The sequence below is a fragment of the Silene latifolia genome, unplaced genomic scaffold (assembly GCF_048544455.1).
Source record: "Silene latifolia isolate original U9 population unplaced genomic scaffold, ASM4854445v1 scaffold_88, whole genome shotgun sequence".
Taxonomy (NCBI): Eukaryota; Viridiplantae; Streptophyta; class Magnoliopsida; order Caryophyllales; family Caryophyllaceae; genus Silene; species Silene latifolia.
The window spans coordinates 3,523,126-3,595,214 of record NW_027413793.1 but is presented as its reverse complement, the minus strand read 5'-3'; the positions used below and the strand labels follow the sequence as shown (position 1 = coordinate 3,595,214).

The following is a 72,089-nucleotide window of genomic DNA, read 5'->3' as shown; positions in this document are numbered from 1 at the left end:
TAGTGTAGTATGAGTCGGTCTAGTATTCACATGCTCGGACTATGTGTTGTCGTATTGTTGTTCACATGATAAGCATGATTGTCTAGCATCTATATGGTAAGGCTATGTGTTATTCATATTCATATTCTTATGTTTACATGTTATATTAATTATGACATTTCGTGGTCGGGAGAACTCGGAGTTACTCCCACCGATTTGTGGCTTTCGTATTTGTATAAAATGCGATTGACCGGTAGGTGATGCATATATGGGGTACATGGACGAGCTAGCGAGCAAAGTAACCTTGGGACCTAGATTGGATTTATTTTATTGTGACCCTTGAACACTTTTTATGTCATATACTTTTTAGGGACATATGTCTCCCTTTTTGATACTTGGGTTGTATAACTTTATTTCGCGACTTTAGCGATGTTTTATTTATGAGGTTTATTTTGGACCTTGCATGTTTGACACCTTCCCATTTGGATATTTTTATAACAGTTCAGTTTTAAAAATTACAGGTTTTTACCCAAATGAACCTATTACAAACATATCCATGCAGTTTTTATCTAGAATTATGTATTTACTTTTCCGCAATAAATGAGGGTGTCACAGTTGGTATCAGAGCATATTTGCTCCCGACGCACGTTTGTGCACCCCAATATAAATAACTCGACCTTCAAATAATAAACTCGAGAGATGGGTAGGATGGGTAGACTTAGGACCTTATGTTGTAGTCGCTTTGTGATTGCTATTTATTAGGTGCTAATTAGTGTTCTCTTTTGCAAGATGGCTCCTACAAGAAACGTTGATAATGCAATCTTACAAGCTCTTACTCAGATTCTCCAGAACCAGCAAGACATACAACAAAACCAACCTCCTCCTCCTCCTCCTCCTCAGTTTCCAGAAGGTGAAAGACATGGTTCTTACACTTGGGTGGCAAGTCAATTGACTCGAAACAAGACTCAAACTTATGGTGGTGAAGTAGACCCGGTGGCACTCACCGAATGGTTTCGTGAATTGGAGAAAAGCTTTGCCTTGTATGATGTTCGTGAAGAAGACAAGGTGAAATTGGCTTCTCACTTCCTTGTGAAAGAAGCTGATAGATGGTGGACCATGACTAGTCCTACTTCCACTCTTGAGCCTGGTTTTGGTTGGGATCGCTTTAAGGATCTAGTTGAGGCTAGGTTCTATCCAAAGAGCTGAAACAACAAAGGCTTAAAGAGTTTATGAATTTGAAGCAAGGAAGTCTTTCTGTCCAAGCCTTTACCGACAAGTTCAATGAACTTGCTCACTATGCTTCTAGACTTGTCAAAAATGAAGAAGAAAAGGCTTTCTTTTACCTTGACAAGCTTACTCCAAAGCTTAAGAGCTTGATCCGTAGGGATTCTACTTCCTTTGTCTCAATCTATGATGATGCATTATGGGCCGAGAGCTCTATTCGGGCTATTGATGAAGAGGCTCATGCTTCTCGTACTTCCCTTGGCAAGAGGCCACTCTACTCCACTTCTAGGCCTTATGTTGCTCCTTCTAGACCCTTTGTGCCTACTTCTTCCCCCTCTTATCCTAACAAGAAGAGGTTTGTTCCGAGTGGACAAGCAAATCAAGGTGCTCGTGTTCTATCTCCTAGCAACGACAAAAATCCTAAGGGTCGTATGTGCTATCATTGTAAGAAGCCTTTGCATCCCGGAATTCGTTGCTTTGATAAGCAAATTGTGTGTTTCTCTTGCAACAAGCCTGGACACAAGGCTAATGAGTGTCCTGAGAAGAAGACTACTACTACTCTTCTTTGTTCTGAGAGGCCGAGAGGTCGCATCTTTGTGATGAGCCGTGCTGAGGCTGAGGCACACCCAGACATAGTCACTGGTACGTTCTTAATATTTGATGTCCCTTGTTTGGTTTTATTTGATACCGGTGCTTCTTTGTCATTTATATCGATGAAATTCTCCGACAAGTTACCTCTTGAACCTTCATTTGGAGATAGTACATCAATATCTTTACCCTCCGGCGACATCTTCTCTTGTTCTTATTTTTATTCGGATGTTCCTATATCGATAGCGGAATCTATTTTCCCGGCTAATCTCTTTCGATTTCCACTTGAGGAGTTTGATGTTATTTTGGGCATGGATTGGTTATCTACTTACCATGCTCGATTTGAATGTCGAGATCAAAAGATTGTTCTTAAAAGCCCTTTGGGTACTCGCGTATCTTATCAAGGAGTTAGAAAGCAAACAGGTGTGAAGTTGATCTCAGCTATGAAGATGGTGAATGCTTTGAAGAAGGGTCATCAAGCATTCCTATGTGTAGTGACTACTTCTAATTCTTCTTCTCTTCCTCCCTTGAAGGATGTTCCCATTGTTTTTGAATTTCCGGATGTATTTCCCGATGAATTACCCGGGATTCCTCCTGAAAGAGATGTTGAATTTTCTATTGACCTAGTTCCCGGAACCGGTCCTATTTCTAAAGCTCCTTATCGTATGGCACCTTCCGAATTGAAGGAGTTGAGAGTTCAACTTGATGACTTGATTAAGAAAGGCTTTATTAGGCCTAGTGCTTCTCCTTGGGGTTCCCCCGTCCTCTTTGTAAATAAAAAGGATGGATCTATGCGACTTTGCATTGATTATCGTGAACTCAATCGTGTGACAATCAAGAACAAGTATCCGCTTCCACGAATTGATGATCTCTTTGACCAATTGCGTGGTGCTTCTACTTTTTCCAAGATTGACCTCCGATCGGGTTATCATCAAATTCCGGTTCGTGAGTCCGATATTCCTAAGACTGCTTTCAGCACGAGATATGGTCATTTCGAATTTAAAGTGATGCCTTTCGGATTGACTAATGCTCCTGCTATCTTCATGGATCAAATGAATCGTACCTTTAGTGAGTACCTCGATAAGTGTGTGGTGGTGTTCATTGATGATATCTTGATTTTCTCAAAGAATGATGAAGAACATGCCCTACACCTCCGTATCATCTTAGACATTCTACGTCGTCAAAAGTGGTATGCTAAGTTCTCGAAATGTGAATTTTAGCTGCATCAAGTCACTTTTCTTGGACATGTCATATCCAAAGATGGTGTTATGGTAGATCCTTCTAAGATTGAGGCCGTTGTTGATTGGAAGAGTCCGAAAAATGTGACTGAGATTCGAAGCTTTCTCGGTTTGGCGGGTTATTACCGTCGATTCGTGAAAGATTTCTCTAAGTTAGCTAGATCGATGACTCAATTGTTGAAGAAGGAGTCTAAGTATGTGTGGACCGATGAGTGTGAGAATGCCTTCTTAGAGTTGAAGACTAGGTTGACTACCGCCCCGGTGTTAACCTTACCCGAGGATGGTGTGGACTACGATGTTTATTGTGATGCTTCAAAGCATGGCCTAGGTTGTGTCTTGATGCAAAACCGAAGGGTTATTGCTTATGCTTCTCGACAGCTGAGAGTTCACGAGGTGAACTATCCGACTCATGATCTTGAATTAGCCGCCGTGGTACATGCCTTGAAGACATGGAGGCATTACCTTATTGGAGTTCATTGTCGCATTTATACCGATCATAAGAGTTTGAGGTGTATCTTTACCCAGAAAGAATTGAATATGAGGCAAAGAAGATGGCTAGAGTTGGTGAATGATTATGATGCCGAGTTGATTTATCATGAAGGGAAAGCAAATGTGGTGGCCGATGCTTTGAGTAGGAAGACTAGTCACTCTTTGAGCACTATCCGTGTGTTACCTGACGAACTTACCACGGAATTTCAAAAGTTAGGGATAAGCCTTGTTGGGAAGGGCTTTGACTATCTTAGTGCCTTGAGTCGAACCCGATTTTTACCGTGAGATCCGTACTTGCCTACCCGAGGATGCTACTTTCAAGTCCATTCAAGCAAAAATCCAACTTGGGCAAGCTAAGGATTGTGTGGTGGATAGTGATGGATACCTTCGTTACCAAGGTAGGATGTATGTTCCGAGAGTAGCCGAGTTGAGGAAGAAGATCCTTGATGAAGCTCACCTTTCTCCTTATTCTATTCATCCTGGTGGTGACAAGATGTATAAAGACTTGAGATTACAGTTTTGGTGGCCTGGGATGAAGATTGATGTCCTAGAGTATGTTAGCAAGTGTCTTACCTATCAGAAAGTGAAGATTGAGCATCAGAAACCCGGGGGTTTGCTACAACCTTTGGATGTTCCCCTTTGGAAATGGGAGTCTTTGCGTTTTTACAAATAACCCCAAACTTTAATGTATATTCTCTAATCACCACCGTATTTTTACCCGAACATCATTTTTCTTATTTCTCGACTTGTTAAGTGACAATTTAAGCAAAATTACAAAACACCCTCATTAAACTTACATTCATTAACCAAGTAGTAACTAATTGATTCCTTCAATTACACAAACCTAACCGTAAATCCCAAATTTCTTATCTCTCTTCCCCAATTCATTCAATCGATTATTTGTATCACTCCCTAAATCGCTCAATCCGTCAATCCCTATCATGGTAAGTGTGTTTTCGATATTAATGGAGCTCTTAGATGGTTCAATATTTGTCATTTTCCGTAGGAGATGCGCACTAAATTCACCAGCATCGTCAAGTATATGATCCCCTGGTATACGCATTTGAAAAGCTTCATATAAACTTATTTGTCCTTTATTGTCTTTTTTAGTTCGCGCTTGAAGTTTCCACCTTTGTCTTTGAATTTGCTGAAGCAGTCTCTTACAGCAAATAGGTTTAAAATCAAAGGAATCTTGAGAATATCAATTGAATGAAAACTGACCAAGTATAGTGGTTGTGATAGGGATTGACGGATTGAGAGATTTAGGGAGTGATACAAATAATCGATTGAATGAATTGGGGAATAGAAATAAGAAATTAGGGAGTTAGGGTTAGGTTTGTGTGATTGAAGGGAGCGATTAGTTATTTGGTTAATGAGTGTAATTTTAATGAGGGTAGTCTTGTAATTTCGCTTAAATCGTCACTTAACAAGTCAGGAAATAAGAAAACCGATGCTCGGGGTAAAAATACGGTGGTGGTTGGGGAATATACATTAAATTTTGGGGTTATTTGTAAAAACGCAAATACGTGGTGGGAATTTGTAAAAATACATAAATACGTGGTGGTTATTTGTAATTTTTCCTAATACCTCTGCGCAAACTCCCTCCAGTCACTTGTTCATTTTTAATTTTTGCATAAAGATCAAGAAAAAGGGAGAGGACAATTTTATGATATTTGGTAATAGATAAGAAGTGGAAATAATGGATGTAAATAATCAAATTACCCAAAAAAAGAAGCTACCTAATATAAAAGGTAAATAAATAAATGAAACACTCTAAAATGAAATAGTAAATAAATGATCGGGACGGAGAAGTAGGCATTAAGAGTTTGGATCCTCTCTTCACATTTGTATCCCATCTTATGTCCCACTATCTTAATCTTCTAACACCTCATTCTTCTATTGCTTATGTGTCAAATAGAGAGGGCAAGTGATTTATCCAAGGCACTAAATGGATTTGTCCAAGGCAATTAGTGTAAATGGTCATTGCCTTGGACAACTGATTGCCTTGGACAAATCCATTTAGTGCCTTGGATAAATCACTGGTTATAGAGAAGAGTTAGTGAGACACAAAATAGAATACAAAAATAGAATAGACGATTCAGACTTATATTTTAATAGCTCTGCTAGTGTACTTCCTCCATTCATTATTCATTTATTATTTACATACATTTATTTAATATATATGAGACATTTTTATAAAATGGATAGAATAGAATTGAAATGAATAAGATACGGAGTAGTACTTAGATCACATCCCAATCTATTAATAAGAAAAGTTGCTTATAGTATTAAACATGGTAAAGATGAGGTAAAGATAAAAAGAACTAAAAGAAGATAAAGTCGTATTCTTTTATTATCTGGTACGAGGTTAAAGATAATCTAACTCTACAATTATCTAGCTAACTAAACTACCGTTGAGTGTGATCTGGCATTCCAAATTTATTTAAATCCCTAATAATTGAGGATTGATTGCTGATCCTGAGATTCCATTTCTCATTTGTAGTGTTCTCCGTCGTACTTAAATCATGATTATTGTTTTTGCTGACATGCGTTTAATACATTTTATTGAGTCTATTGGCAATATATAATTCGACGGCTTGTTTAACTATGAACTAGTTTTGTGACCCGTGAAAATCACGGGTTTTATTTTTTTTTGTTCTTTTATTTTTGCGGTATCGTTCATGAATGCGTTTTTCGGCTTGTTTGTCTTCTTGCTTATTATCTTGGAGATATGTTGGTAGGATACCTAAGCAAGGCAATAAAGAGGGTCATGCCACAGGGCCCGAGGATAAGATATATTATATCTAAGGGGGTTTGGGAATTTATTATATTAGAATAGTTGGAACTTATTGGAAATTACAAACTCTTTATTGAACAATGACACCAAAACCCATGAATCCCTCATTTTAAAGAACATACGAATGTCCATTCTCTGATTTCGAAGGCTGGTATTGCATATAGATTAAATGAGAAATTGTATTGTCTTGTGTTTCATCAGAGCACTTTAAACAACTTATTCTCAAAGCTTAGAAGCAAAAGTCAACACAAATTATGGAAAAACATAAAATTGCATTCAAACAGTGGAATATTAAGTTTGCAAACTACTTTTATTTTGCTACGGTCTTCATTGTCTTTGTCTTTTTACTGATTGTTGTCATGTTGTGTTAATCACTGTCGGTCCCCTTTCTGTTTTTGTTCCCTGCTTTTTTTTACGGTGTTTAGATTGTCTCTGGATTTCGAGGGCGCTTGACTTTGTCACGGTGGTTGTTCAGTTCACTCAACATTGACGGCTTTTGGTATTCTAGTACTTGATATATTGTTTTTAGTGTTGTTTTGGTGCGTTCTAAGAACCTTGGTCCCATTTTTATCCGGCAAAGAAACAAAAGGTTGGACACTTTAACATCTAATTCTATTCCTTATTACCTAATGTATTCTAATGAAAAAAGAAATGTAAAATAAAGTAAAAATGTAAAAATATATAAATGAATGGATAATAATGATATTTTATAACTGAATTTTACATATTGTCTTTAGTCAATTAGAGACGATATGAATAATGCGTAGAAACTAATTAGGCTAAAATTACAAGTTTATTTTCTTAAATACAAAGGAGTTTGTTAAACTTTTTCAGCAAATAATGCATTTATAATTCTTGTCGATTTGTCGGTCTTGCAACATCGTCCTAGTAAATTCAATTGATTTCCAACGTATTGGGAAAAATATTATTGAAATGATTTTTGTATAATGAAAGACCTAAGTGATATACTTAAATTATTAGCAAGGAGTTGATGACATGTGACCAAATAAAATTTTAGAATAAATATGCATTCAATATTTTTTAAAATAAATTTTATGTGAACAATTTTTGGGAGGATACACGAGAAAATGTATCTGTTCAACAATGACATCATTCTAATTTCATTTCTATATCTCTTGTCAATTAGAGTCATCTCTATATCTCTTATGTGAGGAGTTTAATGCCTATCCCAATGAATTCCAAAGAAATAAGGATGCACAATTTGTATTATTATACTTCCATTTTTTTAATTATCACCTCATTTGCTTGTGCGCAATAATTAAGATTAGGAAAAAGTTTGCAATTGGTGGAGTAATGTGAGAATTTTACCCTTAAACGATGACATTTATTTTGTAATTTTTAAAAAAGTTATAAGAAGCATTTGGTAAAAAAACACGCCCCAAAGTAGAAATTAAAGAAAAAAGAGTGATTATATAAAAATAGACAAAAAAGAGAAGCTGGGTGATAATTAAAAAATATTCTTAACAATTGGTTATGAGAGAAGAAAAATATATACAAATCATTACAAAAAAAAATAAACATTCCTCGAAGAAATATTTGGAGTGCTAGAAGAAAATATTTGATGGAAAACAAAAAATGATTTAAAGGCTTGAAAGCATTCAAAGTTCAAACAATGAATTGGAGAATGATCATCGGATTCCAATAAAAAACCATGCAAAATATTTACCTTGATCCACAATAAAAGATCCAATTTATATCCTTGGAGCATATAACTTCAACACTTCCATTAAGACATTTGATTTATAATCTTTTTATTGACTAACATATTTGATTTATAACCTGATTGAGAAAATACAAGTTGAAAAGTACACGGAAAACTAATAAAGTGCGCGAAAGGATGTAAGACAATTTAGTACAATTTATTAAATTTGTCAATTAATATTCCAAGGGTTGAAATATATAATGTAACATGTCACCTATAATTAGATATTCATACTAAAATTTGATATTGCGCATACACCATAATAATAATAAAAAAAAGGAAAACTCAATAAAAATGAAAAATATATTCAAGTCAAAAGATAATTGCAAAGAAGTTCCATAACCATTATTTCCAGATTTCATGCAATGTTTTTGATATGCGAGTATTCCTCCTGCAATTTTAATACAAACACAACAATAATAATTAAATATGATTATAACTCTTAATTAATTCAAAATATAATAAGAATAAAAAAAGTTAAATAATTCAATTGTCTATATATGCATACTTTACCCACCAACTTTTTGGATGAAAATGAAAAATAGGATTGTTGTAATATTTATATAAGAATTTTTTTGTAATTAATTATCTAATTAATTTCAAGAATTTATTTGACAGAAGAAGAATGTTTTGTGAACTAAGGGGGAGATAAAAAAATTATGGTGAAATAAATACAAAGTATAATAATTGTGAGGAAAAACCAAAAGACCATCTATTAAATAGAAGAAATAAAAATTAAATGAATAGGTAAATTGAAACCAAATTTATGAGAGGAAAATAAAGAGTTTGTATTAATTTATTTTTTGTGTTTGCAACTAATATTTGTTATTTTGTTTGTATTTTATAAGTATGTAACACATGGTATTTAGAGATTACTTTTAGTTAGATAATCAAGTAATTAATATAATTGAATTATTATTAACCAATAGAAAAATTACACAAAAATAATAATTAAATATAATTCTAACTCCTAATTAATTCAAAACATAATAATAAAAAATTAAATAATTCAATTGGTTATATATGCATACTTTACCTACCAACTTTTTGGATAAAAATGAAAAAGAGGATTTTTGTAATATTTATGTAAGAAAATTTATATAATTAATTATCTAATTAATTTCAAGAATTTATTTGAGAGAAGAAGAATGTTTTGTAAACTAAGGGGGAGATAAAAAAATTATGGTGAAACAAATACAAAGTATAATAATTGTGAGGAAAAACCAAAAGACCACTTATTAAATAAAAGAAATAAAACTTAAATGAATAGGTAGATTGATACAAATTTATGAGAGGAAAATAAAGAGTTTGTATTAATTTTTTTTGTGTTTGCAACTAATATTTTTTATTTTGTTTGTATTTTATAAGTATGTAACACATGGTATTTAGAGATTACTTTTAGTTAGATAATCAAGTAATTAATACAATTGAATTATTATTAACCAATAGAAAAATTACACGTGGATTAAAATTAAATGTTTTAAGTAGGCTTTAACTATATTGTATAGATGTAAAAAAATTTGTATAATTAATTATCTAATTAATTTCAAGAATTTATTTGAGAGAAGAAGGATGTTTTGTGAACTAAGAGGGAGATAAAACAATTATGGTGAAACAAATACAAAGTATAATAATTGTGAGGAAAAACCAAAAGACCACTTATTAAATAAAAGAAATAAAAATTAAATGAATAGGTAGATTGATACAAATTTATGAGAGGAAAATAAAAAGTTTGTATTAATTTTTTTTTTTTTGTGTTTGCAACTAATATTTTTTATTTTGTTTGTATTTTATAAGTATGTAACACATGGTATTTGGAGATTACTTTTAGTTAGATAATAAAGTAATTAATATAATTGAATTATTATTAACCAATAGAAAAATTACACGTGGATTAAAATTAAATGCTTTAAGTAGGCTTTTAACTATATTGTATAGATGTAAGAAAATTTATATAATTAATTATCTAATTAATTTCAAAAATTTATTTGAGAGAAGAAGAATGTTTTGTGAACTAAGGGGGAGATAAAAAAATTATGGTGAAACAAATACAAAGTATAATAATTGTGAGAAAAATCAAAAGACCACTTATTAAATAAAAGAAATAAAAATTAAATGAATAGGTAGATTGCTACAAATTTATGAGAGGAAATAAAGAGTTTGTATTAATTTTTTTTTTGTGTTTGCAACTAATATTTTTTATTTTGTTTGTATTTTATAAGTATGTAACACATGATATTTAGAGACTACTTTTAGTTAGATAATCAAGTAATTAATATAATTGAATTATTATTAACCAATAGAAAAATTACATGTGTATTAAGATTACATGCTTTAAGTAGGCTTTTAACTATATTGTATAGATAGATTTTCATTATTAAGAAAATTTAATATAGACATAAATATAGAGTAAAGAGAAATGAAATATAAAAGGTCTACTTTTTTTTTTGGTTACAAAATACACATTGCATGAGAATTGTTTAGGGAGTTATCTTACCAACTAAAAAATGGTAGATATTTTGTCTTCCCTTTTATTTATAAATCATATTTATAAATTTACATATATATTCAATTTAATGAAATTGAGCAAATTTATTGCAATAATATTTAAGAAGAAGTTGCAAATATAAATAATTTAAAATTAGACTGATGTAAATTTTTATTTTTCGTTTAACCAATTGTAGTTTTTAAAATTAAAATTTCAATGTTTAATGTTAAGTATGTTATTATTTGCCCTTAATATTTGTTTGGGCTAAAAATAGCACAATAAAGGAGGCCCACTTAATAAAGTAAAGGATATGAAGAAAGTGATGAGGAGGAAGGAAGCCCGCGGTTGGAGAAAGAGGAAACGGGCTCAAGGGAGATTAGGGGCCCATCATAGGAGGCGTCCGCGTTAAGGAAAGAAGCGTCAGGGAGAAGTTAGGGAGAAGTTAGGGAGAAGTTAGGAAGATCAGGGAGAATTGGCAAGGGAGTCCGGGTTTGGAAAGAGTCCTTATGGAAATTATATTCCCTTTCCATATTCGAGGTAGGACATATCTAGGGTTCTTGCCCTATAAATAGCCGAGGGGAGCAAATCAAGAAGGTCATTCAGATATTCATTCAAGGCATCCACACACACATCAACACCACGACATTAGCATATTCTTATACTCAAATATACATCCATCCAAGATCTTGCAGGCCTGATACCTAGCGCCAGTGAGATTAACATAACATTACTATTGTAATCATCCTCCTATTCATATAGTGCAATACTTGGCAGGGTACCGTCCCTCCCGCGGTTGTTCCCACATCGGGTTTTCCGCGTCACCAAATCTTACGTGTTAATTTACATTACGCACTTTATTTTTCTATTCACTTATTGACATACGAACAAACGTACATCAAATCAATGAATATAGACTACATTGACCCTAATTAATCGATTTGGGTAAAAATACCTAAACAGTTTGGCGCCCACCGTGGGGTATTGTGGTCGTCAATCGTTGATATTCTAGATATACAATGGAAAAGCAAGCATCTGAAGCCGTGTCAGGGAGCAGGCAACCATCGCCACCACCACCGTCTACCCAAAATCCAACATCAACAGTGGCCACGCAGGCTCCCGGACATACCCCAAGAATCATACCGACAACAAAAGCTTCTCTACCTCCCAGGACTCCTGCTGTCGTAACCCAGGCCAGATCAGATAAGGGAACAGCAAGTTCAGGCACCACTCCGCCACCTAGTCCCACACAAATCTTACTCACTGGCGTGGGAAATCTTCAGAAAGCTATGGAAAACATGAGAGAAGACCAAAGGAGAGCAGATACTGAGGCAAGAAGGAGAGACAGAGAGCTCTGGGCACAAATTGATGTCCTAAAACAGCAGTCTGTCACCCCGGTGAGCAGGACAGGTGAAGGAAGATCTCCACTGGTAGATCTGACACAGGGAGCATCAGGCAGCAGGCAGATACCAGCTGAACTAATAACAAGGTTGGATTTGGCTACAGTACCGTCAGATGGAAGAATAACTCCACGAGGGTTGGGATATCTCACGCCAGATAGCTGGCATCCGGCCAACTGCATAGGGATACAAACAGGTGGCCTCCCCGTCAGCATCCCCGCAACAATCGAGCAGACACATGTAGCAGGATCCGAGTCAAACCAAAGAAGCGGCCGCAAAGCGGGGCACCATCGTTACTACAACCCCTGGCCACGGAGCCTATCGAGAGCTTCAAGAACCCTGATCGGGAGGAAATATGCGGCGGTGACGAGACGGATCCCGGACTCGGCCAAGATAACCAATCAGCAGATTTGGAACTAAAGAAGATGCTAAGCGGGTCCCAGGGCTACCACCCCCACTCGAAAGCGGCTCTTGAAACGATTCTGACTCACCATTCGTGGACACCATATCCATCACAAACCGCTGACAAAGGATTTACAAATCCAAATATGCCTCTCTTCGACGGCAAGACAAAGATCCCTTTGATCATATCGGCCCGGCATAAGCGAAAAATGATGACGGTAATGACTATAGGGCAAGTCAAGGAGGCTTGCATGTGCAAAGGATTCGGGTCCATCCTAACAGACCGGCACTTTGATGGTTTGTGAGCACATGACAGTCGATATCTACATTATTTGAATTGGTGAACGCATTTACTCAACGATTCGCAAGCGGCCAGAAAGCCACGAAGCACGCATGAGACTTATACGAGAATCGTCCGGGGGCGGGAGAGAGCATTGGAGAATACAATACTAGATTCAACAATGAGAAAGTGGCGATGCGAGAATGTGATGTCTCAACAAGTAGAAGCCTTGAAAGAGGCCTCCACCACGACTCGACCTATACAAGCGATTAACCATGCATCCATGTCATAGTTTCGAAGCAAGATGACGGAGAGAAAGCGTGCCGCAATCGAGTTGGAGGAAGATGTCTTAGCTTAGCCAGCCGACTTGCTAAGCACGCCTAGTATCTCCAAAGACCTCGGTAGTGGAGAAATCGGAAGAAAGCAAACCACCAAAGAAGAAGGATGGGAGGTACAGACCATACGGGAGGGGAGTCAACGAATCGAAGAAAATCGGCTACTCCCCACTGCGGCGAATACGGATTCACCACGAATCGGAGGAATCTTGAAGGCACTCGGGAGATGGGAGATGGAGTCGGTGGCCCAACCCACCATAGGAGAGCAAGTATGGAGGAAGGACAAAGAAGAAGAAGTGAATTCCACCGGGATATTGGGCACAACACCGAGGATTGCTACACATTACGAAGATAGATCAAGCGCTGTCTGACGAACAGGGGAAGCCGAGCCACCTATTACCACGTGGGGGCAAGCGGCAAGATAAGGTAGGCTCCGCTGCCGCGAACCCGCCCACATGCACCAAAATTATAAACGTGATAACAAAGCGCTCGGACTTGAGCGGGCGACATATTCAAGAACCAAGAGACATGCTACAGAGACCAAAGGAGATTGGCCAGCCAATTCGTAATGCAAATTTCTCACGGACCTGCCAAAGAAATCGGCTTTGATGAAGGAGATGCATACGATGAGCGAGAACATCATGACGCACTTATTATCACCTTATCAATGGCCAATTGCACGATCGAAAAGGTCTTGGTAGATACAAGAAGCTCGGTCAACTTAATCATGCTGAAAACTATAGAAAATATGGGATTCGGCGAGAAGGATTTGCGAGAAGAAGACTATTCCGCTAGTTGGCTTGGTGGGGAAACAACCATTTCGCTAGGAGAGATAGTCATCCCAACCTATGTGGGGGAGTCAACAAGCAAGTCGGTACACGGTTATAGATGGCCCCTCTACTTACAACGTCATCTTAGGAAGACCATGGTTGCACCGGATGAAAGCAAATCCCCTCAACATACCACCGGTCGCATAAAATTCCCCACACCATAGGGAGTAGAAACAATAAGAGGAGACCAGGAGGAAGCTAGAGGTCGCTATAAAAAGGCACTCAAGTGCACTGCCCCCCCCCGCATAGCAATTACTGACGGCTTATCCAGACGAATACATCGAACCCCAGAGACGAGCCGGATCAAATCAACTGGACAAGTTGCACCTAGAACGAACCGTGCTCATTGGAGCAGGATATACAGGAGGCTTAAGACAGCAACTAGTCAAGTTCTTACAAGATAACATGGATTGTTTTGCATGGTCACACGATGATATGATAGGAATAGATCCGTCCATCATAACACATAAGCTTAGCGTGGACCCAAAGTGTAAGCCCGTCCAACAGAGAAGAAGGAAGTTTGCAGCAGAGAGAAATAAGGTGATCAACCAGGAAGTAGATAGCCTGCTGGCGGCAAAGAAAATAAGAGAAGTAAAATATCCAGAATGGCTGTCCAACGTAGTGGTGGTACCTAAGAAGAATGGGAAGTGGAGAGTATCTGTGGACTTCACCGATCTCAACAAAGCATGCCCTAAAGATCCATTCTCACTGCCTCATATTGATGCAATGGTGGACGCAATAGCTGGACATGAGATGTTAACATTCCTGGACGCATGGAGTGGATACAATCAGATCAAGATGGATCCTGCAGATCAAGAGAAGACAGCATTTATGTCTGAAAGAGGAATATATTGCTACAACGTCATGCCATTCGGCCTAAAGAACGCAGGCTCCACATATCAAAGGCTGGTTAACCGCATGTTCAAAGAGCAGATAGGAAGAACAATGGAGGTGTATATTGATGACATGGTGGTGAAATCGAAAAAAGCCGAGATCACATGCAACATCCGGCGAAACATTCAAAGACCCCTCGGGAGTACAAAATGAAGTTAAACCCATCTAAATGCACCTTCGGAATATCTTCGGGCAAATTCTTAGGCTATATTGTAACTCAAAGAGGAATAGAAGCCAGATCGAGCGGATCAAAGTCATCTTTACACTGGAATCACCCGAGAAGCCTAAGGATGTTCAAAGACTAGCTGGAAAGGTAGCAGCCTGAACAGGTTCATTTCAAGATCTTGAGACAAATGCGGCATTTTTACGACGTACTAAGGAAAAGCCGAAGTTTGAATGGACCTCGAGCACGAGCAAGCCTTGGAGAGTCAAGCATTACCTCGGCCGCCGCGCTATCAAAGCCGAGCCACGAGAACCACTATTCCTATACCTAGCCGTCACGAAGTGACAAAGTGAGTCTTTGTCTTGGTCGGAGCAAGAAAGGGAAAGGGAGAAGCCATATACTACGTGAGCAAGTCTCTGCGCTGGCGAGAGACCAGGTACACATCCCTTGAAAAGTTAGTACTAGCATTGGTAGTAGCATCTCGCAAACTGCGCCCCTATTTTGAGTCCCACATTATACATGTCGTGACCAACTACACGCTAAAAGCTATCATGAGGAAGCCTGAACTATCGGGCAGAATGTCGAAATGGTCTGTACACCTCAGTGGGTACGACATCCAATATGACCCCAGAACAGCAATCAAGTCACAAGCACTGGCCGACTTCGTATCAGACTTCAGTCCTGCCATCCAGAATCTCGCAGATACAGAGATCCTCACATTAGAGGGTAGCAAGGAGGCAGAAGTCTGGCAGATGCATATTGACGGGGCCTCCAATCAAAGGGGGGCAGGCGTAGGACTAATCCTGCGGTCACCACAAGGGGACCTGATAGCACAAGCAGTAAGATGTGAATTCAAGGCAACCAACAATGAAACAGAGTATGAGGCCTTGATATTAGGAATGAAGCTAGCTTTGGAGTTAGAGGTCAGGCACCTGCTCATATCCAGTGACTCTCTATTAATAGTCAACCACGTGAATGATGAGTTTATAGCCAGAGATTCGAAGATGATTGCATACCTAAAAGTAGCAAAGGAGTTAAAACAAAAATTCGAAACTTGCAAGCTTAAACAGATCCTCAGAGATCAGAATGTGGAAGCAGACGCCCTAGCAACCCTGGGGGCAACATTTAAACCAACAGAGCTATCCAGCATTCCAATAGCGCACATGCTGGAACCGTTTATTCAGAAGGCAGACGGAATAGACAGAGGTGAACTGGAGGACCCACGAGAGCGAGAAAGAAATCAGCGATTCTGAGAGGAAGGTGAGAACTCCCGGTAAAACAGTGCGGACACTGGCCAAATAGCCGATCAGTGATTTACCGGCGCACACCTTACCTAGACTGGCTGCGCTATAACAAGCTATCAGATGACAAGAAGGAAGTGAGAGCTTTTAGAATAAAGGCCTCTAGATTCATACTTATTGATGATACACTGTTCAGAAAATCGCTAGCAGGCCCCTACCTGCGGTGCCTGGACAAAGAAGAAGCACATACTGTGTTGCATGCTCTCCACAGTGGCGAATGTGGAAACCATGCAGGGGGCAGGAGTCTGGCAAATAAAGCCCTCAGACAGGGATACTATTGACCTACAATGAAGGCAGACGCAGCAGAGTACGCACGAAAATGTGACGCCTGCCAGCGCTCAGCACCAATGATCCATCAGCCAGCAGAGCCCCTGCACCCTATTATTTCTCCCTGGCCATTCATGGCATGGGTCATGGACATAGTAGGCCCTCTACCACGGGCCACAGGAAATAGAACCTGGATGCTAGCAATGACAGATTACTTCTCCAAGTGGATAGAGGCAGAAGCATTCACGGAGGTAAAAGACAAACAGGTCATCTCATTCATAAAACGAAACATCATTTGCAGATTTGGTATCCCATCAGAAATCATATGTGACAATGGCTCACAATTCATCTCAAACGATACCGAGGGATCTTTGTGCCGGTGGAACATCACCTTAAAAAGTCGGACCTAGGACTCCAAAGTCCAACGGACAAGCTCAATCCAAAGAACAAAATCATCATGGATAATCTAAGAAGGAGGTTACGGGAGTTAGGAGGAAAGTGGGCGGATGAATTGCCACTAGTGTTATGGTCGTGATTGAACGACACCAAAGATAGCAACAGGTCAAACACCCTTGACTGGTGTTTGGCGCGAAGCGATCATTCCATCGAAGTTCTAGTTCCCACTCACAGGTATGAAAATATGACAGGGGAACTAAACAATGCAGAGATGACCAGAAGCCTGGACACAATTGACGAGCTGCGAGCAAGCGCAAAAATCCGTCTGGCTGCCTACAAACAATCTGTGGCCAGGAGTTATAACAAGAATGTGAAAGTCAGGCTCCTGGAGGTAGGAGACCTGGTTCTCCGAGAGGTGTTTCAAAACACCAAGAATCGAAAAGCAGGCAAATTCGCCTACAAATGGGAAGGACCATACCAGGTAGAAGGAGTTGTTGGCCATGGTGCATACAGACTGATGACTATGGACGGTCAAATCATACAACGCCCATGGAACATACTTCACCTGTAGAGATATTACTTTTAATAATAAGTAGACTTTAGCTTTCAGAATAATGTACTGTGAGAAGCCAAATCATTTTTAAAGATAAAATAAAAATCCGGTAGTAGGCATACTGCCAATTTCACTCTTATTTCTGGTGTCTTTAGTTATTTTTAAGACTTTAAACTACTATTGGATGGTGTGGTCTAACAGCGTCCTGGGACCACAATTGCTCTGGTACCCCATGAGATGGCGACAGGTACTTCACATCATTCTAATAGATTTTCTTATTTTCAGGCTTCTCTAAGTACATCACTTTGAATCCTAGTGTCTATGGTACTTTGAAAGGATGTCTAACAGACTCATCAATCGCCAACGCGGGTGACAAGGCACACGACACTCCAACATGCCTAACCTATTTTCTCCACAAGGAGCACCCTCACCAAAGTGACTTGGGAACATACGAAAGGGAGCCTGGTTGATGAATACGCTTATCCAGCTACCCCGATACCACCCCCTGGACGTAGCTCGCACTAATCGCAATTAATCAGGGCCCCAGCATGCATGCACAAACGAACATGGAACGTAGGGATATCTGCACTACCAGAATCCTGCAGCGTCTCCATTTGGTCCTAGAATGACGATAAACTTGCCTCAATGACGTCCTTGTTGGCTTAAAACGAGATGAACACACCTTGCGTCATGAACAAGGTTAAGTAGTCCAAAACTGCGACATACGCCTAAATCAGCCATCCGGCTGACACGACAGCTAGCTTAGTCTGAATCAGTCTTTTCAGGCTGACCAGGCTGGTCTAAATCAGCCTCCTAGGTTGACACGGCCACACCTCCTTACATTGCGGCGTACGCCTAAATCAGCCATCAGGCTGACACGGCAGCTAGCTGAGTCAGAACGTTAGCCTCTTCAGGGTGACAGGACTCGCCTAAATCAGTCAAACAGACTGACACGGCAAAAACTTCCTAAAAACAGGGAAGATAAACAACAAACACACGATGTGTAAACTAAAACCTTGCCAAACTATGACAAGGGGCATTTCAAAATATGGCCAAGAGTACGGCCCAAAGTTTAACCGCCACCTTGGCGGGGCAACCACAAAAGAACAAGTTTAAAACTTACAAAGTCTGCCACCTCTGGGACAGACTGCCAAAAAAGTTCATCAAGACATAAAAACTTAATTATCGGTCACATTAATGACCTCCACCTCTGGCGTCTCCTCTGCCTGCTGACCACTCATTTCAGGTACTGCACCAGCTTGCATATCCTCAGCCGCCGTAGCTCCCTGAGCTCCGTCAGCAGCATCCTGGGACATTCCAGCATCACCCCCAGCAGCCTGCTCAGCCAATGCAGGAGAATTCACCTCACCAACCTCAGGCATCAGCACACTCAGATCAGGTTGGGTGGGGTAAAGCATCTCCAGCTGCTTCTCCTCTTCCTCTATGGCCTGCTGGGTGGGAGCCTCTTCAAGGGCAGCACGCATCCCGCTGATCTTTTCCCGCCAGGTAGCATAGGCGACAATGTTGGTGGCCAGGGAGATCAGCTCACTGATCTTCTCATCAGAGCACTTGAGGGAGTCAGAGAAGGTATTGTACACCGCCTGAGTACGCGCCGGTGATCGCCCCTCTTTTGACTTCTTCTTGGTGACAAGCAAGCTCGGTCTTCGGCTCCACCACACGCTCCTTCGGATCGATCCGCTGCTGCCAAATCGAAATAGTCTCCTTCACTCCTGGTTCTTGGCGCCGGTAGCACGGGCCGGTCGTCCGCACTATGTTGATCATCTTCTGTTGTAGAGTGCGGACTGGAAGGTCTGGGGCGAGAGAAAATCAAGAGTCGACAAGGAAGTCGGGAGGCGAATCTAAGTAAAGCGAGACAAACAGACGGGTAGAAAATGAAGAATATTTACCATGAAGGCGTTGTGCACGTCATTTTCACCATCTCCTCCGGGAGAACTCCAAAACGTTTCCTCAACGGGAGGAAAGAGCGGTGATCAATTTCCGACCGGTAGGGCACCTTGTCCACATTCCCAAAGCCTTCTGGGAAATGAGCAATGATGCCTCCACTAGATGAAGCCCGAGGACTGGCGGGAGGAGTAGGCGGATGGCGAGATAACGGTTGACCTCAAGGGTTCACGAACAGCAGAATCGGAAACTACGGGGAGTCGAAAGAGGCGGCGGGGAGCACTCCTCTTGGAGGCGGAGAGGCCACATCGGGCTGGCGGAGGGTCTCTTTCTTTTAGCACTTTGGAGGATGAGTTCCAATTGATCAACTTTTGAACCTGCGAGCATATATAGCTTCAGACGAGAGAATACTTAAAACGTCAGCAGAAACAACATGCAAATAAAAAGTGGTTGCAGAAGTCTTACCAAAAGACATACTGTGGGCTTACTGAGGAGGATTGGAGGAAGAAGCAGGCGAAAAACCAGGAAGCAGTGTCCGGAATTTTCTCTCGGTTCGTAAATGCTTTGAACAGTTTCTTTGCGAGGCGGGGATCTTGGCGCCAATACGGGTAAGGTCACAGGGGCCTGCACGAAGACGATGAAGTAAGCTAGTAAGCAGCGAGATAAAATAAATCAGGTGACAGGAAGACTACTTACTCGAAGTTAGAACCCATTTCTCGAAGATGTAGTCAGCAGAAGGCTGGATGGAGTCCTTCCTCACGTAGAAGAAGTCCTCAAACCATTTCTCATCACGGGATTTTGACACGTGTCTGAAGGGAGCCTCTCCACGGCCCCAGAATGAGAATTGACCCCTGCCCAGGGATCTGATGTTGTACATATGGGCTAGATCACCCAGAGTGACAGATTTACCAGTACTCTGACCAGCGGCCAGAGCATAGAGGAGAACTCTGCAAATGGCAGCGGAAATTTGTGCCATGGCGAAATTGTTGGTGAAGATAAAATCTTGAATGAGTTTAGGGAAAGGAAAACGGAGGCCATATCTAAACGGGTACAGGTAGAAACTAACCCACCCCGGACGGAGGGCGTCAGCTTTTTGCCCCGGTTCAGGGATGGCGATATCCACCTCGTCACCAAGACCAAGCAGATTCTTGATCGTGGGAATGTCGGCCGGAGTTAGAGCAGAGTCGCAGTCATGTGGGTGCTTAAAAAGTCCCCGAGAAGGGAAAGTGGGGTCAAGATTACGGTCGGAGGGTGTGTGGGTTGACGAGGATTGTCGAGTTTTACCCATGGTGGAGAGAGAAAATGAAGATTAAAAGAAGAAGAGAAGATAGATTACCTGATGATGGAGACGGGGAGGGGGAACAGTGAAGCCGGCGAGGAATGAAGGAGAAGGAAGGTTGAGGGTTTAAGAGTGAAGAATTTTTTGAAATGATTTGAAGTGATTAATGAAAGTGGAAGAGGAACATTGGAGTTATAAAGAGGAGAGAGGGAGTTGGGTGCAAACAAAGAGGAGTAGGGCGGCTGGAAATGATGGATTGCATGGGAAGGAGTAAAAAGACGGCGTAGGGTTTTTTGGCATTTGGTTACGTAAAATTCCTTGCTCGATACTTGGAAGCGTACCTCACAAGAAATTTGGGGCAAACTGTTTGTGCTAAAAATAGCATAATAAAGGAGGCCCACTTAATAAAGTAAAGGATATGAAGAAAGTGATGAGGAGGAAGGAAGCCCGCGGTTGGAGAAAGAGGAAACGGGCTCAAGGGAGATTAGGAGCCCATCATAGGAGGCGTCCGCGTTAAGGAAAGAAGCGTCAGGGAGAAGTTAGGGAGAAGTTAGGGAGATCAGGGAGAATTGGCAAGGGAGTCCGGGTTTGGAAAGAGTCCTTATGGAAATTATATTCCCTTTCCATATTCGAGGTAGGACATATCTAGGGTTCTTGCCCTATAAATAGCCGAGGGGAGCAAATCAAGAAGGTCATTCAGATATTCATTCAAGGCATCCACACACACATCAACACCACGACATTAGCATATTCTTATACTCAAATATACATCCATCCAAGATCTTGCAGGCCCGATACCTAGCGCCAGTGAGATTAGCATAACATTACTATTGTAATCATCCTCCTATTCATATAGTGCAATACTTGGCAGGGTACCGTCCCTCCCGCGGTTGTTCCCCCATCGGGTTTTCCGCGTCACCAAATCTTACGTGTTAATTTACATTACGCACTTTATTTTTCTATTCACTTATTGACATACGAACAAACATACATCCAATCAACGAATATAGACTACATTGACCCTAATTAATCGATTTGGGTAAAAATACCTAAACAATACTTACAAATTCTTTATTATTTCATAAACGGCGTAAAATTAGAATAATGTGATATTTATTTGTTACTTAAAATATTCTAAGAATAAACGTAGAAATTTAAATTTAGTCTGGATTTTGATTCTTAATTATTTTTTAATTTATCTAGAAATTAAAAAGGCCAAAATTTAATGTTTGTTATGCTAATTTATTTTTTATGTAAATATTTTTTAATTTGTGTATCATTTTAAATGGATCGTTATATGAACATGAATTACCCTCTTAATTAAATACGTCATACTACATGGAGGATTGGTGACGTGGAATTTTGGTAATGCAAGGTGACATTTAGTAATATGAGGTGGCATTGTCTACGTGGCTTTTAAGGTTTACCCTTTTAATGATATTTATAGATTATTAGAACCACCTGGCTTGGCTGCATGACAGCCTACAAAGATGTTTGGTCTTGCTTTACAAAACTAATATACAATCACAAAATCTCATACCTTTTTATATAGAATTATTTTACAGGAACAATTCAAATTATATTCCGCATTTCATATTAATCCAAATTATACTCACTCAGAATAATTTGAATGACTCCCTCATTTTTCTAACGTTGCACCGGATAACAGGCTACCTGTTGATCATTTCATACTTAAAAAAACAAAAATTATTAAATCCATAATAAGTCCTTTTCTACCATTTAATATAGTTCTACATAAGTTTTTGTGCTAAAAGTACAATAGGCATTGATCAGAAACTAGAGAGCTCACAAAACTAAATCAAATCCACCAAAATAAAAGCACACTAACCCAAAAGTTCTCACTATGACCATCTAATCTAATTTCTGTATGAAAACTAGAATTTTTATCTATCTGAAAAACGTAATTTTGCCAAATTCCAGCAATATATAAGTTCACAAACTACCTCACCTAAAAACAAAACACCTCAAATAACCCTCGACCTTCAGATGTCCTCTTTGCAATTTTTGAAGGTCAACCGTTGGTGAGCCGAAGTCGTATTCTCCCAAAAATAGTTAATAAATCCTATTACCTTAGCTGTATAACAGAGGTAAATCGGGTATCGATTCCACAGAGAAGGCGATATAAATAATTATGTACGGAGTAAGTAATAAAGAATAATACAAGTAACTAAAGATGGGGATTTGTGATTGAATAACTAAAGACTAATCAACAAGTAATAAACACGGTGAATTCGATAACTAAAGGTCTTGGGTCAACAAATATTTACTATCAACAAACCAATTGGTCTTCGATTGTCTTGAATCCAATTACTCTCAAGTACTCTATTGTGGAAATACCGGTTTCCTGGTTCCTCTTAAGTTTAGTCAACTAACTTGAAACACGATATTAGAAGACCCTAATTATTGAACAATCTAATCCACGCGTCTAGATTTAATCCAACAACAGTATTAAGAATCCAAGGAAGCAATAAAGATAATGATCTTTAACACATGCGGTTAACGATTCGAATTATATGTTCAGTCTCTACTCAATCCTGATAACGATGAAACATATACAAATTATTAGGGTAAACTTTTCTCTTTTAGGCTAGATTAATTGAACAATCACAAATTAAATTTCTAAACTTGTAATAGATTAAAGTAAACAATTACCAATTGTTCAGATTAGCAAGAGAAGATAATGATCATAAAATACGAGTAAGAGACTAACCAATACTTGAGTAATAAAAGAAAGAAAGAAATAATCTCACAATTAATCGGAAGATAGCTTCAGTTTATCGATCCAAGGAAGGGAGGATTAGTCCTCATAATCTTCTAAGCAAAAGTAATTAGGGTTTTAAAAGATTTTCCCTAAATTACAAAGTATTCCAATATCAGAATAATGAAAGATTGTAGATACCTCATTTCTACACCTCCCGCCAACTACCTAGTGATGATTGGGCCGCGTGTTTAACATACGTTGTGATTTTATGACATTTAATAAATCCGTCGACAGGTGGTAGCCAAACATTTGTGTCAACCCCTTGGTAGTCATCTACGTTCCGATATGGTCATTTTGATAGTAGTTAGAGTTCATTTGGAGTCCGGGTCAAAAACCATCTAAGTCCGAGTCGGAATATTCTGGAATTCTATTACGCTAATATTAATTTAATTCTATTTTACACGAAATTTATCGCCTTGCAGAATGAGGAAGTCCTATATCTTCCTCTTTCCTATTTCAAACCGCGGAAATCTTTCTTGCTGAGGAGGAAGGGCCTAAGGAAAGGACGCAGTGGTTGTTACGGCTCTTGGAAGCGTCACAACTCTTGTCGCGCCTATTCCTAGCCTGTTTCCCAGCAGTTTTGAATATTTTCTAGATCTTTTTTGCAACTAGTATAAATAAAGGGTTTCGTCATTCATATTTTTTCACGCGAGTGTCCGCCCCTTCTCTTCTCTTTTTGTATTCTAGACCTACACTATTGCTTTTTGACCACTACGTGCTTGTTCAATTGACTACGTAAGCCCAAATCATTTTGTGGTACCTGTTTCATTGCATGACCGACCAATTTGATCACTATACATAATCAATCAATTAAGCTTGTATTTCTTGAGCAATCAAGGGCACTTTCTTTTTTTTTGGTGGAATGTGAAAATCTCATTTATAATTAAACTTGTACATCATACAATAGAAAAGCCCAACAGAAAAAGTCAGTTGGCTAGATTCACTGATTTGACCCATGCTAAATCCCTACTCCTGCTCAACATGTAACACATTCAATCTACCCCTCACTCTTTCCTGTATTCTTCTCACAAGACAATCAAGGTGCTGCACAAGCTCCTCAACCCTACATTTGTTACGAGTTTCCCATATCAGGTAAATCAGACTGGAAAAGATAGCCAGTATGATCTTTTTCTTCAATAAAGATCGACATCTCCATTTCAAGGCCCATGTTATAAGGTCCCCGTGCCAATCAACACACAACCACTGCCTGAGCTGAACTAAGCATCTAGTACTGAAGCTGCAGTAAAAAAACAGGTGATCATGTGTTTCAGGTGCCAAGCCACATAGATAACACAGACCATCATTAAGAACACCAAACCTAGTTAACCTGTCCTTAGTCATCAGCCTGTGCTGAATAAACAGCCAACAGATGAAATTATCCTTAGGTAAGCTTAGTCTGTTCCAAACCAGAGGGAGCCACTCTTTCTTACCCTGATCACCAATTAGCCAATTATACACCACATCCTCAGAATATGGTTTAACCAGCCAATTATTGAACATAAACCCATTGATCAGCTTATCTTTAATTTTGCAAATCTGTCTCCATGTCCAGCTAGAAGAAACTGAAGGATTATAGCTCCACCAATTTGATTGCTTGATATAAATGTGATGAACCCACTTTACCCAGAGACAGTCTTTCTTACTAGCTACCCACCAAGTGTATTTTCCAAGCATTGCAATATTCCTTAGATGGCAATTGACAATGCCCAAGCCTCCATAAACTTTGGGTAAGCAGCATGTATCCCAGGAAACAACAAGGACCTTGTGGTGGTCCTCACTGCCAGACCAAAGATAAGCTCTGCAGATGCATTCCACTTTGTGAATAACTCCTTTAGGCAGCAGAAAAATCCTTGCCCAGTAACTGTGCAGCTGAGTTAAGACAGTCCTAACAAGAAACAATCTCCCAGCATAACTGAGATGTTTAGCCCCCCAGCTCCTAATCCTCTCAACCATCTTCTCTACAAGTTTATTGCATTCCAAATTGGACAGTCTCTTGTAAGAAATTGATATACCTAGGTATCTAAAAGGAAATTTACCCTTCTGAAACTCAGATAGAAGAAGAATATCCTCAGCAACAAGGTTAGGCACACCATTCATCTAAATATCAGATTTATCCTTGTTCATACAAAGACCAGAAGCTTCAGAAAAGCTCTGAAAAGCCCTCATAATCACCTTAACAGAATCCTTATCACCTCTACAGAAGATAAGTAGATCATCAGCAAAAGCCAGATGACACAATCTCATTGCCTTACATAGAGGGTGGAACCTAAAGGTAGGTTTCAAAGTCACTATATCATGAATCCTAGTGAAATACTCAAGGCATAAGGTGAATAATAAAGGAGACATGGGATCTCCCTGTCTGAGGCCTCTCATACCCTTGAAATAACCAAAATGAGAACCATTAAGGGAAATAGTGTATGTAGGTGTAGACACACACTGCATAATCCAGTTGATCATCATGGGAGGGAACTTAAAAGCATACAACATGTCTTCAACAAAAGTCCACTCAATAGAGTCATAGGCTTTTCTTAAGTCAATTTTCATCATTACCCTAGGGGAGCAGGCATTCCTATTGTAAAACCTTACTAGGTCTTGACAGATCAAAATGTTATCTACAATATCCCTGCCATGTATAAAGGTACTCTGGTTTAGACTGATAATGTCAGCTAACACCCCAGCCAACCTGCCACATATGACTTTGGAGATACATTTATACAGGACATTGCAGCAAGTAATAGGCCTGAAGTCCATCACAGATCCAGGAATCTCTTTTTTAGGAATAAGCGTCAAGACTGTAGAGTTAATTTGCTTCAGCATCTTTCCATTTCCAAAAAAATCCATCACAGCTGCAGTAACATCCTCTCCAATCACAGGGAAGGCATCCTTATAGAAACCAGCAGAATATCCATCAGGGCCAGGCGCCTTCTCATTAGGAATGGAAAAGAGTGCCTGTCTGATTTCACAATCAGTAACTGGCTGACATAAAGCAGTACACTGCTCAGCAGAAATGAATTTGCCCCTTATAACCACCCCAGGATTGACACAAGTCACAGGTGCTGAACTGCCAAGCAAAGAAGTATAGTACTCAATGAAAGCAGATTCAATGGTTGAATTATCAGAACAAAGCCTGCCATTCATATCATTAATGGCCAGGACCTTATTCTGAGCTCTCCTTGCTCTGATAGAACTATGAAAGTAATGTGTGTTTTCATCATTACAACTCATCCACTGTATCTTTGCTTTTTGTCCCAAAAACATGTTCCTAGCCTCATCCAATTCTTTAAACGTGTTAGAGGCAATCTTTTCTTCAGTCTGCAGAGTTAAATTCCTAGGATCCAAATGGAGCTTAGTTTGGACCTCATCAAGATACATTTTAGCAGCAGTGGCAATATTAATAATATCCTCATCAAGGGCACTTTCACACTACATTAAATCGAGTTGAGTTACCTCTAAAGGACAATTTAGTTAAATCTCCCTTCACTAACATGTAAGTCTGAGGGTGTAAATCCCATCTTTTAATTACGTAATTATTGTATTTTGTAACATCTTGTAAGAATTTATATTATAGGGATGCTCACGAGTCGTAATTATTTCATAAAATCAAGTTTTAAACCTTTTGACGAAAACAACAGAGATTAGACGTGGGGAAGAATCGCACCAAATTATGCGCCTTCTGGAGCAGACGCAGTACCTGCTGCGCCTCCTCCAGGGGCTGCTTATCAGTGGCTGCTCTTCTTTTTCTTCCTCGAGTCCTTTTTGTTCCGTTTTTGTTTTTCTCTCTATTTTCTTCGTTTTTCTTCTTTATTTCTCTTAATCCTTTAAAATTAGTGTACGTAAATCGTTTTTTATCAATTTCTCTTCGACCTATATTCCTAATAATCCATATTAGCGAGTTTTCACCACTGTCTCAAACCGGGTTTGTGAGGTTCAATTTTCTCATATTGAATCTCTCAAATTCGACCTTTGTATATGTTTTAGTTCATCTTTCACCTTTAACCTGACCTTTAATCATTAATTCCACCTTTCTAATTCAATTAATCCGACTAGTCCGAGTTTGTAATTTGTAAATCAATTCCGATTCACTTTTCTTTGATAATCCGCCGCATAACTTGGCTTTGGCGAGTTTATGTCATCTTTATACTTTGGAACATGATTAAATCACTTCCTTTGATTTATAATAAATCAAAACAATCGATTAAATCAACCAATTAACGCTAACGGCTGCGGATCTGACTCTCACAGTCGGAACGCCTCTAGAATAGACGTAGTGTCTGATGCGCCTCTTCTAGAGGACGCATCATCGGTTACGCCTCTTCCAGAGGACGCATCATCAGTTGCCTCTCTTCCGAGTTAGCTTCTGCCCATGAACTGAGTTCGCCTCGATATAATTCCTATTTATTCCTTATAATCGACTAATACGTTTTTCTATCGCCTAATGTTGATATTTTCGTTTTTGTAATTTTATTTCTTCTTATTTTTCTTATAATTTCTTTTATTCTTTTTATTTCTTTTTCTTTTCTTTTAGAACTTCTTTTGAGAATCCTTATGACATAAATTCGATCCTTTTGACTTGTAATTTATGATTTATATTTTGTGTTTGTATGCTTTATTGCTTGGCTTTGTCACATGTAATCAATGTAAATATCCACTTTGACCATCTATTCTAAATTAATTGTCCATTGACATAGTTTAATTTCACATGTTAAGGTTAAATCTAATGTGTTGCATTCATGAATATAATTAACAGTATCAACTATAAGCGACTTTTCCAATCATTAGTAGAGGCCGCTATCCAGGCGGGTGGGATTAGGTGTTCGATTAAAGAACTTCCTAGTACGTTCTCTCACCCCTTCATCAGATATCTGTTATCCCCTGTGTTCATTGGCATCGCGAGAGTCATTCTAGATATAAAATGCTAAGGGTAACGAATTTCTTAGTATTCATGTCAATACTTTATGTCTTGACATGGCATGAAGTAATCAAACGGTTTCCTGATTTCTATAAAAATTGGTGGCGACTCCTCAAATGCAGACTTGTTCAATCTTTCACTGGTTTCTAAGCCTCTCAAATCGGTTACGGCACAGGAGGTGCTTTGTTTACAAAGTTCCTTAAGAAGAAGTGCCGCCGCTTAAAACTTCCAACGCGTGGGTGTACGCGGTGCGGCTGGCCTTGTTTCATAGTTTGGCGACCTCGCTGGGGATAGTACACTTAGACTTGATCTAGTGTTCCCCATGGTTAAACTTGAACAAGGTTGGGAAATAGTTAATATAAGACAATTGTTGATTATGTAGATACCCGCTATCTGCAGAATCCCAACAAACACCTGATGATTATAGGGCTATAAGTCTATAACATGTTTCAGAAATCGCTGCGTTTAATCGACAATTTGTATGACATTACATCGGAAAACTCAAAAAACCTGTAGATGTGGGAAATCGGTATATCCACGGGGTGCTTTGAAAAAGGAGTCGCCAACAAATTTAAGGAAATTTGGAAACCATTTTGAAAAGAGATTTGAGTTCGATGTGAAAGTACGTGGTGGGAAGTTCGTTAATAAAACACTCACCCCCGCCCGTTGTAAACAACTGCCTCTACTAATGGACTATGATAGCTAATCGGATAAGATTATGATCGTTGTATAAAATTGCAAACACCCTTTTTGATCCTAACATGTGAATTCCGTTCTATGTCAATTCAATGCAATTAACTCGTCGAGTGGTTTAGCATGCGAATTAATTTTAAATAAAAACGCAAAAAAAGAGAGGGATAAAAAGGCTTACGCTTAGCATAAGATAGATTAACACACCGTTAAAGTTAGTATTAAAATGACGTGATAAATTGATACAAATTACATGTTAAGCATTTCGAAAACAGTAGCAAGGTGCCAAGTTTAAGACGAGTTTTGAAGGTACAAACGCAGTCGAATATGGGTGTTCTTAGACTCGTTGGAATCGTGGAAGTGCAAAGTTAGCAAATATGGTCAAAGTGGTGGTCAATGGTTGCTCTAAGGGTGGTCAAATGGGTGCTAAACAGGTGATGGTCACGGGCTGGACTGTTGCGTTTTCTGGGCAGTTTGGTTACGGACAGGGCCTGTTTCGATGGTTTTTTGAAGGGGTTAGAAAGCTTCTCTAGGTCCGAATTGGTACAGTCATAGCTTGGAGTCTAAGGAAGGTTGTGGTTGTGTTGGTCGTGGTTGAAAGTGGCCTTAAAGCGCTGTTGTGAGGGGTTGTACATGGTCTGGTCGCGAGTGCATTCAATTATGTTATAGAATTGTTAATCGATTTTATATGCTACGTCGAAGCACCCTAACATGCCTAATTAGCTTATTTAATCAATCTAAAGTCATCAAATTGAATTATAAGTCAACAATCAGAGGTCGGGTTAATTTGCAAACGGTCATATGGTTGGTCGAATTGAGCAAAACGCAAGAGAGGCCAAAACGTGTGAAACAATGTCATTGTTTGGTTTATTAATGCCCTCCCTTGAACACGAGGATATGTAAACGAGCGAGGACAATCGCCAATGGCGAGTAAGAAATTTTAAACTCAAGTCAACGCGGCTGTACATGGTGGTACTTTAACTCATACTCGGACTAAACTAGTTTCGATGTTAATATGTTAGACGATAAACAATAATAAACGAAATACAAAACAAACTAAATAAACAACATAAAAAAACGAAATAAAAGGGAAAGAAGGAGGATTTGATGCAACCTCAACCTACATGCATCGTTGACACCGTCTTGGGTCGTAATCGATTATAGATTTTGTCTCGAGGGGCCGTTGTCGACGAAAGTTGAAGCAAACACGTGTTTTTGAAGGAATTGCGCAACGTTTTTCAAACTTGATTTGTGAACTCGTTTCTTGATGAAAATTTGATTGGAAATATGTTTTAGAATCGTGGAAAAACGTAGATTTTGAAAGTGCAAACAAATAGGGATATTTTTGACGCAATAGGCACAAAAATCGAGGTAAAAGGCAGGCTGTTTGACGCTAGAAATAACGCGAAAACAGAGTGTTTGAACACTCTGTTTTTCGAGCCAATTCGAGCTTGATTGAGGGTTTGTTTATGGAGTTTGATGCTTGTAAATGGTATTAGGATGTGTGGAGAGCTTATAGGAGCAAAGGGATTGAAGGTAGGAGGTATTTATAGGGAGTTAAAGTAGGGTTTGGTAGGGTTGAGAGCAGTCGGGTCTCCATTTCCATAGCTGCTATCTAACAGCTATTTCTAGGGTTTAGGGTGCGTTTTTTATGTGACTCATATTTTTGCACATTTAGTCTCCGGACTAGACTTGTTCCTATGCTTTCTAGTGCTTATTAGGGTCATTTCGTATCTTTAGTTCCTTACTCTGCATATTCTTTGAGGTTTTGTGTCCTTGGTAGGAGAGGATCGCTAACCTTGCACTTATGGAGCAAAGTAAAGCTAAATGGATTGCATCTAATGACCAAGCATCAAAGAGGAGATCATTACTAAAGGCCTAAGTGAATAAATGAAGTAGAAATGGGCAATGATGAGGATCCCCACGACCTACCAACGATCCCCACAGATCCTTGGGGCAGTCAAGGAAAAAGAAGAGTTGAGCAAAAGATCCGGGCGTCTCAAGTAGTGATCCGGGCGTCTCAGCTCTCAATCCAAGCGTCCCGATGTAATACTCCGTATTTTAGTGGGAGTACTCGGTCGAGTACTTGGTTGGTACTCGGCCGAGTGTGTGTTACTCGGCCGAGTGCACTTGACCGAGTAAACCGGTTCAGCGAGTTAGACGGTTTAATTTATGTTTTGGCCAAGGTTTTTATTTTTAACAATTGAGTCATTTCTAGTTTCATTTTATCATTTATAAAACCATTTCTAAACCTAGAGAGAGGGAGAGGAAGAAGAATTGTCGAGCCTTTCATTTGATTGAAGATTTCTCATCGATTTCAACCTAATTCGATTTCCCTGTTTGTAAGTCGATTTCATTCCATTGTTTATACTGTTTTAAAGTCTTCATCTTCGAAACGTTTGAAAAGAGAGTCCTGTTTATTTGATGTCTAGTTTATGCATATAAAATCTCGTAGTCAAATTCTTTATAGTTTGTCCTAGATAATTTATTTATGAACATGTCGCTGAAAAGTCCGCGAATCTGATTTGGTTGTGGAAAATGATTTGAAACCCTAATTTTTATATCGATTCAGTTATGGGGCTTTTTCATACATCATCTTTGTTGAGTCTAGATGACAATAGGATTTGGAATTACTGAAAAATAATGTTTTAAACCCGTTTTATGAATCAATACTTTTTATGCGACTGTTTCTGTCAATTTTTAGAAATCAGTCTGAAAACCCTTGATAAATTTGGAATTTGAGAAAGATACGTTAGATATAATTTGTAGCTAAGACTCATGGGGTCACAATTCAATTGGCCTTACATCAATTCAAATTTTCTGAAATTAGTTATGCATTTTATACCGAGTCTGCCATGTGCTGGAAATCAGGAAAAGTCGTGTTTGTTCTTTAAGTTGATATTCCTATTAAGTTATGATGAGTCTAGGTTATGTGCATGATTAATTGATTGAGTAGGTGGTAATTATACATAATTATGTTATGTAGGTGATGGATATGTGAAGGATCATAATTGATTGCTTGTGTGTGCTTGGATTGCGAAAAGGTAGGGTTTCTCCTACTCAGTACTGTTAATTGATTGAGATTGCATATGTTTTATAATTGTTGTTATCTGCTGATCATCGGAGGTTGGGTGTTGTGGTGACGGTATTGGTGTGGTTGTGTTGTGACGGTTGTGGTGTTGTGACAGCTGTGATGCTGTGTGTGTGATTGTGGTGGAGTCACTTGCGGGAGTGGCTTCACACCCTAGTTCGCCCTCCGTGGAACCCGTCACGGGAGGGGATGTGCACATTAAAGGATAGGGATTGTTAGTCGCTCGTTGATGAGCTGGACTAGGTGGGGATAGGCTGCGGTCACCCACTGGCGGCGAGGATTACCTGTTGCGATGGGTAATCTGGCAGGGCTACACACTTTGGTGTGTAGTCGGTTACTGTGTGAGATCGGGAGATCGGGGATGGAGGATGATCAGCTGGTTGTATTGTTTGTTGTCTTATATTGATTGAACGTGCATCGACCCGTTGTTGTTATTTTGTAAAACCCGCGGTGATCCATTCGGGGATGGTGAGCAGATTATGACAGGTAATGCAGATGTGTAGCTTTGGGACACTCATGGGGAGTCATCACTTCGAGTCTAGCTTCCGCTGTTACGAGTTTAGCTGTCTTTGATTTCAGTTGTATTGAGTTTCTTACACTTTTATTTTGAGTTGGGCTGAGATTTATGTAATCGTTAAACTCTTCATACTTTAATAAAGTTGATTGGATTGTTGCTTTTGATATACTAACCTCGGGCAACCGAGATGGTAACAACCTCTCATGCTAGGGTAGTCCTTGGTAAGGTACCTTGGTATGAGGGGTGATACGGTCGTTTCTGTACCAAAAATAAACCTAAATACAACTAACAGAAGCTAGCAGCAAGTAGGGTCGATCTCCACAGGGAGGCAAGTTATCTATCTGTAGTCCGTCTATCTATGTCACAATTGGGGGGTTTTGTATTTGATTTTCTAAACTATTAAAGGTTTAAGGGAAGAGAAGCAGAGAAAAGAGCAATAAAGGCAGAAAAAGATGATAAACTATCAAATAAGAAGGGACATGTCAGGATTTCGGTTCACTACGGTAGTCCAGTGACTCAACTGTAAACAAATAAGATAAATTACTGCGAGACGGATATGGAAAGGTCCTTTCGGTCCACTTTCTATCCTAAATGACCACTAACTTAACTTTCGTCCTCGTCAGGGGGTAGTCTACTGTTCATAGCAGGCCTATTTAGTCCAATCTTTCGATCCAGGATTAATTTTAGCCAGATTAAAATAATTTAGAAGCATGCATTCAACTAAATTGGTGATACAGTTAAATTGCTATGGGAACAGATTCTCACATGTAAATTGTCTAGCTTATTTGCTACATCGTCACAATCCTACCATGGATTCCTTAATCCCAACATGAATGAATTTAGCTACTCATATTGCTAATGTTGTCAATAATAGCAATAATGAAATAACTGATAAGTGACATGATGAAATTGTAATAAAAATGCATAAACTAATAAAAATGCACGTATCAAATCTCCCCAAACCGAACCTTTACTCGTCCTCGAGTAAACTAAATGCAAACTAATGGAACGGAAAAGATAACCCAGAGCTAGCTATAACTTGTCTACTTAAACCAGTTTAATGCAAACTAAAATCAACAGTTACAGCTACAATGGTCATTACGCAAACGAATTATAATATGTCCATAAATAAAGCTGACCTATCAACCCTGCAAGACCAACAAAATCGGACTCTCACGTGGTCACTCTTCTCTCATGAAGCAAAGGGTGAGAGTATATGTATAAGAGAGAAAGAGAAAACAGTCACTCACCTAGACTGCGACCTACATAACATGCATGCAACAAAAATGATAGACGATTTAAGTACTACACATACATTCCAACCAACAATGTCCGTCACAGCTGAGGGCTTACAAAAGATATGGGAAAGTGAGGTTCAGGTGAGAAAAGGCAAAACAAATTATGGAAATGTGAAGGTAAAGCGTCAAGCTAGTTCCTAAACAAGGCCATATAAGACCATCCGAATCTCAACTGACTAGAAAATAAAGTACAAGTGCCCTTCATTGGCACACAACTCACCATCCAAAAACACTATCTCCTCAAAAAAATGTATAAATAAGAATAAGGAGTAGACCGTCACATGATAGAAATAAAAGCAGACGGTCTCAAAAACCAACAAACTTTCTAAATTTTCTTTCTTTCTTTACTCACGTGAGTTCAACTTTTTTCAATTTTTTTCTTTTTTTTTCCTTTTTCTTTTTTTTTTTCTCTACTTCACGTTTTTTTTTTCTCAGCCCCCTTTTTTTTTCAATTTCTTTTTTTCATTTCTTCCTTTCTTCATCCTCCACCAACTCCAATAATGAAAACAGGCCAAACCGCAGACGGAATACACATACCACAAAAGACATACTAACTAGCTTGACTAGGCAGGCTCAGTTTTGGATGTAGCTAATGGGTCAAAAAGGCTAAATTTGGCTTAAGTGGAGCTAACTGGGTGAAAATATGAGAAAAGGGGAAATTTGCAAGCACCTCCCTGCATGTGACACCGACCACAAACCCGAATGTATGCATTTGACAAGTAATCGAATTTCATGAATGTGCAATAATGATGAACATGTTATGCAAGGAGTACTACTCTCATTTCCTATGTAAACTGGTCATGGATGTCACCAGTTATGGGCTCTAAAACTCAGAAATTATGGAGTAGGTTGCCAATTTATCAGGTCAAGTCTAAACAGTCAGCTAAATTTGAACAAAAACTCGTAGATATGCGCAAGACTCAGCTAATAACTATCAATTAGATGCAAGGCTTAAGTAAAAATCACAAGTTAAAGTGCAATTTCATCACGGAAATCTACCATTCCGACTCAACCTATATGCAAAAATAAATGTTTTTATTAATTTTCCTTTTTTTTTTTTTTTTTTTTTTTTAAGAACAATGCATATGAAATATGAAAATTAAACGTGATAACAGGAATGCAATAAAAGCTGAATGCAGACACAGATATGGATGCATAACCTCCCCAAACCAAACTGTACAATGCCCTCATTGTACCCAAAAATAAGGAAAGGAAATGCAAACTAGAAAAGAAGAGAGTGAAACGCGGAAAAACTTACAAGAATACGCGAAGTAGGGACCTCCCCAAACCAGCCAGCAACATGGGAGGTCACAGTTAGCGGCTTCAGAGCAGCTAAGTTGCGAACAGAATGCAAGAATACCTGCAAATTCGCAAATAGCAACCGCACAAAAGGACTGCTAAAGCAAAGAGGGCTAAATTGTTCACAGTCTATAGCCGAGTAGGATAATTATTAAGGCACACAACAAACTAAATAAAGTGCTCAAAAATAAATAAAAAGTTCTAAAATTCCGGGCTGCCTCCCGGTAGCGCTAGTTTCAGATAGGTCCCAGCTCGACCTTCTTCTTATCATCCACCGACAGAAATTAATGGCCCACAACAAGGTTGTTGACTGAATGAGGTTCCCTCAGCATCCATCAACTTGACTTTAGGCCTCCATACCATCCGAGCAACAGGAGAACAACAACTTATCGCAGTGTATTGGCCTCCACTTTCTGCCCTTTTGCGCGCTTTCTTCTTGTACGGCCTAGCCTCGTCCATTCCTCCGCCTGGGTCATCAATCCACACCGTTCCAGTCTCCAAAGTCAACTTATGACGCCCACCTCCTGGGTCCGTCAACCCATCAGTACCTGCAGAAGAAGTAACAAAGGAATTAGCTTTAATTGCAGAATATCGTCTGAAATAAATTTAGACGACCATTCATTGATATCAGCCAAAAAATTACTCGATCGAGCACTTATGTAGCCCGATCGAAGTATTTTTTCAACATTTATATTCGATCGAGCAACTTGTGTCACTCGATCAAGGACTTGATTTTCCTCATTGCTCGATCGAGAGCTTTCACCCTCTCGATCGAGTACTTCCTCGGTAATTTCACTCGATCGAGCAAAATATGGCTCTCGATCGAGTGATTGAGCGTGGGTAGGCGAGACAATATCCTCTTGAACGGTATCTTCAGCATCTATGCCATCATTTTCAGCATCAATAGGCAGAATAGGTCCTTCATAGGGCGTATCCATCCAGGTGTGAATAGCATAGACCGTTTCAGGTTGCTTAGAAGTTTGCTCGGCCATTACTTGAACCATTTGATTCAGCTGAGTCTGTAGCTTCTCTATACAGATGTAAGTTTCCGCATAAGACTTCTGCACCGTTAGTGCAAATGCCTCTATCATTGACTTCAGTTCAGCAAGTTCAACTTTTTCGATCAACCCATTTACTTGGGCCTGCAACCTCTCAAGACGGATGTCTTGAGCTTTGGATTTTTCCACACTCGAAACCAAGATATTTGCAATTTGGAACAATTCCTCGAACCCATCATTCTTTTCAGCAGGAGGGGTGTGTTGCGGTGGGTTAGCATAACAAGGCTGTTGAAGACCTTGTTGTTGCAGCGGTTGTGGTGGCACAGGTATAAGAGGAGCAAAACTTTGGTGACTTCCACAACCCCAAGACTCTTTCCTCTCCAATTGTCAGTTCTGACGGTTGGAGCTTCAAAACGGGCTATAAGTTGGGAGACGGACGTCATCTTGGCTAAAGAATCGAAGGTACTCAAGCCTTCCCTTCAATAATCTTTCTCTGAAATCTGTCTAATAGACCTGTAGACCTATCAAAACAGCACTAAAGAAAAAGATAAGAACTGCCTCAAGGAATAAATCCCTTGAGGCGCAAGACAAACAAAAATAAACAGATAAATAGGCCAATTGCCTCCCCGGCAACGGCGCCAAAATTTGATACGGTCGTTTCTGTACCAAAAATAAACCTAAATACAACTAACAGAAGCTAGCAGCAAGTAGGGTCGATCTCCACAGGGAGGCAAGTTATCTATCTGTAGTCCGTCTATCTATGTCACAATTGGGGGGTTTTGTATTTGATTTTCTAAACTATTAAAGGTTTAAGGGAAGAGAAGCAGAGAAAAGAGCAATAAAGGCAGAAAAAGATGATAAACTATCAAATAAGAAGGGACATGTCAGGATTTCGGTTCACTACGGTAGTCCAGTGACTCAACTGTAAACAAATAAGATAAATTACTGCGAGACGGATATGGAAAGGTCCTTTCGGTCCACTTTCTATCCTAAATGACCACTAACTTAACTTTCGTCCTCGTCAGGGGGTAGTCTACTGTTCATAGCAGGCCTATTTAGTCCAATCTTTCGATCCAGGATTAATTTTAGCCAGATTAAAATAATTTAGAAGCATGCATTCAACTAAATTGGTGATACAGTTAAATTGCTATGGGAACAGATTCTCACATGTAAATTGTCTAGCTTATTTGCTACATCGTCACAATCCTACCATGGATTCCCTAATCCCAACATGAATGAATTTAGCTACTCATATGGCTAATGTTGTCAATAATAGCAATAATGAAATAACTGATAAGTGACATGATGAAATTGTAATAAAAATGCATAAACTAATTAGGGCAGAAATTAATTAAGTAAGAACAAAGGAATTAAAGCAAACAAAGTATGAGATTAAGATTAAAAGAGAGAAAGATTACAATCACGAGAATTTCGGCGTAAAGAGCGACAAGATCCAAGCTATAAAACCCGAAAAACAACAGTTATAGTGGAAAAGTTTAGGGAAAAGAGAAGAGTAAGAGTGGCGTCCGTCAAAAAGTATGTTTATGACCTAATTATGAAAGCTTAAATAGGAAAACAAAAGTCTATCCCGAAATTAAGCCCAACACGGGTTAATTAATCCCGCGTAACATCAAAACTACTTGATCGAGTAACTTTATATCACTCGATCGAGTAAAATTAAGCTCAAACCACTCGATCAAGTACTTTCCAGCGCACATTTCCTGCTTTGCGCACTGAACTTCAAACGGCTGCCATTTCTTCGTTACTTGGGCAAACAGGGCGATTCTGGTGGCGTTGGAAAGCTAAGACGACAAAATTTCATCTCCAATTGGAATCACCTGCATATCCATTGTAGAACTCGAGATATGGCTCTTCAAATTAGGTACTAACAATTTGAAGTTCTTCCTTTGCTCGCCTAGCTATTTTACTTCTTTGCGCATCTCAAGATAGCTACATTCCCACTCCAAATTCATTCTTCCTCCAAATGCATGCTAAACGGACGATAAAAGGCTCGATTTCACCATTTTCTGGTTCATTCCTGCAAATAAGACAAAACGACCCAAAGTAGCATATTCGGGGCATATCGTAGTATAAAACTACGATAATAGCATAGAAATACGTGCATAAAAAGGCCTAAAAGGACTATATAAAATGCACGTATCAAGAGGGTGTTACAAAGTGGTATCAGAGCCGACGATTCCGGCACCTAAAACAAATGAACCCAATGAACCTAGGGAGTCTAAATAAAATGAACCCGGGGAGAGTTGTTTGGAGCTACCGCAAAGACTTGGGAGACGTCCCGAAGTCGCATTAAGGCCCTTACGATCTTAAGCCGGTCACATGGGGGGGAAACTGTTGTATGTTTGAGTCATGTGTGTTTGATACCTATAATTGGAATCTTGTGAAGTTATTGGATGAATGGTGAAAGTGTTGGAACGTGGTAGTATATGAGAGGTGGATTGTGAATTCGTATATGTTAGATCTTGAGCATGAAGAATGTGATCATGTTACCTGTTTAATACTCTCTTGTGCATGAAGTATGGTAGTGGTACATGTGCATATGAACATGATGATGTTAATGTTTGGTTGTTGGTAGTAGCATATGGTTTCGGTCACGCGTCTATATACATGAATGTCGTGTTTAATTTTCATGTGGGTATGATAAAAGTGCATCTATGTACTGGTTTCTTGAAGTATTGGGTCGTTATTGTTTGTTTTATGCATGTTTAAGTTGTGTTGTTAAGAAAAATTGATTTCTATAAAGACCAATTATAGAAGGGCTGTCTTAAAACTGTCATAAGTCAAGTTCTAGAAATGATATTGCTGTAATTCCAATTGGAGGTGATAGCTTGTCCTCTTACGATTCTAACGATAGGTCACACGCCCAGATTGACCAAGTAACTAGTGAGATATGACTGTTTTACGAAAACTGGACGGTGCTGAGAACTGCGCCGATACTCGACCGAGTAGTCCCTACTCGGCCGAGTATCTTTCATACTCGACCGAGTATTCCATATTCGGCCGGGTAATCTCTCTGTGACAATTTTGTGTAGCTTCTGGAGTCGTGAACTCAGCCGAGTAGTCTCATTACTCGACCGAGTATCCTTTACTCGGCCTAGTACGCCATGTACTCGACCGAGTACCTCAGTGGGCGGCCGTTTTGAGTCGGTGGCTATGTTCTCACCTTTATTTTGAGTCGGTGGCTATGTTCTTACATTGTTTTGAGTCGTAGCGTATGTACACATGTATGTTTTGGGTCTTAAAACGTTCTTTTATTTATGTGACGGTCTGGATACGTAAGTTACCAAAGGCTATGACAAGGAGAATTCCGGCTTGTGAAGGACATGTGTTGGGTAAGGAAGACATGTGTTAATATGGTTGTGAGGGATAGTGGAAAAAGGAAAGGGAGGAATGATGAGCTAATCAAGGTAAGGAACATGTTGGTGAGATATGGTGAGTGATATAGTAGTGTGTTGAGTAATATAAAAGTCAGTGTTTATGGGCAAGAGTGATATAAAGGTAAAGAAATGGGAGGATGAAAGATCGAGATGAGGGATGCGAATAGTGGCAAATTGGGACGTGTAAGGATTTATGGAAGGGAGACGGTTAGGATTGTGTTGCTTAAGGATATATGTAATGAAAGGTTGCTTTAGAGAGATGAAGTAGAGGGGTATATAGTGACCGTAGATGGAGTTATGTCGCGACGTGGATTTGTAGATAGTGACTGAGTTTGGGAATTTGGAATATCAAGGGGTGAGCCTAGTGTGCAATTCTTTGGGAAATTAACGGTATGAGGTAAATTTTTGTTTTTTTAGAGATACGAAAGGGAGACACGACTAATTGAAGAGTAACTGTTAGTGTGTGGATTTGAGGGTGACAAGGGGAGTGAGAAGCAAGATGAGAGAGGATAAATGATAAGAAGAATGATAAGATATTAATATTAATTAAGGGAATTAGAGTTGTGGAGCTATGGAAAAACAAACAAATTACTAAAGAGTTAGGTAGAAAGAGAAAGGAGATGAATTATTAATTGGTATTATTGAGTAAAAAGGGGGAAATAAGGATGGAAGTAAGTTGAGAGAATGTTGAACGGAGTTAGGGAGCATGAAGGTAGGAAATTATGGAAATGTACGATAGCCTCACTAGAGGGTGTGAGTTAGTGGTTATATAGGAGAGTAGGACGTCATGTTAGCCGTGAGTTTCGAGGTATTTAATGGAATGAGAAGCTTGTAGAGTGTTTGCACGATCCGAGATTTTGATGGAGAGTTAGGTAACGATATGATAAAGGATAGAATTGGGAATAATGTTGAGGTAGATTTTATTGATGGATTTGATGTTCGTTATTTGGGATGATAACCAACGAGAGGAAACGGATTGTTATATTAATAAGTGATAGTGAGAGAGTAGTTGCATGGGAGATGGTGGTTTCATAATGTTGTCTAGTGGTTAAGGATGAGGTTAAATAGGGAAGTTAGTCGTTCTAAAAAAGGTTGTTTTTGTGGAGACTGATTAGTATGTATGGGTGTGACGGAGTATAAGATGTGGATATATATTAGGTGGTCGCTCGTAGTTGGGTACAAATGTCATGTTACGTTCGCCGGGTGGTGATAATTGTGTGTATGAGAGGATATGCTATGAAGGGCACCTGAGATAAGTCCGGATGGGAGATATTCATTACCAAGTGGTAACTTACGTAATCAGGATTGGCTAATGACATTTGATTATGGGTCCTTGTTATGTGTAGATGTCTGTGTGAGGTTCTGACCTCACGAGTCATGGTATGGATAATATTCATAAGGTTGGTGTCTGTGATTCCGTGTAATATGCTGCGTCGTGATCTAGTAGAGCAGTTTTAAGAAATTCCTGTGGTCAAGGAAGTTGTGCTCAGTCAGTGTTATGAGATTGTAAAAGTTGTGATGACTATCGATATGGTTGTTGTGTCTCGAGTGGCGATCTGAGCACGGTAATTCGTGTGGTGATATGAGTATTTTCGTGGTGATACGAGTATTTTCGTGGTGTCATATAAACCGTTGTTTTGCTTCTCGATGTTTCTTACCAGTGTCGGTATGGGTATGGTTCTGTTGGTTTTTATAGAGTATGATATGAAAGAGAGTTGGGTATGGTTCTGTTGTTGTCATGGTATAGTAATAAGCTGTTAATGGGACACAGTTGTGAGAGGTTGTGGAGTACTTTTGATCTCGTTTTAGATAAGACGTTGGTGGACATAGTTGTGGCAAGAGAATTGCGGAGCATGTGTGGTATTGGACTGGAACTACGTGTGGTTTAACTCCTTTTCTTGGGACAGCGAGTACGGAGTTTTGGGACTTAGTATCATGTCAAGTTAAGGGTGAGTTTTGTGGTAATAAAGGAAATGAACTTGAGAAGCTAATGTAGGTATTTGTAACACTTGAGGATTGTGAGATATGATTGTGGAGGTGAGTGTATATGTATATAGGAGTATGTCGTTTTGCGGTAATGTGGAAGAGATGGAGGAATGGTGATACTAAGGATTTTATGTTATATGTTATGTGAGTACAGAATAATTGGAGGTACGAGAACTGTGAGAGAAAGAGAGCCCTGGATATAGGAATGGTTGTAGGTCTTGAGGTTATAGTGGGTGATCTTTGACATGCGATGGTAATGAGGTTTATGGGAGGTATAGCAAAGGACCTAGTATTAGTGAGTTACGAGGACGTAACATGTATCTTAAGAGAAGTAGGATGCAACAAAGAGAGTTTGATGGTTGTACATGTTATAGTATAATTGGAAGTTTGAGTGTTGGTGTAGAGTAAAGGATGGATTTGTGTTGGGGTTGATTTTATTACAGGTAATGGCAGTGCTTGTAGTAGTATGATGTTTACGAGTGTGAGTAAACTTCGAGGACGAAGTTTGTTTTTAGGGAGATGTAATGTGATACTATGTCTTTCTATGTGGTTATTTGGATTTCCATTAGTAATTACTGCTTCAATCAATGCGGTAACATGTTTATTATATTGAATGATAACTTCTGTGTGTGGTCGAACTATAGTTGTATATGTTGTTTATATGTTTTATTTAGAATTGTATAGATGCATATGTTGTTTATATGTTTTATTATGAATTGTATTTGTATGGAAGGACCGTGATATCGCGTGGCTTGCGTGGTTTTATATGAGTTAGGTTACGGGGACGTAACCTTCTTTTATGGGGGATAAAATGTGACAACCAGAGTTTACTCAAGTCTATATGAATTAGCATATATTTTACTAGTTATGCATATGAGTTATATCATGAGTATGAGTTATATTGTGTTAATTATATGTGATGTTGGGTGTCATTGGTTGTTGTTGGTGCGAACTTCGGGGTTGAAGTTCTTTTTAAGGAGGGAAGACTGTAATACTCCGTATTTTAGTGGGAGTACTCGGTCGAGTACTTGGTTGGTACTCGGCCGAGTGTGTGTTACTCGGCCGAGTGCACTTGACCGAGTAAACCGGTTCAGTGAGTTAGACGGTTTAATTTATGTTTTGGCCAAGGTTTTTATTTTTAACAGTTGAGTCATTTCTAGTTTCATTTTATCATTTATAAAACCATTTCTAAACCTAGAGAGAGGGAGAGGAAGATGAATTGTCGAGCCTTTCATTTGATTGAAGATTTCTCATCGATTTCAACCTAATTCGATTTCCCTGTTTGTAAGTCGATTTCATTCCATTGTTTATACTGTTTTAAAATTTTCATCTTCGAAAAGTTTGAAAAGATAGTCCTGTTTATTTGATGTCTAGTTTATGCATATAAAATCTCGTAGTCAAATTCTTTATGGTTTGTCCTAGATAATTTATTTATGAACATGTCGCTGAAAAGTCCGCGAATCTGATTTGGTTGTGGAAAATGATTTGAAACCCTAATTTTTTTGTCGATTCAGTTATGGGGCTTTTTCGTACATCATCTTTGTAGAGTCTAGATGACAATAGGATTTGGAATTACTGAAAAATAATGTTTTAAACTCGTTTTATGAATCAATACTTTTTATGCGATGGTTTCTGTCAGTTTTTGGAAATCAGTCTGAAAACCCTTGATAAGTTTGGAATTTGAGAAAGATACGTTAGTTATAATTTGTAGCGAAGACTCATGGGGTTACAATTCAATTGGCCTTGCATCAATTCGAATTTTCTGGAATTAGTTATGCATTTTATACCGAGTCTGCCATGTGCTGGAAATCAGGAAAAGTCGTGTTTGTTCTTTAAGTTGATATTCCCATTAAGTTATGATAAGTCTAGGTTATGTGCATGATTAATTGATTGAGTAGGTGGTAATTATACATAATTATGTTATGTAGGTGATGGATATGTGAAGGATCATAATTGATTGCTTGTGTGTGCTTGGATTGCGAAAAGGTAGGGTTTCTCCTACTCAGTACTGTTAATTGATTGAGATTGCATATGTTTTATAATTGTTGTTATCTGCTGATCATCGGAGGTTGGGTGTTGTGGTGAGGGTATTGGTGTGGTTGTGTTGTGACGGTTGTGGTGTTGTGACAGCTGTGATGCTGTGTGTGTGATTGTGGTGGAGTCACTTGCGGAAGTGGCTTCACACCCTAGTTCGCCCTCCGTGGAACCCGTCACGGGAGGGGATGTGCACATTAAGGGACAGGGATTGTTAGTCGCTCGTTGATGAGCTGAACTAGGTGGGGATAGGCTGCGGTCACCCACTGGCGGCGAGGATTACCTATTGCGATGGGTAATCTGGCAGGGCTACACACTTTGGTGTGTAGTCGGTTACTGTGTGAGATCGGGAGATCGGGGATGGAGGATGATCAGCTGGTTGTATTGTTTGTTGTCTTATATTGATTGAACGGTACTGACCCCGTTGTTGTTATTTTGTAAAACCCGCGGTGATCCATTCGGGGATGGTGAGCAGATTATGACAGGTAATGCAGATGTGTAGCTTTGGGACACTCATGGGGAGTCATCACTTCGAGTCTAGCTTCCGCTGTTACGAGTTTAGCTGTCTTTGATTTCAGTTGTATTGAGTTTCTTACACTTTTATTTTGAGTTGGGCTGAGATTTATGTAATCGTTAAACTCTTCATACTTTAATAAAGTTGATTGGATTGTTGCTTTTGATATACTAACCTCGGGCAACCGAGATGGTAACAACCTCTCATGCTAGGGTAGTCCTTGGTAAGGTACCTTGGTATGAGGAGGTGTTACACCCGAGCTCAGGTCGGGCGTCTCAGTGCTCTATCTGAGCATCTCAGCCTCAGGTCGAGCGGATCCTTAGGCAACAATCTGCACGGCTCCCTCTAGGACTTGCAAAGCACTAATCATGTTCTTAGGGACTTAATCGTCATTTAAGCCCTTAGTTACCCTAATACTTGTACTTAGTATAAATACCCCATTGTTTTAGGGGATTAGACACCAAGTTTTACCAAGTTTTATCAAGTTTAAGAAGTTTAGCTAGTTAGAATTTAGCATTAATCAAGTTTATCAAGTTGTAATCTCTTAATCCAACATTAATCAAATCTCAAACTCTCTTTAATCCTTCAATTGTTCTTAGTTCTAGTTTGGGTAATTTGAAGATTATTTGGGTTTATTGAAGACTTGACAACTCTTCATCATTCATCAAGCGTTCTTCTATTATCCTTAGCTTATTATTTGGATCATCCTCAATTTGGTATAATCCTTTTTACCCTTGCTTATTTATTTACTCATTCACCATGTTTAACTTTGCTAATATGATTGACACCTTCATTAGCATGTTTGCCATAGTCATGAGTGAGTAGTCACCTAGTTAGGATTAATGGCGGATTAGGGGAACTATAACATGGGGGTAGATCCATACTTAATCTAATATGTTATCATAAGATTGCTTGCTTGTTGTAGTGTTAACCTATGCACATGTTATGCTTTATGAAATGCTAGACTATGAAACCTTGCATTTATTACCCATCTCTTATCTTTTCAAAAACACTTGTAAGATGTAAACTAACTCGAGTCTTGTTAGACCATGCATAGAAGTGAATAGGAAGAAAGTAAGTCGACTTGTAGGTGTTGTACAGTCTAGACGACTCGGCTCCGGGACCCAAATCTTCCTATGAACCGTAAGACATAAACTAACTCGGTTCCTCTACAACAATAATTGCTTGCAACTATGAAAATATGTTTGTATGATCACCACCATGAAATCCCTTATGAACCCATGATACCCTAGTGCCTTAATTTATTGTTTACAAACCCCCTCTTTAATTGCTTGTTTTGCTTTCATTTCTTTACATTTCATTGCTATAGTAGTGTAGCTTGATACTCCATATCTCAACCCAATTTGTGACACCCTTAAGACATAGCTTTCTACAACCGATAACTTAATTCAATACCCGTCCTTTGGGATCCGGCCTTTACTTACCACTTTACTAAGAGTAGTTTGTTTAGTTATAAATATTGTTTTGATTGGTTGACTTAGAAGACAAAGTTTCGAACCACACCAAAAATGGCACCGTTGACGGGGACGGTGTTCAATTGAATTGTTGTCTTTTGTTGTTCTTAGTTGTGTCTTTCTTAACCTTGGGGAAGTCAAACTCCTCAAGGTAGTTTTAATTGTTTTCTAGTTGTTTGCGTTTTGCATGTCTAGGAGATCACAACCTTTACCTATTGATCCCGAAATTGAAAGAACTTTGACTAATCTTAGAAGAACCGCTAGAGGGGCTTCAACAAGTTTGGGTATTGGAGAAATTGTGGACGTCAGTGTTATCCAATCGGATAGTGTTGTGTTTACCAACCCTTTTGCAAGAGAAGGAGAGGAGAACCCAATTCAAAACCAACCACAAAATCAACCCACAATGCCTAAATTTTCATCTCATTCCGTACCTACCGAGGAGAACCTACCAAATGGTACTCCAACACCACCTCACTTAACCGGTAATTTCATTGCCAAATCCGCATTCATACAACTAGTTGAGAGAAGCTAATTTGGAGGGATGCTTAGTGAAGATCCTCATCTTCACATGGAAACTTTTTGTGACTATTGTGATGCTATCTCTCAAACCGGAGTGACCCAAGATCAAATTCGAAGGGTGTTGTTTCCTTTTTCCTTGATCGGTGCCGCGAATCAATGGTTGAAGAGCCTACACAAGGCTACTCTTGATATTGATTGATAGAAGAAGTTAGCACTTGCCTTCTAAAAGAAGTTCTATCCTCCAGAGAGGACTAACATGTTGAGAGCCCAAATCATCGGGTTCAAGCAAAGGGATGAGGAATCATTATATGAAGCATGGGAGAGATTTAAGGATACTTGTTGTTCTTGTCCACACCATGGACTTAGTGAGTGGTTCCTTGTGCAACAGTTTTGGAACGACTTATATGAAGACTCACGAAATGTGCTTAATATGGGATCCAATGGGAGGTTCACCGAAGTTGATGACAATCAAACATGGGCCAAAATCGAAGAGATGGCGGTTCATAATTCCCAATATAGTAGGCCTCGAAAGGCCACTAGAGGTGGAAAGCATGAGGTAGATTCCATCACACAATTGGGTGCTCAACTAAGTGCTCACATCGACACCATCAACTTGAAGTTTGAGAAGGCTATGGCGAAGCTTGATGAAGATTCCAAATCACCCAAACAACATGTCAATGCTATGATGGCATCATCCTTAATCCCAAATGGAGTATGTGAAAGTTGTGGAACCCTGGGACATGATCAAAATGAATGTAGGGGAACAAATGAACAAGTAAATGCTTTCCAAGCATACAAGAATGGCACCCCTTACTCCAACTACTATAATGAGAATACCAAATTCCATCCAAATCTCTCATACAAGAGCCAAAATGTCCAAAACCCTCAACCCACATACACACCACCCCCAATGAGAAATCCTACTCAAAGACCTTACTACAATCAACCCAATGACCAAGCCTTTGATGTCCAAAAAGCGGTCCTCCAAATGCAAAAGAGCCAACAAGATTTATTTGCTCAAATGCAAAGGGATAGTCAAGCCAAAGAAACCACCATCAACAACATCCTTGCTCACACCAAAATGTTGGAGACTCAATTGTCTCAATTAGCATCTTCTAGCTCCCAAAGACAAAAGGGAAAATTACCACCTCAAGGTAATCCTCCCACAAGACATGAGACTATCAATGCTATCCACTTGAGGAGTGGTACTAGATATGAGGGACCAAAGGTGCAAATTGAAGAAGGAATTGTTGAGAAGAATGACAAGCAAAGTGATGTGATTGAGCCACTAAGGAGAAATTCTAAGGTGGTAGAGACAACAACCAATGACTCATCAAAGAAGAGAAATGAAGAGAAGGCTAAGGAAACCGAGAAAGAGCCTATTATGATTAGACTTCCATTCCCAAGTCGCCAAACTATGCCTAAGTTTGATGAGCAACTTGGAAAGTTCATGGAGATTGTGAAGAACTTAGATGTTTCTATACCATTCACGGAGCTAAGCCATCATGTTCCGGCCTATGCAAAGTACATTAAAGATATCCTTACCAAGAAGAAGTCCATCCGAAAATTGGAAACCATTGCCTTTACCAAAGTAAGTAGTGCAATTCTACAAGGGAATTCCCCTCCAAAGCTCAAAGATCCGGGGAGTTTCTCCATTCCATGTACCATTGGTGATACCACAATCAACAAGGCATTATGCGATCTAGGTGCCAGTGTGAGTGTCATGCCATACTCGGTATGTGAAAGATTAGGAGTGGGAGAGCTCAAATGCACCAATATGACCTTACAAATGGCAGATCGTTCAACAAAGAAACCACTAGGAATATGGGAGGATGTACCCGTGAGAGTTGGGAAGTTCTTCATACCGGTAGACTTTGTCATTGTTGATATGGAGGAGGATTCCAATATTCCAATCATATTAGGAAGACCTTTCTTACACACCGCCGGAGCAGTGATAGATGTGAAACATGGAGAGCTCACCCTTGAAGTAGGTGACGAAACAATCACCTTCAACCTTGATAAGACTATGAGAGCTCCCAATTTGTTTGAACCATGCTTTATGGTTGATCACTATACTCGGAAGGGTGACAAGAAGAAGATGAATTCTCCATTCAAAGAATAAGGAAAAGATGAAAATCTCAAAGAGAAGGGCAAAGACACACTGCACAATTGGAAGAAAGATATTGATGATGTTGAGATGGCTCTATTCGGAGAGCATGAAATTTTTCACAACAAGAATGAGATCTTTCAAAGCTCACCCACAACAAGTTTTGATGGAGGCCTCATTGGCCATTATAACAAGGAATGAGAGTTGCTCTCGTCAACTCATGATCCACCCTACATAGGGGAGAAAGCAAATGAAGTTTATGGTCTATGGGACGATGAATTTGAAGGATTGGTTAACCCTACATTGGGAATGCTATGACTCTAGACCAAGGCTTGATGGATCCTTGTCAACCCTTTGACTCGGACTACCACAATGAAGACAACAATGTGCAAGGGTCTACGCAAGATCTTTACCATGAGAAAGAACAAGCCTTTGACTACTTCTACAAGGTGTTGAGCAACATCAACAACACCTTTGCTTTGCCCCCTTGATACCTCTCATAAGAAGGAGAGTTTGGTAGAGTCCTCTCTAAACCACCATTTGTAAATATTCTAACCCCTTAACTTGCATTTCTTTTAACTTGTACATTACTCATTTTTGCATTGCATTCTATATGCTTTGTTGATTAACTTGTACAACATGAGAGCAAGTGAGGGAGTGATACGTGCCTAATGTATAGTCTTTTTAGCCTATTTCAGCACGTATTTCTATGCATTTTCATATTGTTTTTATGGTATTTTGCCCCGAATTGGCTACTTTGGTTCGTTTTGTCCATTTTGTAGAAATGAACGCGAAAGTAGTGGAATCGTACCCTTTTTCGTCCTTTTTGCATGCATTTAGAGGAGACGGGATTTTCCTGAGTAAGATACTGTGTTTGGAAGCGTCGTGGCATGCAATACGAGGCACTTAGACGCGGACTTGAGCTGAAATGAAGATGAAGTACTCGATCGAGGAGTTTTAGCACTCGATCGAGTGGTTTTCACATCCTCTGATGGTCGATCGAGTGGTTTTTCACTCGATCCTTAAGCTGCACAAAGACCTGTTATTCGATCGAGCACCTTTCCAGTCGATCGAGTAGAAATTGCTGAAGAGTTGGTCGATCGAGTGGTTTTAATCCACTCGATCGAGTGGTTTCGTTGGTTTTGGGCTTTAAACAGCCCGTGAGTTGTTTATTTTCGCTAAACTTATTTTCTTTTGCTATTTAAGCACGCTTTACTAGGTTAATTAGGATCATCTTTTCATCTACAAAACTCTCTACTGTTAACATTATTGTTGCTTCATCCTTCTCTACTGTTACTTTATTTTCGGGATTGTTTCACTTGGAATTCGTGTTCTTTACGTCGGATTCGCTTGGATTGTAATTCCTTCTCTCCCTTTATTAATAATTAATCATTTGCTTGCTTTTATTACTTGTTTCGTTGCATTTACTTCTTTGCCCTAATTTTCCTTATTGCGATCTATTGTTATTTCATTATGTTTTCTGCTGGAATTTTAATTGCTGTTAGTTTAATTAGCGATATGAGTAACTAAATCCCTTTCATGTTGGGATTAGGGAATCTGCGGTAGAAATATGACGACGTAGTAAATGAATTAGATGAATTAATTGTGAGACCCTGTCACCATAGCAATTTAACTGTATTTATCCGACCTAGTTGAGTGCACGCTTCTATGTCACCCTTTAATCTGGCTACAATTAATCCTGGATCGAAAGATTGGACTAAATAGGCCTGCTATGAACAGTAGACTACCCTAATGAGGACAACAGTTAAGTTAGTGGTATTTTAGGATAGAAAGTGGACCGAAAGGACCTTTCAACATCCGTCTCACATTAGTTCGTCCGAGTCATTTACAACTGAGTTATTGGACTACCGTAGTGAACCGAAATCCCGACATGTCCCTCTCTTCTTAATAGTCTAAACCGATTTTCTGCCCTTATTGCTTTTGTTTTTATTTCTTTTTCCTTAAAATCTCGTAGTTTAGAAATCAATTCAACAAAACCCCCCATTGTTACTTTAGGACTAGAATTAGGAAACTGTTAATTACATTACCTCCCTATGGATTCGATACTCGACTGCCTCTGCTACATTTTAGTTGAGACCGTTAGGTTTTATCTTTGATAGGGTTGCGATAGCCGTGTCAAATTTTGGCGCCGTTGCCGGGGAGGCAATTGTTTAATTTATTTGTTGCTTTGTTTTTAGTCCTTTTCAGTTTAAGGGACATCCGTTCCTTAGACTATTTTTATATCCTATTTGTAGTTTCTTCTTATGCGCAGGTCACAGGGTGGTGAATTATTGCCTTATAATCCTGAGCTTGAGAAATCTTTGCGCGAGTTGAGACGATCACAAAGGGTATTACCGACAGAGGAAGAGCTGAGTACTCTGTCAAGCTTTTACGAGAACGAGCTGTTCGAGGAAGATCCACCTTCATCTCCAGTTTCCAATTCATCAGCTGAAACAGTCACTTCTCCAGATTTTCTAGAAATGGCTGAAGAAGCAACTATTGCCAGTCACTCTGAGCCGACAGCTGCAAATCTCTATAAGGGATTTGTACTACCAGGGGAGGCAAGAAAATTCGAACCGAAGCCTTCTTATATCAACTTGGTTGAAAGGAACCAGTTCGGGGGAGCTGCAAATGAAGATGCAGCTAAGCACATGGAGACCTTTATCGATTATTGCTGCTCCATACCCCCACCAACTGGCGTGACACCGGATCAGATAAAAGAAACCATGTTTATTTTCTCACTCCGCGATGCTGCAAGGGAGTGGTATAGGGATTTGGACCGGCATTCACGGGATAAATCGATCGGAATTCACTGGCTTTAGCATTTTATAAGAAGTACTTTTCTGCATCGAAGACTATTGCCATTAGAGCTCAGATCACGAGCTTTAAACAGGGGCCTGATGAGAGCTTTCATGAAGCATGGGTCCGTTTTAAGAAGCTGGTGCGAACCATTCCGCACCATGGGTTCGAAAAGTGGAGTCTATGCAATCGCCTATAATGGGTCGTTTACGACGATCGAGAGCTATTTTGGATCTTCACTGCCAATGGCCGATTTGCTGAGAACATGGGAGAGACTAAGGGGTGGAAGATCATTGATGATTTGGCCACCCATAAAGCTGAATATGGGAACTCCAGAGGCAATCAAAGAAGAGCTGCTGAATCTTCTTCTGTAGCTGCACTTGAAGCTCTCACTGCAAGATTTGATAAATATGAGTTGGGAGGAGCTTCCAAAGGAGGGATGTATCGGTGAATCTTTGTGTCGACGGTCCTTTTGTCTGTAGAAGATGTGGAGGAGAGGGGCATGTCTCGGATCATTGTCCCAACTCCTATGAGTCTTGTGCTGCCTTTCAACATTACAGGCAGAACAACATTTATTACGAGCCGAACGTCCATCCCAATTTGAGGTGGAGCAGTCAGAATGTGCTCAATCCCACTGCTCCTCCGAACCAGCAGCAGCCGTATATTCCTCCACACAAGAATCAACAAGGCTTTCAGAAGCCTCCTTCTTTCAATCCTCCTAACCATGGTGCATCATCTTCCGGTGGGGTGAATGAAATAGGAGAGATAAAGTCTATGTTGCAATCCATTACAAAGCAGTTGCAGCTGAGTGATCAACAGAAGGACGCGTCTATTAAGGCACTTGAAACTCAAGTTGCCCAATTGGCCGCGAATCAGTCCACGAGAAAGCAGGGTCATTTACCGACTCAAAATGAGAAGAATCCACATGAGACGGTAAATCTGATAGAATTGAGAAGCGGTCTTTCTTATGAGGGACCGGAAGTGTCGAAATCAGACCCGAGGGAAGCTGTAACTGGTGATGAACAGTGTTCTGTTAAGAGAAAAGGGCTCACGACAAAGGAATTACTCGATCGACTGAAATCTGGTGTTCGATCGAGTAGAACTGAAGATGAAAGCCCTCGATCGAGTGGTTTTTCCACTCGATCGAGTGAACAGGAAGAACATGTTGGTCGATCGAGTAGTTTATCTACTCGATCGAGTGAAGCAGAAAGTGGAGTTGGTCGATCGAGTGGAAATTGTACTCGATCGACTGACATTAATGAAGAAACTGCTCGATCGAGTGAGCAAATTGGTCGATCGAGTAGTATTGATGACGGGAAGCTTATTCGAGAGCCTGCTAGTGCTCGTTTAAGCGAAAATCACCTAAAGACCTCGTTCGAGAGGTAAGAAGCGTCAAAGGATACGAACTTGCACCGGAAGATACATTGGAAGCGAGAAACAAGGGACTTGAGATACCTATCACGGTTCCCTTCCCGAGGCGGCTGCAAAATACTAAGGCTAATCAACAATTCGGCAAATTTGTCGAACTTTTGAAGAGCTTGGAAGTCACCGTGCCGTTCACTGAATTGCTGACTAAGGTACCCTCTTATTTAAAGTTTATGAAAGAAATTTTAGCGCGTAAGAGGACTATTAATGACAGTGAGACCGTAGCTTTGACTGAGGTGGGGTCAGCCCTATTTCAAAATAAGTTACCCCCTAAGCAATCAGACTCGGGTAGTTTTTCAATTCCGTGTCATATCGGTATGCATTTGATTGATAACGCGCTATGCGATTTAGGCGCTAGCGTAAGTGTCTTACCTTTATCTCTGGCCAAGAGATTTGGTTTGACAAAGCTGAGTTGTACCAACATGACTGTCCAGATGGCCAACCGTAGTTTATCACGGCCACTAGGTGTAGTAGAAGACGTACCTGTTCAGATCGGGAAGTTCTTTATTCCCTTCGATTTTGTTGTCTTAGACATCCCCGAAGATGCACACACCCCTATTATTTTAGGGAGACCATTTCTCCCACCGCCCGTGCGGAATAGACGTCGGGGAAGACTTTGACCTTTCGGTAGGGGACGAGGAGCCGATTTTTCATCGTCTAAGTTCCGGAGAGCTCCCATGCAAGCCCAGCCTTGCAATGCTCTATCTTCTATTGATCCTAGTATTGACACTCCAAATGAAAATTTGGAGAATTGTGCCGCTATTGTTAACCCTCCGCCTCAGACTGAGAGCAAAAAGGAGGAAAGTTCGTCTGTTTTACTTGCTGTAGGTACAGATGAAAGCAAAGGGAAAGCTGTCAAAGGACATGGTGCAATCATTATCAATCAAACTGGAGATGTTGACGCTAAAGCTGGTGATAAAGGAGCAAGGACGAGGAAGGTTCACGCTTATGTGGATGTGAACTACTCCCCTCCTACCGTTTCAAGTGATTACTCATGCTCATGGAAGTTGAAGAGGACAGTCAATGTTCTTTGCCGAGGTGACGTCCTCCATCGAAAGCCCACCAAGGGGCTACTGAAATTTGATGGGAATTAAACGGAGAAATGCCCCGTGTAACACTTTGTAATAGATAATTTTTGAATTTCTTTTTGAATTTGTTTTATTGCGTTTTAATTAGGACAATTAGTTTTAGACAGTTTTTAGCATAAACGTAAGACTATAGACTGTGCTTATGCGTATTTGGTATTTTGGGAAATTTTTGCTTGTGTTTTTATGCAGGTTTGGGGAAGTTTTACGCATTCCGAGAAAGAAAAGACGAAATTAAAGAGCTTACGCGAGAAAAGTCCTCGATCGAGTACTTTTTGTACTCGATCGAGGGAAAAGTCGGTCGATCGAGCGCTTTAACCAGTCGATCGAGCAAAGCAATAAAGGGAACCAGTCGATCGAGTAAAATTCTACTCGACCAAGCAGCTGAAGCATCAACAGTGCTCGATCGAGGGATTTAAAACCACTCGATCGAGTGAAATGAACAGGACACGGGAGTTTTTCTAACTTAAACTCTTTATTTCCTTTTCTAATTCATTTTGTCCCTAAATTTTGTCTAACACTTCCCTTTGTGCGATCAATTTCTTCCCCAAATCCCATATTTTCTTGCCCAATCTCCAAATCCGTCACCTACAATCTCTTGTTTGCTAATTGATCTTCAAAAGTCCCTTATTTTCCCCTTAATTTGTGTTGATTTTCCCGGTTTTCAACGAGGGTTAGGGTTTGCGGTTTTGAGCTCGAAAATCGCTTGTTTTTGCTTGATTTTTGAAGATTAATTGCATATTGTAGGATTCTTATCATCAAGTAAGTGTTTCCTTCACCTTCTTTGCATTTTAATTTCGACTATTTGGAATTTTATGAGGTGAAAGTCGAATTTAGGGTTTTGTATATCCATTGTTGGTCGATTTTTCGACTTTAATTGAGTTTATCGCCCTTATTCTTCTTGCTTGATGATCAATACCAATTCCTCGCTGTTTATCACATGCGTTTTTCGAATTCCACGTGATTTTTGTGATATGGGTTCAGAACAGTCGAGTTTTTCGACTGTCACTTGGGTTTTTGCTGCTGTAATTTGTCTAGTTAGCATCTTCATTGCGAAATTGCTGTTGACTGTTGATTGATATCACATCCCTGTCAATGTTTAGACATGCTCAATCTAACCTTTGTACAAAAAATTGCGATTAGGGTTACGTAAGTCGAATTTTTCGACTGTCAGACGGTTATATGCTGCATTGCTTATCTAACCTCAGCATTACTTATGTGCTGCTGTTGTTAACTGCTATCCCGTCCCTTACTGCTGCTCACATGCTGATTCGAAATTTCTGAGGAATTGTTTGAAATTGTATGCCGTAGGTCGAAATTTTCGACTGGTAGAGGAGTGTTTATGGTTTCACATGCTGATTCTCTGTTGTCTTAGCCTCTGTTAACCATTGTTTTCCGCTCATATCCCTTACCCTATGTTTACAGGATGGATTATAGTTCTTTATCATCTACTAGTTCGTCCTCCAGCCCGTCCTTGAAGGAGTTAGTGGCCCCTGCTGTTGCCACTACCTCTGCCCTAGTCACCACTGCAGCCCCAGTTTTCCTTGTTTCAGCTGCAGGGACGGTCTTTGCTCCAGCTAGCTCAGCTGGAAGCCCAGTTGAGGCTGCCACTTCCACTATGGTCACCACCACAGCTAGCACTGCTGCTAGTTCCTCTTCAGTGGTGACCACAGCAGCCACTACGTGTACACCAGCCTCTACTTTTGCACCTGTGGCGGACTCACCTGCGGTTGCAGCTGCCTTCAGAGCTGCCCTGGTTCCTTACACCGTCCGAGAGCGAGCTGCTGCCTTGCGTTCCAGAGGCCGGGGTCGTAGACAGTCTCGAGCTACGCCAGCTCCTTCTACCTCTACTTCCGCCCCTAGCACTTCTACAGCTGCTGCTCCTGGTTCCACTTCTGGGACAGTTATAGTTCGAGGGGACACTTCCCTCGATTCTCACCCAGATTATCCACAGGTACTCTTTGTTAATGCTTTACACCGTGATAAATTTTATAACTTGCTGAAGTGTATACATGTGCCTTCCTGATTTTTGGATAAATCGGCATTAGAGAAACTCGGCATTTACGAGTCAGTCTGTACTTTACTACGGGTCACGGGGATGCCTGGGTTCATTACTATGAGAGGCCACACCTTCTTAGAGCTGAGTCTCGAGTTTCTCAGTTATTTTACCTTCTCCCCAGATGCACATAAGACTCGACCCCGACGTCTTTCGGTCTCCTTCCTTCCTATTGTTTAACCGGACTTTTCCGATGCCTCTAGCGGAGTTTGGTAGGTTGCTTGACCTTACCTCCTCGGGCGTGACTTCGGACTCGAGGAAGGTTTACCGTCGAGTTTGGCGGTGCCTGGCCTGCACCCGTTTCCAGGAGCGAAAGCTCCACCAGGTCCACCATCCCCCCGTCCGTTGTTTTCTCAGACTGATGGAGAGCTCTATTTTCGGCCGAAAGGAGCCGAACAACATTACCAACACCGAGCTCTCCATCCTGGGCGGTTATCTGAACGTCGACTGTGAGGGTCCTTTTACCTTCAACATAGCCTACTTGACCGCCCAGTACCTCCATGACCAGGGGAAGAAGGAGGCGGGAACCATTGCCTGCGGTGGCATAGCCACCATTGTTGCCCACCGCCTTTTCCCCACCTGGCCACGTGACTTGCAGTACCTCCCGGGAGGGAGGTTACTGAGTCTGGACGCCATGCTCGCTCAGCATTGGCTGACCCCAGACCACCGGACTTGGTAGATTGACGGCTCCTTGTCCGTTGACTTACCTTGTGACAGCCTCCCCCTTTGAGCCCTTACCTACCGTGGTAAAGGGCCACCGTCTCGCCCGCTTTGCCTCTACTTCACCTTCCACTTCGCCTCGTCCACCTCCTCGCCGCACCCGCCGCTAAGAAGCGGCGACTTGAGACCGGAGAAGGGTCCACACCTTCGTGGAGTACCCGGCCTTCCACGGCTACTCCCGATCAGACCCCTACTCCCACTACTACTACCACCCCTACTCCTGCTCCACCTCCCACCGACTGCATACACCGAGCCGGTCTTCCCGGCTACTTTTAGACCACCTCCTCCCTTTGTAGCGCCCGCGGTCCGGGACCAAGGGGGCGCAGTTTACGGTTTGTTGATCGAGCTTGCAGAGCGTCAGGCTCGTATGGAGAGGGACTTAGCTTTGACCCTACACCCTCTGTACGAGTACCACTTGCGGCGAAACAGACCGATCCCGGAGGGTTGGCCTCACCCTTCCTTCTTCCAGTACCCAGCTGAGGGGTACCCGGCGTCAGAGGAGGAGGAGGACGAGGACCCCGAGGTTGCATTGGAGAGAGCTCGCGCTGAGGAGCGGAGGAGGCGAGAGGAGGAGGAGGACCCGGAGTACAAGGTGGATGGAGACGACGACGACGACGAGTAGCTACTGGTCTACTCACTTCCCCAGTTTTCTGGCTGGTTTGGGGAAGTTCGTATTTTGTATGTATATCTTACTCTTTTATTTTGTCTCCTTTATTTTATTATTTTTATTTTGTTGGTTGTATATTCCCGTTCCCCTGTATATATCTGCTGGTGTATGCTGGAGGACAACGAGGGCGTTGTCCATTTTGGTTTGGGGAGGGTATTGCATCCTTTTGAGTCTGCATCTGCACTTGTTTTGCATCCACATTTATTTTTCAGCCTTGCATTGTTTTATTTCATTGAAAAATTTCAAAAATTCAAAAAAATATTCACGTTTATTTCTGCATATAGGTTGAGTCGGAACGGTAGATTCCCATGATGACAATGCACTATAACTTGTCTTTTTGCTTGAGCCTTGCACTTTTATTGATAGTTATTAGCTTTTTCATACGCATAGTCTACGAATTTCTGTTCAAATATAGCTGACTGTTTAGACTTGACCGAAAAATTGGCAAACTACTTAAAAATTCTGAGTTTTAGAGCCATAACTGGTGACATTCATGACCAGTTCATTAGGAATTGAGAGTAGTACTCCTTGCATAGCATGTTCATCATTTTGCACATTCATGACATTCAATTTCGAGTCAAATGCACATATTCGGGTTTGTGGTTGGTGTCACATGCAGGGAGGGCCTTGCAAATTTCCCTTTCCTTATACTTTTCACCCATTTAGCTCCAAATTAGCCAAAACTTGCCTTTTTGACCCATTAGCTACATTCCAAATTAAGCCTGCCTAGTCAAGCTAGTTTAGTATGTTCTTTTGTGGTATGAGTTTTCGTCTGCAGTTTGGCCGTATCCCTTTTGTATGGAGTTGTTGGAAAGTTGAGGAGAAGGAGAAAGAAAGGAAAAAAGTATTGAAAAAAAAAAGAGAAAACGTGAAAGAAAAAAAAAAAAAAAAGAAAGAAAAAATAAAGGCTGGAACGTGTAAGAAAGAAAGAAAAGAAAAAGAGAATGTGAAAATGGAGGAAACAGACGTGCTCCTCTTGTCTGAGTTTAGAAGATGTTCGAAGATGTACAATCGAAAAAGGTTGATTTGTTTCAGTTAGTTATTTCAGACGGTGTTTAAAAAAGGATAGTTAGTGACCGTCTGACTCCTCCGTTCTATCCCATATTTTTTTGAGGAGATTGTGTTTTGAGTCTAGTGAGTTTTGTGCCGAATGAAGGGCACCTGTACTTAGTCTTTTAGTCAGTTGAGATTCGGATGGTTTTATTATGGTCCTGTTAGGAACTAGCTTGACGCTTTTACCTCCACATTTGCATAACATGTTTTGCCTTTTCTTACCTGAACCTCACTATTCCCAAATCATTTGCAAACCCTCGGCTGTGACGGACATTATTGGTTGGAATATGTGCATTAGTACTTGAATTGTCTTTCATTTTTGTTGCATGCATGCTATGTAGGTCGCAGTTAGGTGAGTGGTTGTCTTTCCTTCTCTCTTTTACATATAACATTCACCCTTTGCTTCATGAGAGAAGAGTGACCACGAGAGAGTCCGATTTTGTTGGTCTTGCAAGGTCGAAAGGTCGGCTATATTTCTGAATAGCTTATAATTCGTTTGCGTATTGACTGCTTAGCTTTAACTGTTAGTTTTTGTTGCATTAAATTGGTTCAAGTAGACAAGTTAAGCTAGCTCTGAGTTATCATTTCCATTCCAGTAGTTTAGTTTTGAGTTTACTCGAGGACGAGTAAAGGTTCGGTTTGGGGAGATTTGATACGTGCCTAATGTATAGTCTTTTTAGCCTATTTCAGCACGTATTTCTATGCATTTTCATATTGTTTTTATGGTATTTTGCCCCGAATTGGCTACTTTGGTTCGTTTTGTCCATTTTGTAGAAATGAACGCGAAAGTAGTGGAATCGTACCCTTTTTCGTCCTTTTTGCATGCATTTAGAGGAGACGGGATTTTTCTGAGTAAGATACTGTGTTTGGAAGCGTCGTGGCACGCAATACGAGGCACTTAGACGCGGACTTGAGCTGAAATGAAGATGAAGTACTCGATCGAGGAGTTTTACCACTCGATCGAGTGGTTTTCACGTCCTCTGATGGTCGATCGAGTGGTTTTTCACTCGATCCTTAAGCTGCACAAAGACCTGTTACTCGATCGAGCACCTTTCCAGTCGATCGAGTAGAAATTGATGAAGAGTTGGTCGATCGAGTGGTTTTAATCCACTCGATCGAGTGGTTTCGTTGGTTTTGAGCTTTAAACAGCCCGTGAGTTGTTTATTTTCGCTAAACTTATTTTCTTTTGCTATTTAAGCACGCTTTACTAGGTTAATTAGGATCATCTTTTCATCTACAAAACTCTCTACTGTTAACATTATTACGTTGCTTCATCCTTCTCTACTGTTACTTTATTTTCGGGATTGTTTCACTTGGAATTCGTGTTCTTTACGTCGGATTCGCTTGGATTGTAATTCCTTCTCTCCCTTTATTAATAATTAATCATTTGCTTGCTTTTATTACTTGTTTCGTTGCATTTACTTCTTTGCCCTAATTTTCCTTATTGCGATCTATTGTTATTTCATTATGTTTTCTCTGAATTTTAATTGTCATTAGTTTAATTAGCGATATGAGTAACTAAATCCCTTTCATGTTGGGATTAGGGAATCATGGTAGAAATATGACGACGTAGTAAATGAATTAGATGAATTAATTGTGAGACCCTGTCACCATAGCAATTTAACTGTATTTATCCGACCTAGTTGAGTGCACGCTTCTATGTCACCCTTTAATCTGGCTAAAATTAATCCTGGATCGAAAGATTGGACTAAATAGGCCTGCTATGAACAGTAGACTACCCTAATGAGGACGAAAGTTAAGTTAGTGGTATTTTAGGATAGAAAGTGGACCGAAAGGACCTTTCAACATCCGTCTCACATTAGTTCGTCCGAGTCATTTACAGCTGAGTTATTGGACTACCGTAGTGAACCGAAATCCCGACATGTCCCTCTCTTCTTGATAGTCTAAACCGATTTTCTGCCCTTATTGCTTTTGTTTTTATTTCTTTTTCCTTAAAATCTCGTAGTTTAGAAATCAATTCAACAAAACCCCCATTGTTACTTTAGGACTAGAATTAGGCAACTGTTAATTACATTACCTCCCTGTGGATTCGATACTCGACTGCCTCTGCTACATTTTAGTTGAGACCGTTAGGTTTTATCTTTGATAGGGTTGCGAATGTGTAGTGTTTGATGATCAAGTGTGGGGAAGCACATGCCTAGGCTAACCAAGCCTTTGTAATGCTACCCAAGAAGAATTGAAATAAGAAGAATCAACACGGGGTGAAGACCCACGAGCAGACCTGAGCTCGTGGGGATTGGGAAAGGACTGCATAATAAAATCTGCACTTGAGTAAAAATCTGCCCGAGCCGACTTCAAGTCGAGCGAGCCCATGCTCAAATCGCCCGACCTGATCTCAAGTTGTGGGGACTGAAAGTGTTCTATATTTTAAAATTTGCACTGGAGTACAAATCTGCCCGTCTCTATCTCAAGTCGAGCGACTCAGCTGAAAATCCGCCTGACTTAGTGCTGAGACGCCCGTCTCCAAAGGTCTCCAGAAAACTCATTCTCCACTGACCCCAAAATCTGCCCGTCACCAGCTCGAGTCGCCCGTCCTGACCTGTGTTACCATAAAACACGGTACCAAAACCCCCCTTCTTCATTTCATTTTATTACATTCAAACACAAACACCATTATTTCCCTCACTTCAACCTTCAAATCGTCATCCAAAAGCAACAAACTCTCATCCAAATTCACCCAAATCAAGTCCAAACTTCCTCAAAACAAAAACAAATCACTCCTTCATCAACACTAGACCATTCAAAACTTCAATTTCTTCAACAAATTCAATCAATTTCTCTAGGGTTGGTGAAATTTCGAAAAACCCCCAAATTGATTAGGCATTCTTTTGAAACTTGAAGAAAGAAGCATTCAAGCATTTACTAGGTGTGTTGATACAAGAAGGAAAGCAATGGCAAGGACCAAGGGAGGAATCAAGGAAACACAAACACCAACAATGTCTAAAAGACAACAAGCTCTAGCATCCAAAGCAATGGTCTTGGTACAAAGGGAGGAAGATACTACTTCAACTATCCATGCTATTGAGGAAGCTACTAATGCCATCCTGGAAGTAGAACAATTGAAGAACTATCCGGAGGTAACTTTCTTAACCGATAAACATATGAATGCATTCGAATCCCCTACCAAGAAAAAGATTCTAGCAACAAAATTTGTATGCCAAGATGCTTTGAGACAATTGGGTGTCCTTGAACAAACAAAGGCATTTTTCGAGTCCATGGGGTTAAGAACCCTCTTTGAAATGAATGAATTAACTTACCCCTTCTTGACGTTGGAGTTCATTAGCTCCTTGAGGGAGTATAAAATTGAGACTCGAGAATATGTAGAATTCCGTCTTGAAAACAAGACTAGAACAATGCTCAAAAGTGTATTTGGTGATATATTTGGGCTTACCTACCATGACCGGTTCAAAATGAACCATTGGAATTTGATGCCGAACCAATTTGGCTAGCTATCTCCGGTCGTAAGTTCACTACTTTCAAAGAATGTCATGCCTTGTACATTCATCATCCGGGTATAAGGTATTGACACAAGTTCGTGGCAAACACTTTGATTGGTAGAAAAGAAGCCAATCACTTGACAGAATTAGACTTTGTTTACTTTGAGTCTTTCTTGAATGTTGGTGGGAGACCCAAGAGCGATTATAATGTTCTTCAACTATTGATAAAAAGATGGTTGAAAATTGAGAATGGGAAAGAGGGTGCGGCCTTTATTGTTAATGGAGGCTTGGTGACGAGGTTGGCTAGACATTTTAACCCGGATTTCAACAAGGATAACACCTATAAATCGGTTAAAGGAAGCCACCTTCTTGACATGAGCTACATGATTCACAAGTTCCATTGGGTCAAGCACGATAACTTGGACCATAACTATGAGTGGCTCATCAAGGATGCCAAGTCCATTGTCTTACCGAGTAAGATTTGTCGCATCTCCACCCGTCGGACCAACTACCTCCTCTCCGTTTCCGAGCAAGCCGAGACCATCATCGAACAACAACAACAAACAAGAGAAGAACCCTCCTCCTCCATTGTTATACCACCTTATCCCTTTGCCTACAAAGAATTCAAAGCTAATGGTGCTAAGGCGGGCAATGACTACTTGACCCAACTAATGCAACACATGCATAGAGAAGCTCACAATGACCGGATGAATGCATATTACGCCCAATATCCACCCCTCTACCATCTTGCTAGGCAAGGAATCCTTGATCCTTCGAGTTCTTTGCCGGATTGGGTGGATAGGAAAGTGTTCTTTCCTAATGCTTCTTGAGATGAAGAAAGGGATACAAGGGGAGAGGAGAAAGTTGATGATGAGAGCGGGGAAGATAGCGGGTCTTGTCAAGATGATGAGGAAGAAGAGCAAAGTTCAAGTTCAAGTGAAGAGAATGATGGTGAAACCTCCGGTTCCATGAAGGTAGATGATGATGATGTCATGATGAGTGACAATTGATGGTTTACAAAGCATGAAAGAGGGCACTACAATGCGGGGTTGATCACTTATGCTAGTACCAACGTATTCCATTATAAGTCTCCGTGGGTCGTTTATAGTCCATTAGACTTGCGTACATAAGCTCGCCAGCCATAAGCAGAGATCGTACTTGAAACACGGTTCTGGACGCCTCAAACTTGCGAATGTGCTACTAGCCAGTTAATATCAAACTGACTGCTTCATGTGTGCTGGGGTGGCTGAGCCTTCTATTTGAAAACAAAGCCTGATGCTGGTGTTAGTGCTGGAATGTTCGCGGACCTGCTGGTGCTTATTGCTGGAAGGTTTGCTGACCTGCTGGTGCTTATTATTGGAAGGTTCATGGACTTGCCGGTGTTTATTGTTGGAAGGTTTGCGGACCTGTTGTAGCATATTGCTGGAAGGTTCGCTGACCTGCAAGTGCTTATTGTTGGAAGGTTCGCGGACCTGCTGATGCATATTGCTGGAAGGTTCACTGACCTGCTAGTGCTTATTGCCCAGAAAATGTGATCCATAGCTCAGTATGTCGAGCTGCTCATGGAGCCCCATTTGCCTCAACAGACGTAACCTATAGCTCAGTTATACTTGAGCTGCTTACAAGTGACGGCTAGTTGTGATAAACTTGTGGATTGAATTTGTTTAATCGGGTTCGTAGAGCCCCCAGTTGAAAATGGGTTCTAAAATGGAATGTTTTAGAGCCCCCAGTTGATTGTTGATGTCTTTGTGATGCTATCGGGTGTACAAACCTATTAGCAATGGTGCTTCAGTTCTGCAAATGTACCTGTAACAAACTAGTACAGTACTATATAAAGTAAAAATGCTTCACATAGTTAAATCACATAGCAAATTTGAAGATTGAATTTGATTTTGATTTTTCGAAAGTCAGGATTATCGAAAAAAAGTTGATTGTTTTGAACTCATCGAAATTCAAAAGACTTGGATTTGAATTTTGAATTTGAAAGTTGAAAGATTTGAATTTGATTTGAAATGAGGCTTGAATTTTGAATTTGATTTGAAGTGAGGTTTGAATTTTGAATTTGAAAGATTTGAATTTGATTTGAAGTGAGGTCTGAATTTTGAATTTGAAAGATTGAATTTGATTTGAAGTGAGGTTTGAATTTTGAATTTGAAAGATTTGAATTTGAGGCCCGAATTTGAATTTGAAAGTTGACAGATTTGAATTTTGAGAGAACATATGACTCTTGATGACTCGGGTACTTAACATTCGAAGTTGACCCGGGTTGACTCGAATTAGGACAGACTCCTAAATGTGCAAGAACCTTAGCTAAGACGGCTGACACATACGTGAATCGAAGTTGAATGGTATAATAACTCCCCAAGCAAGTCTTTCTCGGAATGCAGACCATATCAAGTTGAACATCTTTGCCAACACCATCAGATAAAGCTCGTTTTGAAGCCTGACAATTACTCATTTGAATCTAGATCCTCATCTTAGCCTAAATCGAATACTAAGACTGACTCGGTTGAAGGTGGCTTGATTTGGACTTAGTTAAGTCCCGTTAGAAATCGACAAGATGAAAAGGTAGATGGTGGGTGGATTGAATCCCTTATTTTGAAGGACTGCCTACGTATTCACGTGGAGCGAAATCAAATCCGACGTAGTTCGATGAGGTGCATAAAATTGGTGTTTTTGTGTACACACCCGAAGGTTTCACCTAAGGTATCATGTTTTATGTTGTTCTAGCCTGCAAGGTACCGTTAAATCCCGTGTTTGGGGTTGGTGTAAAAGGCTTGGATGCTTTGGGATGTGGAGTTTGGTAATAAGGGGTTTGAATGGTGAACCATCACTCTGAAGGTTTGTTTTGTGGTGCTTAGGCCAATGGGTTATGGCTGCTGATGTGGTTGGAAATGGTGTCTCGAGTTTGATGAAACCCGAGTCCAAATGGGTTGGAAAATGATGTGGGTTCAAATTTCCATGTCTGGACTCTATAGGCTTGGGTGTAATGACACAAGCTCAATGAATCCTCAAAAATCCTGACTATTTTCCTGTGACTGTCTTGAGAAGGACTTAGGGGTATAAGGTTGGTAATGGTACTAACTGACCGTTTTGGCTTCGCCTCTTGAGTTTTGAACACGAGTGCTTGATATTGACTTTTTGGCTTCTACAACTTCTGCATTTGCTTTCTTTCTTTTGCCTTTTGCTTTTTTTTTTGCTTTTTGCTTTTTTTTTTTGCCTTTTGTTTTTCCTAGTCGTAATTGATTTGTCATTTGAAAAGTTTCGGCTACGTCAATCGATTTGGGTCAGCACTTACATAAGTCGGTTTTTCTCTCTTCGAGATGGGATGATTTGGTGGGGAATGGGCTTGCCTTCCGTCATGGATATGAGAAACAGGGAGAAGTCTGAGTTCGTCATAGGATCATCTAAGAGCATGTCTTAAAGCACTGGTTTTGATGGAGGTTTTCTACCGCCAGACATGGAATAGGCAAAGGATGCAAACATGGGATCCTAATGTACCATACTATTTAAAACGGGATATACTTTTACCCAAGGGGTGCCTTTAAGTGTGCTGTGTATTTTGGATTGAAATGAGATGAATGTGGAAATGGAATCAATTTTATTGATACGAAAAGGAGTTTGACATAGTTTTAGGAAAACAAATCTTAGACTCGACTCAGACTAAGACTCGAATGCAAATTCCGACTTGTAACCGTCAACCTCGGTTTTGAACGTTTCTCTTTTCAAGAGTCGACTCAGATGTTCGGTTTGAAAGCTGGCCCACTTTGCAATTCGGTTTGACTTGGGAAGAAACTGTATGACTCGGGTTGACAGAGTATCGACACTACTCGTAAACTGACAGAGGTCTCACTCTACTTAACAACTCGGGATGCAAATGGACCTGACCAGATTGAAAGTGATTAGACTCCGGAATGAACAACATGGTCTTAAACCCCAAATAGACATTGACCGACAACAGATTCGACTCATGTTTTGACTTAGACATAGACTTGGTTTAATCTCGACTCGACAAAAGGTTCGACCTACATTTTGATTCGTGCAAAGACTTGGCTCAGACTTGATCTAGCCTAGACTCAGTGTGACTAACCCGTGCTTAGACCAACATGGACCACAGGTTGGTGAAAGAAAAACGTCCTATGTGTTCTAGGGAGACATTTTGTGGTTTGGCTCGGACCAAGTGGTCGACATACATGAGTTGAACCCAAGAGGTGGCTTGGGTAACCCACTACGGTTGTGTTTGACTAGACATACGGTTCACTTGAACCTATGACTAGATCTGACCCGAAACATATTCTATGCTCGGGTATGGTTTGGTGAAAAATCATTTCGGAATTGTTCGAAAATGGATGATTTGAAAATGAGGTTTTAAATGGGCATCATGCCGGCTATAAACGGCTCATTTTGGTCGAAAACTTGATTTGAAAATGAGGTCTTAAATGGGCATCATGCCGGCTATAAAAGGCTCATTTTGGTCAAAAACCTACATCTATTTCGGCAGCATTTCGAGTTGAAAACATGCTTGGTTTGAAGACGGTTTTTTCGAAATAGCGGTTGAGCAAACGGTTGACATTTTCGAAAAAAGACACGGAGGATGATCACATAGCACATAAGCATTCGCATATTAATCGTGCATGGCCTAGACTCTTCTAAGTCTCGGTCGGTCCTCTAATAGGGTCTATGCCAATGATCCACCTTATCAAAAAAAGTTAAGCCTCCCATAAGCAGAAGTGTGCAATATGGTAAGAGCGAATACTTAAAGACCTCGGCGGTACCATCTTGATACTTAAATCGGGCATAGTGGACGTCACCTCCTAACCATTGAAATCGATCCAATGGGTGAGGTGGTCCTCCTAAAGTCTTAAAATGGGTAATGCATGAATGCAAAAAACGATTATAATGTTAGTCCTACTAGCCATCATTTTCCTCTTCGAGTTACACAGTCCCCATCGCAGTCGACAAAATGTGGATGTGGGAAATCGGTATATCCGCGGGGTGCTTTGAAAAAGGAGTCGCCACCAAATTTAAGGAAATTTGGAAACCATTTTGAAAAGAGATTTGAGTTTGATGTGAAAGTACGTGGTGGAAAGTTCGTTAATAAAACAGCCACCCCGCCCGTTGTAAACAACGACCTATACTAATGGACTATGATAGCTAATCGGATAAGACTATGATCGTTGTATAAAAGTTCAAAAACCCTTTTTGATCCTAACATTTGAATTCCGTTCTATGTCAATTTAATGCAATTAACTCGTCGAGTGGTTTAGCATGCGAATTCATTTTAAATAAGAACGCAAAAAAAGAGAGGGATAAAAAGGCTTACGCTTAGCATAAGATAGATTAACACACGGTTAAGGTTAGTATAAAAATGACGTGCTAAATTGATACAAATTACATGTTAAGCATTTCGAAAATAGTATCAAGGTGCCGAGTTTAAGAAGAGTTTTGAAGGTGCAAACGAAGTCGAATATGGGTTTTCTTGGACTCGTTGAAACCGTGGCAGTGCAGCGTTAGCAAATATGCTCAAAGGGTTGGTCAAATAGGTGTTAAACAGGTGTTGGTCACGGACTGGACTGCTGCGTTTTCTGGGCAGTTTGGTTACGGACACGGCCTGTTTCGATTGTTTTTTTAAGGGGTTTTAAAGCTCCTCTAGGTCTGAAATTTGGTACAGTCATATTTTGGAGTCTAAGGAAGGATGTGGTTGTGTTGGTCGTGGTCTAAAGTCGCACTAAAGCGCTGTTTTGAGGGGTTGTACAGGGTCTGGTCACGAGTGCATTCAATTATGTTATAGAATTGTTAATCGATTTTATATGCTACGTCGAAGCACCCTAACATGTCTAATTAGGTTATTTAATCAATCTAAAGTCATCGAATTGAATTATAAGTAAACAATCAGAGGTCGAGTTAATATGCAAATGGTCATATGGTTGGTCGAATTGAGCAAAACGCAAGAGTGGCCAAAACGCGTGAAACAATGTCATTGTTTGGTTTATTAATGCCCTCCCTTGAACACGAGGATATGTAAACGAGCGAGGACAATCGCCAATGGCGATTTAGACCTTTTAAATTCGAGTCAACGTGGGTGTTCATGGTGGTACTTTAACTCATACTCGGGCTAAACTAGTTTCGATGTTAATATGTTAGACGATAAACAATAATAAACGAAATACAAAACAAACTAAATAAACAACATAAGAAAACGATATAAGAAGGGAAAGAAGGAGGATTTGATGCACCCTAAACCTACATATATCGTTGACACCGTCTTGGGTTGTAATCGATCGTAGATTTTGTCTCGAGAGGCCGTCGTCGACGAAAGTTGAAGCAAAATTTGAAGGAATTGCGCAGCGTTTTTCAAACTTGATTTGTGAATCGTGGAAGAACGTAGATTTTTAAAGTTCAAGCAAACAGGGATATTTTTGATGCAATAGGGAAAATCGAGGCAAAAGCAGGCTGTTTCACGCTAGAAATAACGCGAAAACAGAGTGTTTGAACACTCTGTTTTTCGAGCCAATTCGAGCTTCATTTAGGGTTTGTTTTTGGAGGTTGATGCTTGTTAATAGTATTAGAATGTGTGGAGAGCTTAGAGGAGCAAAGTTATTGAAGGTAGGAGGTATTTATAGGAAGTTAAAGTAGGGTTTGGTAGGGTTGAGAGCAGTCGGGTCTCCGTTTGCATAGCTGCTATCCAACAGCTATTTCTAGGGTTTAGGGTGCGTTTTCTTGGTGGGCAAGGTAGGGTAATGTGGTTAGGATAGTCGGGTATGGTTTAGGGTTAATGGGTCGCAGGTTTAAGCGAGTTTGGAGCGGGTTGAGGGTTGGAAAGTCGGGTTTGGGGCTGCTGGAAAACAGGGGGCTCGGGTGTTGTTTGGGCTGGTTTGGGACGTGATTTGGGATGGGTCTTGGCTGAGCTTTGGACGGGCTTGGTGGGGGTTGAACACGGGACCAAGTGAGGAAGGAATTGGGTTGAAATCGCCTCGAAAATTGGCCCCAAATTGAGTGAGAAACGAGTTAGAAATCGCGTATAAAACCGTCGTAAAATTCGAGTTTTTCAAATACGATTAATAAAACAATTTAAACTTTCAAAACGAATTTTCAAATGAAAAATATTTTATTTTGAATAAAATTTATCAGAAAATAAATTCAGATTAAAATAAATAAAATGAATTTAAAATCTTTATTAATTTGAAAATCGTTTTAAATTGAAAAAACGCTTCATCGACAACTCCCGTTCTACGTCGTAAAACGAATCCAAATAAATGACAAATGCCAACTAGGAGTACATGTCGTCCTATCATCATCGGGTGTTTGTTGAGGGACTATAGATTCCAATATCGACAGATACGGGTATCTACAAAACCGATTTCGACAATGAGAAACAATTTAACACATTTTAAAAGTACCTAGAATGTTGTATGCACGACAACGGGGTCGCAATGACACTAATTAGAGTCTAAACCGACACCGGGCCCAAAACCGACTCAAACTTCAAATCCCGACTCAACATAAAATCAAACCTGAGTCAAACACAAACTACCCACCCCAAATAACACGCTAAAGCAAGCTTACACGGCTAAGCAAACACAAACAACCACTAACCATAACCCACCAAAACTTAGCATAGAACAAAGAGTAAAATCCAAATTTGCGAAAAGGACAAGACGCCTCCTTGTATCGCCAACACGCTCGCGCCTCTTTAGGTTTCCCACAGGACACGTCGCCAAAAACCGCCTCAAGCAACCAACACCACACATTCCTATATAAATACCCCCCATGTAATACTCCACTGAACCGAAGATGTTATTCGGGCGGGGTACCCCCTTGAAGAAGTCTAGTGATAGGCTTAAATTCTGACCAGTGCTTAAAGGGCTTGAAAGTACTACTCATATCAACAAAGTGCACTTTCTTTTCTGGTTATCTATGCAAAAGAACTCCACAGTTAAACGTGCTTGGCTGAGAGTAGTTTTAGGATGGGTGACCTCCTCGGAAGGTTCCCGGGATGCGCATGAGTGAGGAGAAAATGCGCTAGAAAGGACCTGTGTTGATCTGTGGGCCATGTACACAGCCTGGCGAGCTACCATGAGTGACCGATCCCGACCCTAGGTTTGGGCCGGGGTGTTACAAGTGGTATCAGAGCAACCCTGCGACCGTCTGGTGTACCCGGGTCACCAACCTAGCGGAGGAGGATTCTGGGTTTAGCTCGGCTGCGGTCAGATGCTGCTAGGCGCAATGAGGACGTTGCGTTCTTCAAGTGGGGGGTGTATAATACTCCACTGAACCGAAGACGTTATTCGGGTGGGGTAACCCCTTGAAGAGGTCCATTGATAGGTTTAAAATCTGACTAGTACTTAAAAGGATTGAAAGTACTACTCATATCAACAAAGTGCACTTTCTTTTCTGGTTATCCATACGAAAGAACTTCAAAGTTAAGCGTGCTTGGCTGAGAGTAGTCTTAGGATGGGTGACCTCCTGGGAAGGTTCCCAGGATGCGCATGAGTGAGGACAAAATGCGCTGGAAAGAATCCGTGTTGATCTCTGGGACATGTACACAGCCTGGCGGGCTACTGTGAGTGACCGCTCCCGACCCTAGGTTTGGGCAGGGGTGTTACACCCCATATGCCACCATTTGCAAACTACGCGAGTATCCGCCCCCTATTTTCTCCCTTAAAATTCTAGACTCGACTTCTTAAGTAAAAAACCGACACGTGTTTTGGAGCTTTGGATCCAAAACATGAGCCATACACACATTGTTTGGTACCGTCATCGTGCATTAAAAACACTTAACCGACCACTTCGACCAACTACACCTTAATCAATCAACACTAAAGCAAAGCAACACTCTTTTCTTACAAAACGTTTTTCTGACTCACAAGTTTAACACTTTGTGGATTTCATCAAGCAACCGAACATGTAGTATGAGGGTGTAACAAACCCTTTAACTTCATATTTTTACAGTTTTGATGACTTTATAAACATAAATCGTGCATAACACGATTCAAAACATGGAATGATTGAGCCAAAACTGAGTTTTGGCCTGAGATGGAGGCTCCTTGTGTCGCAAAGGACCTCGTGCCCCAACGGGCTACTCAGGTCAGAACATCATTCCTTCAAACATTTTATATCATTTTTCCTTCTTTTCTTCCTACGGGTTTTATCATTTTTCAATCTATTTTCATGACAAATACTTTTGACCATCACCAAAATCATCAATGGTTCTTTATACCATGACGGTTTATTCCGCGACTCGATGATATTGTTGGTTAATTACAAATTAATGGGTAATTAAACACCCTTTTCTTTTATCCAACACTTTTTGTTCATTTATTCACACTTGCAAGCATTTTAGTCGTATTCATAATCATCCTTGGTTTTTCATACCATGTCGGTTTAATCCGAGTACGATGATAAATCTTGGCTAATTACAAAGCAATGGATTTAACATAATTAGTCCATATCAAACACTTTTATTTTATTTTTCAACTTTATCTTGGCCATATCATATGTCATCCTTGGCTAACACACATGCCATGTCTATTTGATTCGAGTACGGTGACGAAACGGTTAAGCGTACACCTTTTGCACTTTTATTTGTAAACTATTTATGTCAAGCTTGGAAATTCACACCCGATGGGTATTATTGCTAACACAATAGTGATCATTCTGAGTCATGCAAAATCACATTCAAAACATTAGCACAAAAGCGGTCTTAATGAGCTTTTCCATAAAAGCGGTTTTTAATAACCTTATAAAACGGTTTTAACAACCTTTTAAATAACTAGGAGAGGCTCCTTAGGCCGTCTGATGGCTCACGTCGCAAGGCACCCCCTGCCTTTCACATTTTAAACCTTGGCAGAGCCCATTACATCGCCTATAGGCTCGCGTCCTAATAGGCTGCCTGACACTGTTCTTGTTCGTCCATTTCAGCACTTGTCTAGGACGATCCCGATTACGGTTAATCAGAACCTATACGGATCAGATTGACGAGTTATATATCATTTTTAAACACCTTCAAACACACTCTTTCAAACAAATGGAAGTTGTTAAGCACGATAACCTAACTTGGTAAATGGATGTTTAATTTCCGCTTTTGCATGCAAATCAACTTAAATCCAACTTGACATCAATTACTTTATACTTGGATAAACAATCTACTTACCTAACTTTCACATGTTAGGTTAAACTAATGGATGCGCATTCATGCATTTAACCCGTTTTATCAACTTTTGCACTAGCAACCACGGTCGATCAGTAGAGGCCGCTACGTGGGCGGGATTAGGTGTCCGATTAAAGGGCTTATCCATGGCAACGAGAGTCATTATAGACATAGAATTCTACAGGGGGTCGAGTCTCTATCTTTAGTATCCGTGGCAAGCTTCGCTTCATGTTTTGTTTGACCAAGTTATAAAGTGGATCTCGAACAGTGTCCAAACACTCCACAATTGCTTGGTGATGGCTCCGAATATCTTTGCATCGTCTTGAGACCTTCGGCGAGGCGAAATCGTCCGATCCAAAGGGATCCGGTCGAAAGAAACTTTTACGTCACGAAATGTGGCTTTTCAGACCGCAACACTTCCACAGAGCGCCGCGCGGGTGGCCCATGTCCACAAATTCTCATTACTCGATCTTCTTGGATCGTTTTATCTCGCCTTCCTAGGCTCTTAACCTTACCAATTCCGACCAATTGTCC

At 40.3% G+C, this 72,089-nt stretch overlaps 1 protein-coding gene and 2 non-coding genes across 3 annotated transcripts; all 3 read right to left on the bottom strand.

The window, feature by feature from the left end:
* Positions 1-24,273: 24,273 nt before the first annotated feature.
* LOC141640532 (uncharacterized) lies at positions 24,274-25,404 on the bottom strand. Its single transcript, XM_074449303.1, has one exon. It carries the CDS (start codon positions 25,402-25,404, stop codon positions 24,274-24,276), a length of 1,131 nt encoding a protein of 376 aa, XP_074305404.1.
* A 20,887-nt stretch (positions 25,405-46,291) lies between these two features.
* LOC141640572 (small nucleolar RNA R71) lies at positions 46,292-46,398 on the bottom strand. Its single transcript, XR_012543066.1, has one exon. It is a non-coding gene; the product is annotated as a small nucleolar RNA R71 (small nucleolar RNA).
* A 4,604-nt stretch (positions 46,399-51,002) lies between these two features.
* On the bottom strand, positions 51,003-51,109 carry LOC141640571 (small nucleolar RNA R71). The gene has a single exon (XR_012543065.1). It is a non-coding gene; the product is annotated as a small nucleolar RNA R71 (small nucleolar RNA).
* Between the last annotated feature and the right edge of the window lie 20,980 nt (positions 51,110-72,089).

Bases quoted from the DNA above. Each gene is read 5' to 3' on its own strand.
- LOC141640532 (XM_074449303.1), bottom strand. From the start codon at position 25,404: ATGAATGGTGTGCCTAACCTTGTTGCTGAGGATATTCTTCTTCTATCT.